General features: G+C 39.4%; 2 protein-coding genes across 5 annotated transcripts; one reads left to right on the top strand and one right to left on the bottom strand.

Annotated features, from left to right (window-relative positions):
• The first annotated feature begins 11,456 nt into the window (after nt 1–11,456).
• Nucleotides 11,457–19,332, top strand: rnf141 (ring finger protein 141). Its single transcript, XM_057836774.1, has 6 exons — nt 11,457–12,171; nt 14,120–14,272; nt 16,015–16,123; nt 16,460–16,647; nt 16,889–16,996; nt 17,064–19,332. Exons 2-6 carry the CDS (start codon nt 14,142–14,144, stop codon nt 17,203–17,205), a joined length of 678 nt encoding a protein of 225 aa, XP_057692757.1. The 5' UTR covers nt 11,457–12,171; nt 14,120–14,141; the 3' UTR covers nt 17,206–19,332.
• An 8,970-nt stretch (nt 19,333–28,302) lies between these two features.
• LOC130916720 (AMP deaminase 3-like) lies at nt 28,303–52,778 on the bottom strand. 4 transcript variants are annotated; one of them, XM_057837635.1, is made up of 16 exons: nt 52,682–52,778; nt 50,050–50,113; nt 42,994–43,216; nt 42,733–42,907; nt 42,427–42,592; nt 41,538–41,757; nt 41,255–41,375; nt 40,957–41,151; nt 40,750–40,881; nt 36,781–36,944; nt 36,577–36,703; nt 36,316–36,479; nt 36,049–36,169; nt 32,080–32,253; nt 31,889–31,999; nt 28,303–28,732 (listed from the first exon to the last, which is right to left on the bottom strand). In XM_057837635.1, the coding sequence occupies exons 2-16, from the start codon at nt 50,105–50,107 to the stop codon at nt 28,556–28,558; spliced, it is 2,328 nt and encodes a 775-aa protein (XP_057693618.1). In that variant the 5' UTR covers nt 50,108–50,113; nt 52,682–52,778; the 3' UTR covers nt 28,303–28,555. The 4 variants fall into 4 exon arrangements, with proteins under 4 accessions (XP_057693618.1, XP_057693615.1, XP_057693616.1 ...); XM_057837632.1 differs by having other exon boundaries at nt 41,246–41,375; nt 52,682–52,776; XM_057837633.1 differs by having other exon boundaries at nt 41,246–41,375; nt 52,744–52,770.
• Between the last annotated feature and the right edge of the window lie 13,435 nt (nt 52,779–66,213).

Below are 66,213 nucleotides of genomic sequence, written 5' to 3'. Positions count from 1 at the left end.
GTGCTTAACCCTTTAAGGTCTGGGCCTATTTTGTCTGATTTTGCATGCCTTTGAAGTTGCCTTTATATTTCAAAGAAAGAATTGTTTACGATGGCCTGGTTTGGTCCCTTTTTTTGTGACACCTTGAACTTCATGTCCAAACTGTTGTTTCCTTCACTGACCAATTATAAATCATCATTTTGGGCCCAAAAAGACCAAAAATTCCTAAATCGTTTTGTCAAAATTTTTAATATTGATGTCCAATTGACAACCAAACATGCGTAATGAACCGCTTTGAAACTTTATAATTTTTATTCAACATGTTAGGATGAACATTCAACCAAAAAAAGTTAGAAGAAATAGTCTTATATTTGACAATTCAACATAAACAACAGGTATAGCCATAGGCGTTTTTTGCCTTTATGCATGCTCTAGTCAAGACAGGTTATATACAGCAGACCAAACAGTGAAGAACAGTGAAAAAATATATACCATCTAACACAAAAAGTGTTTAGAGGCCATCTCTTTATGAGTTTAGGTATTGAGGCCCATCACCTGATGAAAACTATGTACACACAATCAAGCTTCTTGAACACACATTTATATACACAAATTGAGAAGACTGATTGTGGGGGAAAAATATATATATAACATTGGGAAAAAAAGTATTTTCAAAAATATTTACAATAAACAAGTTAATTTTTTTTCAGGCATGCCACTCCGAAAAGCAGTTTCGTCCTGGAATTAGACACAGGGCTACATCCCACAGCCCACACTTCCATGGGGTGTCGGTCCTCTTTCTACCCTTTGCGCACTGCTGGCATTTCATCCGGCCTTGAGTTGGTTTGCTTCTCCCTTCTGCCCCGTCATAGATGGTGACTGGCACATGGATTGTGCATTGCTGCTTTGGCTTAGTTGAGGCCTCGAATAGAATACCATAACTGAATATGTGCTGCATCCCTAATGTTCACATAGAAAGAAGAACACCACAAATTATAAATTCCTGCCTGGGATACACACTGTGCACGTACAACTTTGATCTGATATGCACATTTTATTATTATATACACAAACACACACTTATATTGCATCAAAATTAACTTTTTCTTGCATTATCAAAAGAAACTTTCAAAAGAAACGTTTTCAACATTAAAAAAAAAAAAAAAAGAGTTGGCTTACCTCTGCTCGTCGATGGCGTCACCCACGTGTTCAAATCCGTCACTATCTTCACTCACGGACTCTTCTGAAGACGATGATGACGAATTTGGACCATCCTCTTCCTCAAGTTGATCAAAAAGCACAATTGCTTGCGCTACATTTAGTTTTCCGTTCATTCTCAAAGTCACACAAAGTCGCTCGCTCGAATCAAACGGCCGTCGGTCGCCACCTCGCTGCTTCAGAACACTCCTCCCTCTCGTTCGGTGGAACCTCGCACGGCAGTTATATTTAAAAAAAAAACGCATTTTGTGCTTCCACTGTGACTTCGAAAGGGTTCGTTTGATTTGTGTTTTTTTCATGGAGCTTCCGTTTTGAAAAAGGACAAGAAATGATGGAAATATAGACATAAACAAATGATCCATGCAGCGTTTTAATGTTTTTTTGAGAGGACAATAAAACTATAAAACTTAAATGACAATATCTCACGTTTTAGATGGTCGATTGACTTCAAATAATAACGAGAGTAAACCGCAACTTCCGCACTTTAAAACGAGACCAACCAACGGCATGTGGGTGACGTAATTAAAACGTGAGGGCGCTTCAAAGACGACGTGCGCTGAGGACGCGCCGGCGCGTCCTTCGACTCTCAAGGGTTAATATGAAGAATTGATCTTATGTCATCATATTTTAGGCCTATTTTGAAGTAAAACTGAATGAACCTACCCCACATGCATTGTTGCCATTGTTTACCTGGAAATTGAGCCGCACAACGCACATTTAAAATAGCGGAATTATGTGTTTATTTTTTTGCTGCGACCTGACGTTTTTTTTTTTTTTTTGTTTCAATGTAAAAAAAATGTTTTCTTCGATGCATTAAAAAAAAAGTGCTTCAATGTATTTTTTTCCCCTCCCAGGGCATTTTTTTTTTCTGCTTGCTTCGACAGAAAAAAAATCTTTACGGGAACTTTTTTTTTTTTTTAAACGTCAACTTTTTTTGTCCATTTGTCCATTTTGTCCAATGTCCATTTAGGGGCTCTGTACTATGGTTCCGTCTCCATTCGACCAAAGTCGCAATTCTGCATCAAAACAATGTAGTATTCATGCCACGCCCAGAGGCGTTGCGTGCCATTAGGCAAACCAGGCAATTGCCTAGGGCCCCCAGCCAGCAGGGGCCCCAAGAGGGCCAACAGATTTAGCACACCAGCTTTACTGCGCTGTCGCAGCGACAAGTGTAGGGAGTGTTTCAATACCATGGAATCATTTGGCAGATTATTCAAAGGGTCTGTTATCAATCACAATCAGCACTAACCATGTCACGTAGATTATACATGTTTAAGAAAATCCAATCAGCTATTAATACCATATGATTGTTTAAAGAGTGACTCACCAAGTACTCTCTCGAAAGTCCTTGCCAAGTTGTTTTAAGTTGATTTTCACAGGCCACCTCGTTATTCACGTGACTACTTAAAGAAATTGTGATTTTTTCCAAAAAGTCTATTAATGGGTCTATCGTATTCCTCGTCGAATACTCTACAAGAAAAATATAACACACGTATATGCATCTAAAATAATCCTAAACGATTTTATTACCAATTTTATTACTCTTTTTAGCAAGGTTCCTTGGGTATGCGTACGTTCCCATAGCAACCAGTCCTGTTATTGTCCTACGTCACAAGTGTTGGTATTCTGGGAGCGAGAATAGGCGTAAGGTGCGCATTTCGGGCAGAGGACGGCCACCTGTAAAATGCGTGCGTCCATGAACGAATGTAAGTACATCCATATGAGTCAGTGTAAAGTGCTTAGTTTTCGCCACTTTTATGGCCAAGATGACCGCACGTGCACGCAGCGTGCACTCGCACCCCCCACCTTTGTGTTCACTAAACTGCGTGAGAATGTATGTGTGTCACGTGATTCAGAAGGGCCCCATGTTGCTTGTTGCCTGGGGCCCTCGGGCACCCTTGCTACGCCTCTGGCCACGCCCTATGGGCCAGTGCAGATTTACAAGGCGACGGCGAATAATGCACTTTGACCCCAACAACCTCCTCAGCCTGGAAGACAACATGCCCGCCCACTCCAAGCAATGGCATTTTTCTTTTGCTCCAAAAGGCACAAAAATGGAAACAGTCAACATATTTAAATTAAAAATATTATTAAAAACAGTAAATTAAAGCCAACCTTGCGCCATATTTGCTGTTTTTAATGTTTAGTAGCACCGCTGCGCATGCCCAGTGTAAAGTGTACGAGTGCTGACGTTATCGGCACGGGAGCTTTTGATATGCATGCGGAGCAAGCCCCCCTCAAACCCCCACAATCGAATCATTCCACTTTGGAGGCAGGATTCAAAGGTTTTCGTCTTCGCCTTCCGTCTTCACCGACACCATATGAAGGCGAGGCCATTCTGCAAAACGTAACCCTAACCCTAAACAACAAGTAACACACTATTATGGTGGAAGATTTTGGTAGCAACTTGTTGGTTATGGTGTTATGGTGTTATTAATTTTATTTTTTTTATTTTATTTTTTTTAACATTGACACCTATTTAAAACAATATCTCGATTCTTGGCATGAGCATATCGATAACCTTTTGGGATACAAAGTATCATGATATATCACTATTTCGATATTTTGTCACACCCCAAGTCAGGATACCGCATTTTATTTCATCATTCCATTTGTTTGTCTTTCTTGTTTTGAGGCCGCTCATCTTGTATTTTTGCATCACTTTCCTTCCAATATATCGTCTTTCACTTCTTCTCATCAGTCCAGCCATCTGATGTCTAAAACACCAGTCTTGCATCTTGTACTTTCTTTAAAATTTGGATTACCTTCACTGACCCCATGATGTATTCATTTCTTATTCTCTCTTTTCTATTCACAGCAGACATTCATCTCAACATCAAAATAGGCGTCTACCTGGCTTTGATATGCTTTTTCTCCACACGGTGCCATTTTTACCACTACTTGAATCACTTCTAAGAAGGAAACTATATTGAAATGCAAATTTCACATTTTTAAAACAAGACACAGCAGCATAGTTATGCAGGATCTAGATGAAAATAAATGTGGATTTAAGCATCTCAAAAGTAAAAACTTTAAAATTATATTAAATAAACACCTTTATTGCCAACTATCTTTTTAGAGATTCACAAACCGGCTGGTAAATTCTGATGATTTTACATTCTTACTATCTAGTAGCTAGGGGTGTGGGAAAAAAACGATGATGGGATATTTCGCAATATTATTGCATGCAATTCTTGTATCGATTCAAAATCCATCTGTATTGATCCTTAAACGTGTGTTTTTGGTGGAAATAAACACTTCAGTGGCTGCACTTCTGCTTCCGTCCAGTAGTTGGCAGCACGCAGCAGCATTGCCTTGCAGTCTGCTGAAGTAACAATATTAAAGAGTATACGACAGGAGAAAAAAAGTCTGAAGTAGCATTATTATGTGAATTAGAATCCTATTTTGAGACGATTCGACTATATACAACAATTTAGCAAAGCGCAGATGACGAGAAATTAGTCTTTTAATCTGCCGGTTAGCCACGCCTACCGTTGTAGGGCTCAAGTGTCCCCAACAGGTGGATGACATCAGCGGGAGACTGAGCTCATCGGTTTTACTATTCGGCTCATTGAGGGGGAATTATTCAGAACGAGGAAAACGCAACGAAGAGAGCCGCAAAATGTCATTGTTTCAGTCTCTCTACTCCAATATTTTTACAGGATATTCTTTTTATCCAAGTAATTTTCCACAATAGCTAAATAAATGGCTTGAGAAGGACCAGTCAGCCCGTCGAGGGGAAAGTATTCACAACGAGAAAAACGCGACGATGATAGCTGTAAAATGTCATTGTTTCTGTCTCTTCAATATTTTTACAGGATATTCTTTTTATCCAAGTATTTTCCCCAATTGCTAAATAAATGGCATGGTCATGACAAATAACAGTCTTGTGCTAAATTGAATATGAAATCATAAAAATGTACTTATTCAGGACGATATGGCAAAATGACTCCATAATGGTCAAAACTGTCGACTTCACCTTTACTGTCGCACCTCGCGAACAGTGTTGTTAATAACGGCGTTACAATATAACGGCGTTACTAACGGCGTTTTTTTTTTCAGTAGTAGGTAATCTAATTAATTAGTTTTCTCATCTTGGCAACGCCGTTACCGTTACTGAGGACGGAAAGGCATGCGTTACTCTGCGTTACTATATTGGTCGAAAAGTCTGAGGGAAACGGACTCACCGAGACGACAGAGCAGAGCAGGAGTAGGGAGGAGGCAAGAAAGTTGTGACGCCGAGCAAACGCGATGCTAGGTAGCTCCAATAATACATGTTGTAGCCGATAGCCTACAAACTACGCCCGCATGTTATGGTAGATATGGTAGACATGGTAGATACCACATGTACTGTACATAGATATAACTAGATGCAAAATGACAGACATGGCACTAAATGAGTTAGTAGACAGCCGCCATCTTAAAGCAGTAGACTTTTTAGGATGGCTCTGTTGTAGAGAACCTTCCTAGCGAACCTAAGTAACTTTTAATCTAAAATACTTCTAAATCGGCAAAATCTTGACTTGAATCTATCTTTAAATGATGGAACAGTTTTAAAACTTTCATATGTCGAAAGTAGAGAGAAGGGAACTAATGCAATAATGGGAGCAATTTTAACAACTTTTAACAGTTGATTCAGGGTAAAGGGTAAATTAGGGTAAAGAATTGGGTTCGGGCCAATTGTACCAAAAACCTTCACAAAAAACTTCCCATCGTGTGTGTGGCCAATGTTTTGTTTTTTTTTTTTGTTTTTTTTTGGAGGAAAAAAAAAAAAAAGTAATTATCACCAATTACTTTGCCAAGTAACTAATTACTCTTACATTCAGATAATTGCGTTAGTAACGCAATTACTTTTTGGGAGAAGTAATTTGTAACTATAATTAATTACTTTTTTTCAGTAAGATTAACAACACTGCTCGCGAACGATATTTTATGACACCTAACTCGGACATAGGTCATTTCCCTTCCCCGGCTTCGGAGAATGTAAACAAACCAAAAGGCGTGACAGCTAGCTGACATGCTAACCCGAACCGAGTGATGTTTCAAAGTCTTCGAAGTGGAAAATCACACATAACTAGCCCGGATTATTTGACATGACGACTGGGTTGTCGATTGTTTTTGTGGATCGGCAAACCGCCCGGCGGAGAGCAATTTACGGTTCGTTCCCCGGAGGAGGGCGGCTGCAGTTGTTGTGCAGCTAACGTGCAGCTAATGTGCACGAGGAGAGCTTTTTACATGCCTATCAATGATCAAACGTAAGTAGTCCTTTATGTAAAGAAAGTTTGTAGTGTTTACTTTGTAATCGCTGTATTAATATTTGACATAATACAAAACAAGATGTTTACTCACTTCTTTGTAAGTCCAATGGTCCCCAGTAGTAGGGCTTGGCCAATATCCACGGTGAATGGGAACCTTTTGAAACTCCAAAAAGGCGCACACGCCTCTCCCTCATAAAGCAAAATTTTTCTGCAGCCGTTTGGCTGGCGTGATGCGAAAAATAAACGTATTAATCCGCAAAATCAGCTGAATCCTTAGTCCTTCTCATACAACAGTACGGCTGTATAGTGAAGAGGACTTCTTCTCCCGTACACGTCACAGCGCCCTCCTCCTCAATGCAAGACCGAAGGCGGAAGTCATTCATTTTCATGGCGCGGGATTTAAAAAAAACTAAATAAATATAGCGATCGCTTCCACACACATCCAAGAGGTCCATATCATTCAGGAGCATAAAATACCGCGTGTATTATGAAATAAACATGCTTTTTCGTGTCACATGCACTTTATTAAGGCAGCCATGGCACAGTTGATAGCTCGAGTTGTCCTGTAACCGAAGGGTCAGCAGTTAGATTCCCGGCTACGACTGCCCACTGTCGAAGTGCCCTTGGGCAAGACACTGAACACTAATTTGCACCCAATGGGTTGGCAGCGCCTTGCATGGCAACAGCACCATTGGTGGGTAAAAGGGTAAATGTGTGCTAATGTAAAGCGCTTTGGGGATTTGTAACAATGTAGATAAATGCGCTATATATATACTCTTCATTTACCATTAAGGACAAATTATACCGGACGCGTGTGCGGTAAGGATCTGCCATACAGGGGTGGACCAAATCCATTTCATTCTATCATATTGTTCAAATTATACCGGCTGTACACATGGATTGACTGCGGACCATCTCCGACGTGCCGGAGCCCACCGGATGGCTTGGGCTATTTTCTATTTTTACCGAAGACGCATCCGTTAAAATGGGCGGAGCCAGGCTTGAAGTCAACAGGCCAGGTGCTTATACACGGTTTAAACACCAGGGAACATGGATGGTGAAGCTTCATTATGGAAGTGTAAAGTCACAAAGTAATTTATGATACAGCAGATCTTTTATATAAGGACAACTTTAAAAAGAAAGGACGATGGATGGAAAGTTTTAATGCTAGTTATGTCATTTAAAACAGTAAATAGTCGAGAACAAGTTGTTGACGTGGTCGAGGTGTCACAACCACATGTTAAAAGCAAAAAAAAAAACAAAAAACAAAAAAAATCAGGATAAAATGTTCAGTCATATCAAGTCCACCTCTTTCTCTCTCTGCTTCACAGGCACCATGTGTTTGTCGTTGTTTTTAATGCCACATTATTGCGCGCGATGACGTGAGAGCTCACGACGGGACAGAGTTGCCGGACCGCAGTTTTGCGCAGCCGGTACATTTTGTCCTATTTTTGACATACTGCGGAGCACGCAGTCAACATGGAGCTTGGCGGATCGGCACCACACACGTGTCTGGTATAATTTGGCCTTTAGACAAATCTGAGTAGAGATTTGTGTATATCGCCCCCTAGTGGTTGCTTGGATAGTCTTTTTATAAGTCAAATTTGGGCTCATTTTGAGTTTGACTGCAAAAACAGACAAAGTATTTAGAATCCTGCATTCAAGCAGGATTGGACTAAAAAGGAGAAAATGTTATAATTAAAGCCATATGTTGTTCAAACATAAAAAACATTTTACTTGAGTGCTGGATGAGGTTTCAGGAATAAATTGATATATTGTACTCATGACCATTTTAATTTTTTTCTAAAGTGAAATGCAAATTTCGCAATAATCGTCTTCAAGCGTAGTATCGGGATTAATCGGTATCGGTAATGGAAACGTGATACACAGCCCTATTAGTAGCTATATTAAGTCATTACAGCACGTTTTCAAATGTCTCCAATTATGGGAAAATGGGCCGTTTAGTGTCATTGAAGCTAATACAAAAATGGGACATATGACTGAATTTGACATCATTGTTTGGGTTTATGTAACCTTGTCGTTTGGTCATGAGCATCAGTTATGCTATCGTAGCAGTAAGGGATTTTACTGCTACACTATGTTAGATTGTTACTGTTGTCTCATTGTGCCCTGTAAATGGCTGACAACCACTTCAGGATGTACCCCACCTAGTAGTGAGCTGGGATAGACTACAGCACCCTTGCGACCTTCGAAAGTGTCAGGTTTGCGGGCTTGCAGGTGGTGTGTGGACCCAAATGCAGGGAAAGGGAGGAGAGGCAGATAGACGGTGCAAAAAGTATTTAATTAAAGCCAACAAAAAACTAAGTACAAACAAAACGACTGAGGAATCCGACAACTTTTAAGTCAAGCAAAAGTCAGGGTACTAACAAAAAACTAGTATCAAAAACTTACTTTGGCTGAGAAACATGCAAGAATTGACGCTGACGTGAACATGCACATTGAAAATGTCACGACAAGGAGTGAAAAGAAACTGGGAGCTTATATACACACACAGACAAGGGGTAACGAGACAACGAGGAACAGGTGGGTGGCACAGGAGGATGCAGATTGGAGGATACACTGGGAGCAGGTACAACAGGTGAAATCAATGGGCTATCACAAGGACACACTAGGGGGTAACCAACTCAAACCCTAACAGAAAGGATAAGCAGCATGGAAATTAATGAAGAAAAAAAAAGATTGCTATTGTGGGTGAAAACAGTCCATATAACTTTAGGCCATTTATTTTTCCTTCTGATTTTGGAAGGGGGAAAAAAAGCAGAAAATGAGCATTATTCTGTTTATTGTTTTTATGTGTGTTAGCAAAAAACCCCGAAATGAATCGTCTCCCGTTTTCCGATTAAAAACTGGTAATTCAATAACGGAAAATGAGCCTTAATCCGTTTTTACAATGTCAGTTTATTGAACTGAAGCCTAAAAACAAAATATGCTCAATATTTGTTTCCCACTGAGTTCGCTTTTACAATGAGGCTTGACCCGGAAGACAATGTTCTTCTTCAACAGGACGAACAAGACCCTCCTGCAGCTGCATACTTTTAATTTATAATAATAATAAGAAGAACAACATTGTCTTCCAGGTCACGGCTCAGTGTAAAAGCGAACGTCATGGAAAAATTGGACATATTTTGTTTTCCAACTTCAGTTCAATAAACAGATATTGGAAAAATGGATTAAGGCTCGTTTTCCCTAATTGAATTAGCAGTTTTTAATTGGGAAACGGGAGAAAATTCATTTCTCTTTTTTTTTTATTGTTAACACACATAAAAACACAAACCGTAATAATAAGTGATTTTGATGAAAATCACAGGAGAAAGTTTACGAGTTAATCCCAACGTCAATCCACTGCCATGATGGTCCCTTCCAACATGGCTGTTATGTCGGGCACGTTGCTTATCTGGTCTGCCCTAACAGACTGGAAACTGGTGGTAAAATCACTTTGAGTTCTCTGATTGGATGGAACTGTATGCGACAAAGTAAATTCCCAATCGGGTAGCCCTCAGCTATCGCAAGCATAGATAGCACATCAATTCAAATTCCATCCATCCATTATTTGCCGCTTAATCCGGGATCGGGTCGCGGGGGCAGCATCTTTAGCAGGGAAGCCCAGACTTCCCTCTCCCCAGCCACTTCAACCTGCTCCTCCGGCAGGATCCCAAGGCGTTCCCAGCCCTGCTGAGAGACATAGTCCCTCCAGCGTGTCCTGGGTCATCCCTGGGGCCTACCGCCAGTGAGACATGCCCGGAACACTTCTTCTTGGAGGCGTCCAGGAGGCATCCTAACTAGATGCCCGCCCCACCTCAACTGGCTCCTCTCAACGCGGGGTTAAAATTTCAAGATTAAAAAAGTCAGAGTTGGTGGCGTTAATAGCGGCGGCCATCTTAACCCTTCAGACCCTCATTTTTTCTGCTGGACAAAAAAAAATATTTGCTCATTTTTACTCTAGTAAAAAAAGAGAAAAAATCACCTGGTGGAAACAAACACCAACAAGTTAAAAAAAACAACAACAAAAACTTTTTATTTTCCACTGGCGGAAATAGGCTTCTTATGTTCTTGAGGAAAAAAAAAAGTCATACTTTTTTTTTTTTTTTTTTAATGGCAGGAATGGGCTTCCATACTACTCAAATACCAGAACATAGTGCAATTTTTGGGTCGGGGATATCACATGCTTTTGTTGGTTATTTTTTAATGTGAATGTTACATTGTTTTTGATGGAAAATGAGCACTTACGTTTGACTTTTTGAATTTGCGTTTGGTCTCAGCCATTTTCAAAGAGCCCAAAATAGCAAACAGAGCATGCTAAACCTCATGATTTGATTTCTATTGGTAAAGTTTCCTCCGATAATCTCCCAGAAGTGGCAATTTTTAAAAAATTCTGTGTATTTATTGATTTAGAGACGCAAACGCGTCATGTCCTTCAGCAGCATGCTCAGGTCTGAAAGCGTTAAAGCAAGGCAAGGCAAATGTATTCATACTGTAAAGCACAATTCAACACAAGGCATTTCAAAGTGCTTTACATCACATGAAGATCATAAAAATCACATTAAATCAATAGAACGTAAAAAAAAAAAAAAAAAAAAGACAAGCAGTAGACTTCTCCGGAGGCCTCTGTTGCAAGCAACCCAGTGTGAGTTTTCTCCACTAAAGTACTCTTAACTAAGTGTAATTGTGAGGGATTTTCAAACGGTTTGATTATTAACAAACCGTTTACATGGCTATGTTTCAGGCTGGGTGTCAATTATTTTTTATATACATGTAATTGATTTGTTACATTTCTGAAATGTATTAAAAACCAAGCTGTTTAAAATCTGTTGTAGTTTGAACAATTCATAACTATTTCAAAGTAAACGCTTCTTTGACTACAATGTTATAGTTATTGAATGGCACTGACACAAAATGGCCGACTAGTGATAACAGCCGTCCCGGTTGGCTCACAGACCGCTTTAGACATCTAGTTCTACATATATTTATGTTAGCTATGATCACTGTCATTACCATATCGTGAGGGGCTACCTCATTTCGACGGATTGCTACTGCAGTAGCAAACCGTTGCGATGAGGTAGCCCGTCGCGATCGGGTAATGACAACAATGATGAAGTACTGTAGTGTGACCTCATCAGTATGCGACAGATCCGTATCAACAACACAGAAGCTATAGATATCATATCCATTAAACGAGATTTAATGCGTTCTGTAAGCTAACGAGAACAAGCGTCGTCACTTGTCGGCCGTTTTGCGAAGGGGCCATACAACAAATATAGTACAACACTGTATTCAGCGGAGCATGTACATTGAAATAGCAATAAATTAGTAAATTATGAACCAATTTTCAAACGGCTTTTCCCCCACAAATGTCAGCGATGCAGTAAATTAACAGCATACTGAAATATGAAAACATGTTTACAACACAAAACATGAATCATAACCACGTTAATAAAATCTGTCTGAAACAAAACGATTTGTAAATCCGTGAAAAATTCAGGGTGTTAAAAGTATTTTAGTGGAGAAAATCACTCACCCTACGTCCGCTACAATAGGGCCCGCCATAGACGTTATCCGACCTAATATGGCCGCTGGTTACTTATGCCGCTGACTCCACCTTTAGAAATGTAGCCTCGTAAATGTGATATCTATAACAGGAGCTAACTACAGTGCCGCACCGTGATGAACTTTACTCAAGTCGGCTGTTGACATTTGGGTATGCAGCTTTTCTTTACATAATCACGCAAGTCCACGATTGATACAATATTTGTTTGATTGAGGAAAATATTAGTTGCGTAGCAGTGTGAAAAGTAACGCTTTCGTTTTCTGTGCGATCTGATTTTAATCTACCGGCCCCAAATTAAAATCAGTGTTTTTGAACAATGCCAAACCAAAAACTTTCATGTGCATTCCGGCCGTTAATCTTTTCTAAAGTTGAGTGGCAACAATTGAATGACATTATCTAGAGATGTTGTTAAGACGTGATTAAAAGAAAAAAACATTTCAATTTGATCTTGGTTGTGAATGTTCGTGCAGAGTCTGTCTATATCTAGTTATAGAAAATATTGTCTTGATACTAATTAATTTCTTAAGTTGACGAGGTTTATGTACAATTGTTGTGCAGTTTAGAAAGCACATACCGGTAATTACTGAAATGCTCTACTAATCATACTGTACCAGGGGTGAAAGTGGGCCAGAACGGTCAGGAATGCAGTTCCAGTATAAGTTTCAGGGCTGGAACGCTGTCCCGGTATAAGATTCAGGGCCGGAATGCTGTTCCGGTACACGGTGCTTTGATTTCGAAAGAATACATCAAGTGTCAAAACGCTATGTAAAAAAAATAATAATAAAATAAATAAATAAATAAATAAAATGCTAAGCTGCCACACATGCATTTCATCTCCAAGAAGAAAACAATCTACCAACATTAGATTTACATACATAAGTGTTAACAGCAAGCATAATAAAGTGCTTGTGTAGCGTAATCCGTTTCCACCAATATTTATTATTTTATTCCACGGACGGCATGGAGGTTTCCCCAACTGCTGCAGTTATCTGAGTCTGACGATGATGAGTAACGTCAATGTGCGAATACACGCAGCAAAGCAAAATCCCTGGACTCATTTATCAGTTCAACTGGCTGACATACTGACATGTGATCAGCAGAGATAGTTAGCTCTGATTGGTTCAAATGTGCATGTTTTCTGGAACAGCAAAAGAAAGGTTGTTGAATTGATGCGACAAAAAAGGGCAATGCAACATAAAATGGATCAAATCTTTAAGAACAACCGAAATAGTTGAGGAGGCTTATTTATCATATTTAGTTTATTTGCTCTGATGGGGAGGTTCAGAACATCTTAGCTGTCAATGTGCACTTTGGACTTATACTTGTCCATTTATGTTAGTCTACTTATTCATTTCCTTATGATTGAAAAAAGTCATTGCGCGATCTTCAAAATATATTGCTCTGCATAATATAAGTCATTTGTACTTATTTTTCTGAATGTATGTTTATTTAAAAAAAGTAAATATTTACATTAACTTCAATTTTGATTTACATCTTATGTTCTTAAGTAGTTAAAATTGAGATTTGGCATTTAGTATGTGAGGAAATGAGGGAAAATAAAAATTAGCAGATGGAGTTTGGGGTTATTGCTGTTTTTGTTGTTTTATTTTGCGAATCATTGAAAAAAATACAATTTTGAATGAAAATCAGTTTTTGTATTTGTTATAGAAATAACTGTGGTAAAACAGTTTTCTTTGCATTTCAGTAGTGTAAGGGGTTTGACCCCCCCACCCCCAAAAAAAGGAACCAACAAGTTGCTACCAAAATCTTCCACCATAATAATGTCTTAGTTAAGGGCGAATTCGCTGCCACCCTCACAGTTCAAATGGATTGGACGTCTACTACTGATAAAGTCATTCCAATTCACCCCAGAAGCTTGTTTTTCTGTTCATTAGTTGTTTGTAGAATATCCTAGAATGATTTCCTGACCAACGTATCGATAATCGTTGTATCGCCAAATCGTCAGATCATCGTTATCGTGAGCTTTGTATCGCAAATCCTATCTTATCGTGAGGTACCAAAAGGTTCCCCCTTCTAGTACTGAGCTTCAATTGCATGTTTTTTCCCAAGTGAATGCTTGTGGTTGTGTTCTGTTAAGGCCACCTGCTGCTGCCTCTGGGATGGGCCAGCAGATCTCAGGTCAGGCGGCCCGTCTCCCTGAGAAGCTGCTCAAACATGCCAGCCTGGTGCGGGACAGCGGCTACCTCACCTATGAGGAGTTTTTGGCCAGAGTCGCCGAGCTCAATGACTTGTAAGCACATTTGTGCGTAGATACAGTGGTAAGAAAAAGTATCTGAACCTTTTGGAATTTCTCACATTTCTGCATAAAATCACCATCAAATTTGATCTGATCTTTGTCAAAATCACACAGATGAAAAAAGTGTCTGCTTTAACTAAAACTACCCAAATATTTATAGGTTTCCGTATTTTAATGAGGATAGCATGCAAACAATGACAAAAGAGGGAAAAATAAGTAAGTGAACCCTCTGCCTAAGGAGACTTAAAGAGGAATTGAAACCAATTTTTACCAAACAGTTTTGGTCAAGTGTGTGCCCAATCACTGATGGCTGGTTTAAAGCTGCCCTGCCCACTATAAAAATACCTGGTAAGAATTGTCTTGTTGAGAAGCATTTTTAATGTGCATCATGGCTCGGTCAAAAGAGCTGTCTGAAGACCTGCGATCAAGGATTGTTGATTTGTATAAAGCTAGGACAGGATACAAAACCATCTCTAAAAGTCTGGATGTTCATCAGTTGACAGTCAGAGAAGTTTTCTACAAATGGAGAGGGTTTGGCACTGTTGCTTCTCTCCCAAGGAGTGGCTGTCCACCAAAGATGACGCCAAGAGTTCAGCGCAGAATACTCAGAGAGGTAAAAAGAACCCTAGAGTGTCTATTAAACTACAGAAATCACTGGCACAGTCCAATATATCTGTGCACACATAAACTATATGTAAAACTATGACCAAGAATAGTGTTCATGGGAGGACTCCACGGGGGAAGCCACTGCTGTCTAAAAATATTGTTGCTCATTTAATCTGTGCAAAAAAGGCACTTGGACACTCCACAGAAGTTTTGGCAAAATATTTTGAGGACTAATGAAACCAAAATTGAATTGTTTGGGAGTAACACACAACGTCATTTGTGGAGGATAAATGGAACAGCTCACCAACATCAACACCTCAACCCCACTGTGAAACATGGTGGAGGGAGCATCAGGATTTGGGGCTGTTTTTCTGCCTCAGTGCCTGAACAACTTGCAATCATTAATGGAAGAATGAATTCAAAAGTTTATCAGGATGTTTTGCAGGAAAACTTGAGGCCATCTGTCGGACAGTTGAAGCTAAAAAGAGGAGGGATGCTGCAACAAGACAATGATCCAAAACAGAAAACTAAATAAACTTCAGAATGGTTTCAGAAGAACCAAAAACACGTTCTGGAGTGACCAAGTCAAAGTCCAGACTTGAACCCCATTGAGATGCTGTGGCATGCCCTAAAGACAGCGATTCATGCCAGACATACCAGGAATCTGACTCAACTACAGCAGTTTTGTTGGGAAGAATGGGCCAAGATTAATTCTGATCGATGTGCCAGACTGATCTGCAGCTACAGGAAGTGTCTAGATGAAGTTATTGCTGCCAAAGGTGGAGGGGGGTACAAAAAAATATTAAATGTGATGGTTCACTTACTTATTTTTCCCTCTTCTGTCATTGTTTGCATACTATCCTCATTAAAGTATGAAAACCAATAAATGTTTGGGTGGTTTTGGTTAAAGCAAACACTGTTTTTTTCATCTGTGTGATTTTGACAAAGATACATCACATTTGATTGTACTTTTATGCAGACATGTGAGAAATTCCAAAAGGTTCAGATACGTTTTCATACCACAGTGTTCCAAATTCACCTGTTTTCTATATCACCTATCATCATTAGGACTGCGTATGAACTTGTGCATGAAATATTATTATATGACTTCCATCTGTTGCTCTCTGCAGAGCTGCTAAACTGGCATCAGGGCAGCACAAACACCTTTTATTTGAGGTCCAACCGGGATCGGACGCAACCGCCTTGTGGAAAGTGGCCGTTAGGATCGTTTGCACCAAGGTGAGCTCTTTAAACAACTACATTTTATTACCTCCAGCTGAGGCTGAAACAATTGTTTTGATAGTCGACGAATTACCATTATTTCTCAGTAAGGGAAAGAGTGGCCTCGATGTTGGAGGTGAGTGTTCAGAGGTACTGACGTCAAAAACCTTGGAAATAAACAACTGCTTGTTTTAACTCCTGATTTTGAAAAGAGGGGCCGAACAACAAACCTACTGGACCATTTTTTTCCTGCGTTTTTTTTCTACTTCAAAAAGGTTCCCCTTTGTTGACAATGTCGTAAGCTGAAAAAATGTTATAAATATTTTTTTTAATAAATAAGTAAATTCTCGCTAGATCAACAAGGACAACGGCACAGTGGAGGCATCGCGCATAATGAACCTGTATCAGTTCATCCAGCTGTACCGCGACATGACTAGCCAGGCCTCTGGCGTGCTGGCGGCCGAGGGCGCCACCGCCCCTGAGGCTTCTTGCGCGCCACCTGTTGACGCCGATGCCTGCCAGGCCAGCATGTGGATGGGCAGGTTGGTATGACAACAATCTACTGCGTTTAGCAATTGACGGCGGTAGACGTCCAATCCATCTGGACTGCGAACAGACCTCCCAATCCAAATGGATTCTACTGTATGTCCATCACCGTCAATGGCAGCCAAAGAGTTAATAGTGAGCTTTGATATTAGGTGTCTCCTTGAATGCTAACCACTACCAGAACGAAAAACCTATCGCCACTAAGAAGTTTCCATGGGTTTTCTCTCACCCATGCAGAGTCAAAGAGCTGACGGACGACGAGGAATGTTGCATCTGTATGGACGGGAAGGCCGACCTGATTCTACCGTGCACTCACAGTTTCTGCCAGAAGTGCATCGACAAATGGTACCTTGATTAATGCTAACGGCAAAGCCAAACGCTAACTTAACTTGTGTCCGACGTGTTCCCACAGGAGTCGCAACTGCCCCATGTGCCGGCTGCAGGTGACCGCCGCCAATGACTCGTGGGTGATGTCCGACTTCCCCACTGAGAACGACATGGCGGGATACATCCTCAATATGGCTGATGAAGCGGGACACCCGCATCGGCCTTGATGCGAAGAGTAAACAAGTAAAAAAACACATCAAATTCACTGAACATTCTCTAATAATTGCAAACAAGGCCAGGAGGAGGTTTGTGTCTTACTCCACTTTGCTCTAGTTCATGGGACACTCTAACCTCCAAGGTGGAACAGCACCCAAACAAATATTATAAGACTATTTGTCAACGTTTATGTAAATGATTGTATGAGGTGAATTTAATTTAAAGTTAACGTTAATCAACCAATTATTTAATTAAATAAAATTGGTCTTTCTGCAAGTTTTTTATTTAATTCTGTATTTTCTATCAAAATAAATCAATGAGCGATTTGGATAATACACTAAATGAAGTCAGCAAAAGTAAAAAAAAAAAATAATAATAATAATGAATCTTAAGCTACGACTGCTTCAATAAGGCTAGGTTCATACAGCAGGTCTTAATGCACGAATCCGATTTTTTTCGTGTTTTTCCGACTTGAGTGAGGCATTAACTTGACAGTCTGAATGGGAAAAGTCACATAAAAGCGGACCATTTCTAATCCAATCTAGGTCACTTTTGTATGTGGTTATAATCAGGTCTCGGCCACATTTTCCCGAATGGGGCTGCGGTCTGAACTGTCAAGTCCCCCAAATCGGAATTCATGCAGCACTTACGTCAGCAAAAAGCGAGAGAGACGCTATGGTAGCGGTGCAGCTGTGCATTAGCGTTATCGCCTAGTTTGAACGCGGCTTTTGGGGAAGGGGCGGGCTTGACAACAGTCATAAAAAAAATAATATGGGTTGAGGATTCTTGAGAATGCTCGACTTTTTTTTTTCTCTGCTCCAAATGAGCAATATTTTAAGATTGCTTACACGACCGGGAGTCGGGGAAAACTGTCCGTATGTGTGTGTGTGCATCATAGGGATGTGACAATATATCGAAATGGTAATATATCGTGATACTTTGTAAAAAAAAAAAAAAAAAAATTAAAAATTAAAAATAAACCAACAAGTTGCTACCAAAATCTTCCACCATAATAGTGTCTCAGTTAACGATAAGGGGGCATTGACGATGCACGATGCCCAATCCATTTAGACTGGGAACATTCGTTCATTCGAAACCAGAGCATTCAGTCATGCTGTCCGATTTTCAGGGCATTTACAGGTCACTTGCACTTCATTTTAGGGCATTTACAGGTCATTTCCTGTTGAGTTTGAGTCACTGCCTATTCATTTGTGTGATTCCCAGGTCACTTCCTGTTCTGTAACTCAAAATAAACAGGAAGTGACCCATAAAATACCCCCAAATCAACAGGAAGTAACTGAACATCAACAGGTAAATGACCTTAAATGGCCCAAAATTACCTCATTGCCTGGCATTGGCTGCCACTAACAGCGATAGACGTTCAATCCGTTTGAAGTGGGAGGGATGGCAGCGAATGAACGAATGTTCATTTGCTGCCATCTCTCCCAGTTCAAATGGATTGGACGTCTACTAGTGATAAACTCATTCCAATTCACAGCAGAAGCTTGTTTTTCTGTTTATTACCGTATTGGCCCGAATATAAGACGGTGTTTTTTGCATTGAAATAAGACTGAAAAATTCACAGCAGAAGCTTGTTTTTCTGTTTATTAGTTGTTTGTAGAATATCCTAGAATGATTTCCTGACCAATTTATCGATAATCGTTGTATCGTGATATCGTCAGATCATCATTATCGTGAGCTTTGTATCGCAAATCGTATCGTATCGTGAGGTACCAAGAGGTTCCCACTCCTAGTGCATCATGTGTATTCATTTGTTTTGATGCTCCTGCGCATGCGGGTCATTTTGGTGAGCGCATCTCGGACTGCGAATTAGTGCGCATACGTGATACTTGAATGGGCTCAATGGACAAAGGCAGTCTGAACGGGCACGGCAAAACAACAGATATGACAAAAAATTGGAATTGTGCATTAAGACCTGCAGTATGAACCTAGCCTAAATGAATAGAAGAGATACTACAGTCCTTGACAAAAGTCTTGTCGATTATCCATTTTGTTGAAACAATTGCTAATAACCTGACTTTTAATTACTCATTTGGTTTCAAATGGCTCATATGAAAACTAAGACCCTCCCAAATGATGTTGAATATACAAAAATATATTTGTTTCACTGAAAAAAGATTTATCATTTAATGAAGACATAAAGGTCAAATTTTGGCAAGACAAAAGTTTTGTCGCCTACAGAGAGTAGTGTGAAAATTGAACAAAAAATACTTCAAATACAAAAACATGTTACATAACATAAGCGAATTAAGTAGTGGTGCTGTGAGATCCAAATTTAATATTTTGTATGACTTCCATGGGCTTCGGCAAGGATTTATACAATTTATTGATGAAGTCATCAGGAACATCAAAGAAAGCAGTCTTGCATGCCTCCCAGGGCTGGACTGGGACAAAAAATCGGCCCGGGCATTTTGAGCCGAGACCGGCCCACCAGGTATTGATGGAAAGACAATTAAGCCTATGAATGAAAACAAACTTTCTTGTGACAATGCTTTCACACTGTCTTGTTGGTGTATATATACTTAAACATAAACTTAAACATACACCATCCTTCCAGTCCCAATATTCTATACAGTACTTAGCGGATATCAAAAGGCTGCATGGTCTAGTTAACCTCCTGAACAATGTACAACGTATGATGGGATCCTGAAATTAGGACAGGGATTAATACAGAATAGAGGTGAGACATGATCATTGATGAATATATTAAAATGAATAAATGACAGATTTAGTGATTTTTTTTCATAGACTATTTATTTACTGCATAAATAAAAGTGCAAATAAATATATCCACAGAATAGGCCCTCAAACACGGAGACCTTTAAAAGGTGAAAGGAGACAGATGAAGATAAGTGATAAAGAATGACACTTTATGGACTTGTATGATCACAGTACTGGTTTCTAGAAAAATCTGGGAAAATAGTTGCATCATATACTCCATATAGTACTTACTTAGGGCAAACTCCTGAACAAACAATGAACAAAGTATGATGGGATCCTGAAAAATAGGACACAGAGTTAAGATGAATATTAAAATGTGTAAATTACAGACTGTAACTATAAAAACACTCAGAGAGCACAGACCTGTTTGTATGTCTGTACCCTCATCTGTTACCTCACTGTGTCAAAAAAATGTGATAAGCCCCTATTTTTCTCATGTACTGGATCACAGTACCCAGAATATTGGCAGAATTTAAATCATAATGTGTCATTTCATAGCAACTACCATGGCCATGTCCTGTATTTTTTTTTTTTTTTTTTTTACAAGCAATCTGGGCAATTTTCTTGGAGTTGCATACACATATGCTGAAAATCGCCCTATCCTGCAATGATAAAGAATCCTTCAAAAAAATCCTGGATCAAGACAGTGATCCGGATCACCTCTAAATCTAAATTGAATCATCTCTTCCTTGTCCCAGAGTGGACATTTCCTGAAAAATGCCTGTGTTGTCTTACAAAAAAAAAGTTATGTGCTCGGACGCGCTGGCGCGTCCGCTCGACCTTATAAAGTTTTTAACTACCTAACAAATAGAGATAATACTTAACTAACTAAATTAATAAAATAAAGTTACTTAAGCACTAACATAATTACAACTAGAATAGCATCATAGAAACCGTCCAGCATTAGAGAAACCCCATCATGTTAGTTTGCATGCACAGCTAGCTAAATTGCTTAACGGCCTAATTATAACTACTGGCGGTGTTAAGAGTTAGCGAGCGCAATGAAATTAAACTACACCCACGCTTAATTCATATCTGAACCAGATAGACTGCAGTTCAACACTTCTTACCTGAAGTTCAGATTCCCCTCCATTCGGACCGCCGGCGGCCGCGGGTCTCTCCTCCTGCCTCCCCTTCCCCTCATCCACCTGACGGCCACCCCCGCCATCGTAACCTGCGGTTGCTGCTGTCGCTGAAGAGGAAGCTCCGCCACCGGCAAACATCTGTGTTATTTTAACACATTTAGCGGCATCCGCATGAAGGGCTTGTCTCTTTCTATCTCTAATTTTTTCCGCGCCTCCTTTCCTTTTCTTGTAGTTATCCATTTTGTTTATCTCCTCTCTCTGTATGTCTGATTAATGTATATCTGATGCCTCTGATCAAGAGGGAGGGGGCATCGGCCCTCGTTTGTAATTGGTCCAGCCCATAACCAATCTTGACTGATGGGCCGATCTACCAGTTTTGCGTACCAATGTGATTAATGCCGTTAGGAGAAAAAAAAAAAAATTCAGGACCGGCCCAAAATCGCCATCGGCCCACCGGGCAAATGCCCGGTATGCCCGATGGCCTGTCCAGCGGTGATGCCTCCCAGAGTTCATCAACATTCTTGGGTTTTGTCTTCCATGCTTCCTCTTTCATCCTACCCTGCACATGCTCAATGATGTTCATGTCTGGTGACTGGGCTGGCCAGTGCTGGAGGATCTTGAGCTTCTTTGCCTTGGGGGAACGTTGAGGTAGAGATTTAAGCATGCGATGGAGCAACATCCTGCTGCAGAATTTGTCCCTTTTTATGGTTAGGAATGTAAGAGGCGGCTAAAATTTGTTGATATTTCAGACTATTTATGTTGCCTTCCACTCTGCAGATCTCTCGCACACCCCCATACTTGATGTAACCACAGACCATGATTTTGGTAATGATGTAACCACCAAACTTCACTGTTTTCTGAGTGAATCTTGGATCCAGGCGGGCTCCAGTAAGTCTCCTGCAATGTTTGTGGCGACTGTGGCGTAATTCAGTGGAAGATTCATCTGAAAAATCCACTTTTTTCCACTTTTCCAGCATCCATCCTTTTGGCAGGCTGTGAGCATTGGCAAATGCCACACGGTTTTTTAATTGTCTGCACCCTGAGAGATAAATAGTCTGAAATATCAACAAATCTTAGCTGCCTTTTACATCCCAAAAGGGACAAATTCTGCAGCAGGATGGTGCTCCATCGCATAATTCAATCTCTACCTCAAAGTTTCTCAAGGCAAAGAAGATCAAGATCGTCCAGGACTGGCCAGCCCTGTCACCAGACATGAACATCATTGAGCATGTGTGGGGTAGGATGAAAGAGGAAGCATGGAAGACGAAACCCAAGAATGTTGATGAACTCTGGAAGGCATGTAAGACTGCTTTCTTTGTTCCTGATGACTTCATCAATAAATTGTATAAATCCTTGCCGAAGCCCATGGAAGTCAGACAAAATATTAAATTTGGATCTCACAGCACCACTACTTAATTCGCTTATGTTATGTAACATGTTTTTGTAATTGAAGTACATTTTTTGTTCAATTTTCACACTACTTTCTGTATGCGACAAAACTTTTGTCTTGCCAAAATTTGACCTTTATGTCTTCATTAAATGATTAAATCTTTTTTCAGTGAAACTAATATATTTTTGTACATTCAACATAATTTGGGAGGGTCTTAGCTTTCATATGAGCCATTTCTGAAGCCAATTGAATAATTAAAAGTCAGGTTATTAGCAATTGTTTCTACAAAATGGGCAAGCGACAGACTTTTGTCAGGGACTGTAGAGGTCTCACAATGATGCTCGCTGACCTTGATCTTTGTGGCACTTTTTCTTCCCTCCAAAATTGTGGTTGAATTCATAGTTTGGTTTGACGCAGGCTATGTTCCGCTTTGGAGCTTCTACTGTCTTAAAACCAACATTATAATGTCAAAGGCATTTGTTTGAGCTGACCTTATTATCGTAAATACTGTTGAACAACGCTGTATATACTGTACATGGAATGTTACCATGATTTATGAGTGCTCTGAATGCAGGTTTTTCTGAGTTTCTTTGTGTCGCAAGCCAAACTGCCGAGAAGCGACGTGGGGGAGGGGGGTAATGCTGCAATAAAGATACTGTAATGCCCTCGCATGTGGGCAAGGAAAGCCACAGTCACTCATAGGTGCTTATGCACTCACTAAGCCATGCCCCTTAAAGGGGATGTTCAGGATTTTTGACATCAGGTTTAGTCTTTGAGTTAGCCAGAGTTTAATTAGTCGGTGGAGTTTATTTCAACAAATTTTGTGTGTTTTGTTAGTTATTTGTTTGTTTCAGGGCTCCAGAGTGGCTAAGCTAGCACGAGTTAATTTGCCTGGCACGGCAGACTGTTCTCCCTGTATTTTTCAAACACTGTGAGAATAGTCTGGGACTAAGCTCTTGAGGCGAACAAACTCATCCGTCCAATCAGATTCGATTACTTACGTGACGTGTTCTTAACGAGCAACGTCACTCTTGCGCCTCGGAAGTCGTCTCCACAACACAGATGGCGAACGGGAGAGCCGAGAATATGTTCCTATCCGCGGTAAAATCAGTTTTAATTTACCAAAAACACATTGACACAATTCATTGACAACAGTCTGTCTCGCGCTAGCCATGTCTCCATTTTCCGCTTGCGCTAGTTTCGCTTTACCAACGTCACGTCCGCCCACCGCTGATTGGTCCACTCTGCTGTCTGTTTGCTGTGGCTTGCTCCGCCCTGGGAATTTGATCCGCCGGATGGTCACCAGACTCAATCACTGGAACAGCGGTGTGTCTGGAGTTCCAGGCTATGAGTTAATAGCGTACTGCACGTAACACATCACCTTTGCTCATTAATATTCATTACGTTAGCAAATGTTGCTGAGGGGGTCAAACTTGCGTATGTCCCTCATGCTAGATGCATGTAAATAGTGTACGATCAAGATGTATGAGCTAAACCTACCAATTCTGTCCGAAAATGATGTCCTTGGTGCCAAATTCACTGGTAAAGATGTGGAACAACATACAAATGTTCAGTTGAAGAGATTGCTTCAGTGTCGAGGGCTGAAAAAGACGAGCCGACCTGATCCTCCGTTATCTTTTTTATCGACACCTTTTTCTTTTGTGCATTGCCTTATGCCACCGACAATGACATTCTCCTGTTTCAACAAGCTATCCTTTACCATCATATGCCCTGTCTGTCTTATATATTATATCCTCTGGTTTTCTTACGTCTCTGACAGTTCTTGGTGGTAATTTATATTGCTACTTTTGTGTTCCTATCACAAATGCTACTCAGTGACAGCCAATGAACACTTTTCATTTATTCATCAATAACAAATCCTAATTCTGTTACTTTATTTACACTCCCCCTTACTAAAGTTGTTTCTTTACATCAGAAAAGGTAACAACGGTGGCAGTCAGATACCATTTTAAGTTTTTTCAAGTCAGTCATTGTCAGACAGAAGCATCGCGGCAAGACGCCACGCTAAAAAGTAAGCAAAAATATCAAAATGGCTAACCTTTTCGGTGAAGGCTGTGGCAGGCAATGGATCAGCATTGTCATCTGTAGGACCATGGCCCCCCAACAAAATGTTTACTGCATATGAAGGTGAATGGGTTCACCTTGCTTTTGTTAAACTGGTCGTTTTGACGTCCGCACAAGTTGATCACTTGTTCACAATTTTTCGTCTGAGTTTTTGGCTTCGGGAAACGTATGAAGAAAACATCATTCATATGTCGTAATGTCTAGAGTCGTTTCTACAAGTTCCATAGCAGCAGTGTTTACTCGGCATGTTCTTTTTTGAAAGATTACCGGGAGAAAACAAGCAGTACTAGCATGAATTTCATTCGAGCGCGTGTCTATGTCGACCCCCTTCCAGTTTACGATGGTGACGTCACGCAGCCTTGCGGTCTAAAAATAGCATTTGTGCGGTACGCTATTGGGTCATCTTAGCATGCCAATATAAAACAACATATACAGACATGAAAATCATCGATGACCCATGCAATCAAAAGTGTTGACTATTTTGTCAGGATAAAGTTATCGAAACTTAACATTGCATGTCTATAATAGCAGTACGAACAGCAACATTTGTAATCCAGAAGCTCTGCAGAGGAGTAGGGAGGAGTGATATCGCATCATTTTTTTTTCACCGCTGATTTTTTATGTCTTAGCCTTCAGCAACTAACCTGTTTATATTGTTCCTCATTCTTCCTAGGGAATTTGTGGAAACTTTCCTTTGCCCATTTGTTTTGTCTGTTCCCACAGCCTCCAAATACACATTTCGTCATGTTGCCAGCTGTCAGTTAACTCAGCAGACTGATGCTGCATTCGAGAAAGGTGGGAAGTCAGAGTTTCCAAACTCTGATCTGGAAAAATATAATTGGAACGCCTTCACTATTTGATCGCTTACGAGAAGGCAGGTTTGCTGGAGGTCAAAATGTCTTTTGATGGCCAAAATAAAAAACGATCAGCCATCTTTGCTGTTTACATTTGCTTGGAACGCTTTGAGGTCGCGATTGGTACCCTCCGAGCGGGATAAGTCCAACCTCACACCTTCCTTGAATGCAGTGTGAACATGAGTCGCCAAAGCACTCCTCTCTATTGTGGCCAGATTACGCATCTAAAAAATTAGTCCTGCAGAATTGGCCGCATGTGTGTTTTGGAACAATGATCTGTGTTTTGAATTTATTTATTTATGTTGGATCTGTTCGTAGATCTGTTATCGTTTTTATTGGCGTGCTAAATTGGCCTCATCGACACGCACAAGCTTAGCCACTCTGGAGCCCTGAAACTAACAAATAACTTGCAAACTGCACGGAATTTGTTGAAATCAACTCCACCAACTAATTAAACCCCTGCTAACTCGAGGATTAACCCTAATGTCAAAAATTCTCAACTACATCTTCAAAGGAACATGTCCAACACAAGAAGTCTATGATGTAAATAGTAATTGCACTTTGTTTTTGTACATTGCAGTTCTAATTTAACATTATTTGACTCATTAGCTGCTAATGACAGTGACAGAAGTCCAATCCATTTTTACCTGGCTGCCATCCCTTCCAGTCCAAATTGACTGGACGTCTTATTAAAGTCGATGGCATTGAAACAAAGACTTCCACTGTTTGCCCTTCCAGTTCAAATGGATTGGACATTAACATAACCCACTGTTTTTCGATATAATTTCCCTAATAAACTTTATTTTTATGAATAATAAATTACATTTAGTATGAATGGAGGTGATACACTGTGGCGTATTTTGACATTTTATGTTTTATTTTCTCATTTAATCAGTGCAAGTACTGAACTTTGATTCAGGTTTTTGCTGAGCCTTTATTGACTGATCAATGCCTATTTCAAAATTGTTCAATTGTTGTAGTATATAGGTATATAACAAAAACAATGTGCAACTATCCAGAGTCCAGTTATTATATTTTGTATGTACTTACTGGTTTAATGCGTGTAGATTTTTAAAAGCGTCAATTATATTGTTGTCTATTCTCAAATTTTATGCTGACTTTGCTGTACTTGGTGTTTGCACTACAACAAATAATATTATAAAAATGTGTGTTTAATCACATACCTTATGTAGTAGAGTGTTTTCCCCATTTTTAAAATTATTCAATTTTTGATTTTGTATATGTAATGCATTGTTTGGCCATCAGGAGGCAGCATGCACTTTAAACTTTTTTTTTTTTTTTAACGGAAAGGATGGGACCTTTTGTAGACAGCAATTTTCCACACGTGCGCTAATAACTTATTTGATCACATCTATTTGTTCGCTTGTAACAAAAATACATCTTATAATTCAGTCTCTAATATGTTGTTTGACCATTCTTTTTTTTTTCTTCTTTTTAAATATATTTCATAAAATGTAATTCATAAAAGAGATATAACAACTGTGTGTACACACACACACACATATATATATATATATATATATATATATATATATATATGGCGGGAAAACACAGACAAGACTGAAAAAGCAGTTTCTGCTCTTGCACTCTTCTTTAAATGAAACTGCTGTATTTTAAGCCAAAGCAACTGTTGTGTTTGATAGAACAATATGTCTATATGCTGCCATAGCAGATTCATGGCGCATTAAGCCCCCAAACTTTAATTTGTCCGTTTTACCCCTTACCCTAAAAACTCCCGTTTACAGACGTCACGCAACCGCTTTTGTTTCATCCCAGCCATAAAACAAAGGCAATTAATTATATTTATTATTCAAAATGTCTGTGGTTTTTAGCTTAGAATCATTAATTGATGTCTCATATTTTGTTTTTAAAAAAAAATTTAAAAACGACTTTAAAAAATTATTCACTCACATATTTTAAACTTTTAACAAATTATGTCACAATGAAAAAATGGCGTCTGTAAAAAAGTCACGGATATCTACTTCATAACTATCGCTTAATTGTATTTTTTTCTCCGATATGTTAGATGATAAATAATAGATCCAAACAAAGAAAAATTGAAAGAAAGAAAAAACGTTTAAAAGGGTAAATATATGAAAAAGAAAATCTCGACCACTCCTTGATGTCTGCGATTTCTGCATCGGGATCCTTGTTATATAACCATGTTTCACCCATAAAATCCCCCAAAAATCCAGCTGTGGCCATTCACAACTGTGTCTTGACATTCAGTGATACATGCTACATGGAGTTTTTGGCTCGAAACAAGGTAAGTACGCGATAATATCTCGTTAAAGTCATGGCGTCTGTAATTCTGCTCTCGCATGCTCTCACCTCCAGATAGGGTTTTGCTGTTTAAAAAAAATTTTTTTTTTAAATGCCTTCCTGTTCAAAATTTTTCTTCCCCCAGAAAATTGAGATTTTAAGTTTTCCAATGATGTATCACACATCCATATCGGACAATTTTGAAAGTTGGCCAAATTGGGGGTCTCAGAGCGGAACTTCAAGTCACCCGAGTGTTTTCCGCCATATATAATATTGATCTAACATGTTTGGCTTGGCTTAGGTTTTCCAAAACTGCTTTAAATTTATATTATTATGGCTGGATAAAAATATATTTTTAGAATTGAATGAAAGCATTGTTTTTTCATCATTTTCCCGTATCACTTTTTTCCACTTGTTTGCTTTCAGTTTTGATTATGAACTTCAAGTGGAAATGACAACTTGAAGTAATTAACTTCTCTTATGTGGATATCTGTGAGGGATTGAGAAAAGGTTTAAATTAAAAAGTTAAAACTTTTTAAAATTGCGAACGATGTCAAAATCTTAAGGAAATGGTCTGTATTGCAACATTTCTCCTGTTTTGGTGGAACTGAAATCATTTACGTCTGTTGACTTTCCTGCCCGTTCAGAACTCAGTGACCAAAAACAAAACAATTTTCTATCATGCTTTATATAAATATGTAACATTTTAAAATAACAAAACAAAAAAACTAAAGCTGTAGAAAAAGACCACCACACAAGCTGCACATTCTTAAATCTGTGGATTGTCTATCCAGTGTAAAAACTCAAAAGTCTTTGGATACTTCATGTTCAACGTGCTCAGTTAAAAAAAAAAAAAAAAAAAGTAACAACCCAATGCAAAGCAATAAATGCAAACAATATCGCTTCAAAATGTGAAAACATGTCACTCCACCACTGGAACCATTGCGTCCGCTTTGACTGCGTCAACTAAAAAGCTGAGCTCGTTGCATAGTGTCTCATGTCGGTACGCCATGCGGATTTGCGCCACATTCGTGCGTCCAATGTCATTACCCTCAGGGCCATCCTGCAGGTAGTTGGAACCCAGAAAGTGTTTTTTCTCCTGGAGGCAAGAAAAAAACAACAACTATTTAACCATTTCTTTCATTTTTTTCCATTTAACTCATAGGCTGCCATTGACGGTGCTAGAAGTCCAATCCATTTTGACTGGGCGGGTTGTCATGAATGACCACTGCCAGCCTCAGAGATTTCAATTGGATTAGACATCTAGCGCCGTTAATGGCAGTGTTAAAGGGATCCACAGATAGAAAGATGTGTAGCTCTTAAAAGATAAACGTAATTATGAGTTAAAATAACTTAATACTGAAACCCCGCTTCATGTTTTCGTTTTGATATACAATTTATAAAATTAGTTTAATTAGTAGGTCGCCATTGTTGTTGACGTCGTAGGGCTGTGACATGTGTCATATGGTTACGCTGTCGGGTTTTCAGAGTATGACTAGCGACATAAACATGTCATCTGTTCAACCTTTTTAATTTGAACCCGAGAGGAACATTAATGAGCATGACAGCACTGTCTATATTTCACAAAATGAGAAGCAAAAGCAAAATGAACAGGAAAGATGGGATGAGACGACAGGAGACAAAACCGGTGTTCTGCCAAAATGTGCTACACTGGCGAATCGTCCAGCAAGAGGCAAATTGGACACCCAAATTACCAACGTGAGCTTTTAGCTTGTTTTGTTCAGATGCATACAGACAGAACATATTGAAGATGCCTTATGAAAATATCAAATACATGTTGTTTAAATATGCTACATGACCAAAGTGGTCAACAGATGAACAATCTGTTTTGTAGCTACCACAAGAAAACATAATGCTTAAAAGTATGAGAGGGAAACACATGCAACAAGTATTTTGAGGCAATTAAAAGGTAATAAAAGACAAAATAAAAACCGAATACAGTGATATATATACAATACGATGTTGGATGTCTTGCTACGTAGAAAGAATTGCAGTAACCCGGTAGTATTGGTCGAGTGACAGTGACAATCCACGTCATCGCCCTGAGCGTCTTTTGAGCCATTAAAACATGGCACTCTCTGTAGGTCAAAACTTACCTAGAAATTGACCCTTAAATGGAAAAATCTATGTTTTTCAATCTTGCCTCCTCCAGGCAATGGCGGTTCATGGCAGGGTTGGGTTGGGCGGTTGCCGGGGGTGGCAAATTGCTATGGGCGCATGCACACGGGTGCACGCTAGTAATTGTCTACTATTATAATTGGCACCTGTAGCGTTGCAATAACCCCTGCAATAACCCCAGGTACTGTCTGCACGCAACCCCAAAAGGGGAAACTATTTTGGAAACTGCTCTTGCTTTTATTTTCCAGTTCTGTGTGTCTAGGTTCATGTGTCTGCTCCTTCAATGATGATATGAGTATGCCTTGTAAATTGAATTCAAGGCGCTGCACATAGATCCTGAACAGTCGTGACAATGCTAGGTGGAGGAATAGTTGTGTGAAACATGTTTTTGTGTCATTTTTCTTTTTATATCGTTCACGCTTGTAATTTCGTAGTTGTTAACAGCTTGTCTTTTTATCAGCTACCACTGTTAGCATTAGGGTTGTTCCGATCATGTTTTTTTGCTCCCGATCCGATCCCGATTGTTGTAGTTTGAGTATCTGCCGATCCCGATATTTCCCGATCCGATTGCTTTTTTTTGCTCCCGATTCAATTCCAATCATTCCCGATAATTTTTCCCGATCATATACATTTTGGCAATGCATTAACAAAAAAATGAATAAAACTCGGACGAATATATACATTCAACATATAATACATAAGTACTGTATTTGTTTATTATGACAATAAATCCTTAAGATGGCATTTACATTATTAACATTCTTTCTGTGAGAGGGATTCACGGATAGAAAGACTTGTGACTTCGCATATTGTGACTAAATATTGCCATCTAGTGTATTTGTTGAGCTTTCAGTAAATGATACTGTAGCCATGCCCAACTGCATGATGGGAAGTGGAACCATGACTGTGCGTAGTGCTACCAATCGATATATCTTCTCTGCGTGGGGAAATAACATAAGGTGTTAAGAAAAAGATCAATTGCTACTTTGCTTCCCCACATTGCTTCCCATGATATTTCTAATCGTAGGGAGAGGGATTGTAAGGCTTTAGCCAATTAAAAAAAAGGCTCCAAAGGCTGCCAAAATTCACTCTACTCATTTTACGCTGCCTTCTATTTAGGTAAAATGGCGCCATTACAGATTGAGCGCGACAATGCATGGGGTGGGTCGTGCAGCGCATGCATTAATTGCGTTAAATATTTTAACGTGATACATTTTTTTAAAAATTAATTACCGCCGTTATCGGGATAAATTTGATAACCCTACCTTAAGCCTAAACTAAAGACTCTGGATGACTGTAACATTATGTCTGTAACGTTAAATACAATTAGAAAACAATTAAAAAATATATATATATTAAAAAAAAGGCATGGCCGATATTTTTTTGCCGATTCCGATACTTTGAAAATGACGTGATCGGACCCGATTGGGACATCTCTAGTTAGCATCATATCAAAAATAATTAATGTGAGCAGTGAATGTAGTGGTTTGAAGGGAGCTAGCGTGCAAATGTTCACTATAGTTGGTTTATAGTTGAAATGATGTGGTTTAATGTTTAATAAGCTAAACATATTAAGAGGTCTGTGAATGTTTACTATATGTCTGTATATTATTCACCAGATACTAAATGTGTGTACATGTATGCACACCTGCACATGAGCCCAAAAAAGTATTTGATTTCATCTCCTGTGCTCTCTATGCGGGGAGACCCTGTAGGGGTCAAGACATCTGAGCCAATTAGTCACAAGTAGAATCTTCCGCACTTTATTATTTCTACAATATTTTCATCACTTTTTTTTTCAAATCACTCAAGACTCTCCTGCCTGCTTGCATGAACTAAAATCATCGCCCTGTTTCCACCTAAATTTAGCATCGGCGTGTGTTTGAGTTTATCGCAGTGAAAGCTACCACGACGCTCTGCCTGGCCCGACCCCCCATGGGATGCCGTGGCGCAATGTGTGTAGGAGCTGTCTCGTCAACTGATAGTGGAGTCCATGAATGAATTTTCAAAACATTGCATGTCTGTTACAGCCTGTTTTTGCAGGTATATTTTAAAAACCCAGCCCTGTACCTACATTACAAATTCTGTCTAGTTCGAAAGGTTTTTGGATGCTCACCTGGTGCGACAGGCCACTCTGCAGCACGCTATTTCTGGCGATTTCGCACAAGTCGCAGGTGCTGAGTTTCCAAAGCTGTGCCGCGATGGCATACTCCTCCATCAATGCTTCCTGTGAGTATTTCAACTCTATTTCAATCATGTCTACGTTCTGCTCTTCAAGCCACATTTGGGTTATACAGAGGCTCTGACCTTTGTGTAGTGGAACTGCATGGGGTCATCGGTGGACAGCGACACACATAGGCCCTTCTGAAGAAACTCCCGCAGTGGGTTTTTGGAGTACTGCAGGAAAAGGCTGTTGTTGCTCAGTGGCGACATGGCGATGGGGACCTGGGCCAGGTAGTAGAGGTACTGCAAAACTGGACTCTGGTGGATATGAAGAAAATCCGTAAGGAAGACCTTCAAATTTTGGTCTTGCAATGTACATTGTGGTCACATAGATTCTTTGTTTTCAGTCCAAATTCTCAGTTTCTCCACATTTCCAAAAGAAGTCGCGTGTGATGGGACTGTTGTCAAATGTACAGTAGTCTAAAAAGTAATTTCTACGATAGGTAAGACATGAACCAAGGTCGCTATTGCATGAGTTCCCAAATTCGTCACGTGTTTATTTGGCCCGCCAGCAAAGAGAAGAAGCTAAAGAAGCGACCAGAGAAGAGCAAAATCCTTTCCACACTCAAAAACAAACTAAGATTAGACCAGTACTTCTCAAATAGTGGGGCATGCAGAGAGATGCCAGGGGTGGCGCGCGTGACTTCGGGGAACATACCGTATTGGCCCGAATATAAGACGGCCCTGATTATAAGACCATTTAAGATTTTCAAGACTCAAGTTTGAAAAAAGACTTTTTGAACACCAAATTAATTTTTTTATACAGAAAATAATTACAGTACAACTGAAACAAATGATTATAAAGATATATTTGAGAGAAAAAGCATGTTATTTTGCCTAATTTAAATCTTAATATCTTTATATTTGTATATTTTATATTTCTTTATATAATATCTTTATAGCATTTAAATATGTAAACTAAAGTGCAATCACATTCGTAAATGAATATCTTCTGGTTTTTGAAATGTAAATAAACCAATCTATTGTGATAAAACAACAAAATTGCAATAACTGCATTAACCATCAAAGTGAAGTCTAACTGCAGTCTTGAAACAAATCTGGATAAGGAAAAACATTGCAAGAAAATAATGCAAACTGGGTAAACTTGAGAGTAGCTTTGATCTCTCATGACAGAACATCGCTTCAATGATATTTGGCGCCATCTAGCGTCGTGAATGGGTATAACATATAGACCGCGAATATAAGACTTTTTCAGTCTTATTTCAATGCAAAAAACACAGTCTTATATTCGGGCCAATACGGTAGTTTTTTGCCGTACTAGAATAAAGTATATTTTGCACCTCCATTCAGTGCATGGCAGTGGTGTTCTCATTTTCAGAGTGTGTACAGTATTTTTGAAACAAGAACACACGGCAAAGAGCACTGGAGATTTGAAGAGCTAAGACGAGGAAATATGACAAAGCATATGTAGTGTTTATCTTTTGGCTTGGACTTTTAATACCGTGGGAGACGAGGAAAGACCAGTCTGTTTAGTGTCTAAAAATGTCTGGTGCGGACAGCAGGAAGCCAATCAATTGAGACGTCACTTAAAGACATTAGACCCCAATCACATTGATATGCCGCTTGATTTTTTCCAGCGAAAACGTGCCGAATGTTGCCAAATATCATCCCGCTTTATCAGTTTTACATCAGTAAACCAGCAAGCACAATTAGCCTTATATAAGGCGGCATACCAAGTTGCTCAGTGCAAAATAACCCCACACCATAGCAGAGGAGCTTATATGGCCTGGAGCAAAAATAAAAACTGTCCCTTTATCTAATAACACTGTCGTTTTTGTTATTAATTTTTTGGGGGGGGGTTCGGTCAAATGGTTTGAAATATCATTCTCATGAGTTAATGTTGCTAATCAATTTGAATTCATTATTATTTTCTGATTTTATTAAAAAAATTATTTTTCAGTTTAGAATGGTCATAAAATGTACTTTGAGTATATTTTTACAGTTTGGATGTGACTTTTTTTTTTTTTTTTTTTTAATTCAGGCAAATTGATGCGCTTTAAATCTTTTCTGTTACAAACAAAACAATGTGTATACTTTATTGCAAGTTGATCTATATTACCTTTTTTCAGTATTACAGAGGTGTACTTATAATACAATGATCCCTCATTTTTCGCAGTTAATGGGGACCAGAACCCGCCGCGATAAGTGAAATACCACGAAATAGCGCACCCCCCTCAAATTTTAGTGTGTTCAATATATTTGTTCAGATTTAGCTTTGGAAAGAGATACATATGACACATTTTTCACATTTTTTCCCAATGTATAATTAAAAAAAAAATTATATACTGGACTGTCTCAGGAAATTAGAATACACAATATTCTAATTTTTTGAGACAGTCCTGTGTATATATACAGGACTGTCTCAGGAAATTAGAATACACAATATTCTAATTTCCTGAGACAGTCAGGAAATTAGAATATTGTGTATTCTAATTTCCTGAGACAGTCCTGTATATATACACAGGACTGTCTCAAAAAATTAGAATATTGTGTATTCTAATTTCCTGACTGTCCTGAGACAGTCAGGAAATTAGAATATTGTGTATTCTAATTTCCTGAGACAGTCCTGTATATATACACAGGACTGTCTCAAAAAATTAGAATATTGTGTATTCTAATTTCCTGAGACAGTCCAGTATATATATTTTTTTAAATAATTTTTTCAAGCACTTCAAATGTAATAGTTATGATAAGTTTTAAACATGTTACTTTCCCACTGAATTATTTTTAAACAAGAGTAAAGTAGTAGTAGAAAAACACTTGGCTTTATTAAATGGTTCATTGAGTGAGTCTACTCAAATCTGCTCGGAGCTGCTCACTTACACACAATGTAAGTTAAACAGTGACTGACACATGCGGCGCTTCTAAAGTTTGTGACTCTGGCAAGATCAAACATATTCATCTGTCAGTCATCATTAACTTTAATAAACAACTCCAGTGCACTTGCACTACGCCCCTGACGAATAAAGAGCAGGGAGAGGGAGGGAGCGAGAGTGAGACTACGCGATCGGCACGGGAGAGCTCATTTTCATTCATTTAAAAAAAAAATTTCTAATTGAAAAAGATCCACGATGGACTGAGGGCGCGAAGTTTGAAGTGCGAAAGTGTTGTCGGGGTGTGAAACATTTACTTCTTCCGGGTGGGGCGTAACAGAAAATAATTGAGAAGCACTGGGTTAGGGGCAGTTTACATGGCGACTCTGCGGCACGAAGACGCAATGACTGTTTTGCGGATTGGCCTCGTGTTCGTATGGTGTCGGCGAAGACAGAAGGCAAAGACGCAAACCTTGGAATCCTGCCTTCAAAGTGGAAGAATTCGATTGCGGGGGCTTGAGGGGGGCTTGCTCCGCATGCATATCAAAAGCTCCCGCGGTGCGGGACCGCGCCGATAACGTCAGTACTCGTACACGTCACATTGGGCGTGCACAGTGTTGCTAGTAAACATTAAAAACAGCAAATATGGCGGAACGTCGGCTTTAATTTACTGTTTTTGTAATATTTTTATTTTAAATATGTTGAATTTTTCCATTTTTGTGTCTTTTTGAACAAATGAAAATGCCATTGCTTGGAGTGGGCGGGCATGTTGTCTTCTGGGCTGAGGACTTCAAAGTGCATCATTCGCTGTCGCCTTGTAAATCTGTACTGCCCCCTCGGGCGTGGCATGAGTACTACATTGTTTCCATGCGGAATTGCGACATTGTTCGAATGGAGACGGAACCATATAAATGCAAACATGAAATTTTTTGACTTCTCGAACAGTCACCATGTAAACGGCCCCTAAGGGCTGCTTGCCGGAAAGACCATTAAGATGCTCTTACAGGAGTAAACATCAAATCACTTTAGGGACGCTACTTTTTGGTAACCCTCATCAAGGGAAGACTTATCAGCTTTTATAACCGTTTTTCAAAAAGTATCAAACTGACATCTTCGGTGTCTCAGGATTAAAATAACTTTTATGACTTTCAAATTTTAATTCCCCTATTTTGATGGGAAAAATCATTTGTCTTTGAGTGAGCATTTGAAACCTGATCACCTTCTTCAGGTTGAGGCCATGAGAGATGTTGTCTGCTGTTAGGAAGGCAGACACCAGGTGCGTGATGGAGCCGGCCTCGCCGCAGTGAGGACGGAACTGGAATGTGTTCAACCCGCGCTCCCTGTGGAGTAACACAAAGACTAAAACTTTGGAGGGCCTTTGTTATGTCACAAATACTTTGGATTTGGTAGCTTGGTCTTGGAGTTCAAGAAAAAAGCTAAGACACACTGGATTCAAAAGAATGGCCAACCCGACAAAAGGACTCACTTGCGCAAATTGTTGAGAACCATAATGTTGGCATACATGTAGAACAGATAGTAGGTGTACGGCGGGTTCTCATCTGCCGTCCATGACTCAGGCTTTGGACTTTTGTAGGAGAATAAATGGTCGCTGTGTTTGGACTCGTCATCCACACTGTCGAATCCTGTTACCTGCAGAGTGAGATGAATATCATAGACGAATAGTAATGTTACCAGAGAATTCAACATTAATGAATACTTGTTTGGGTGACATTCATGAACTACTTACGTATTTTAGAAAAACGTGAAGTGCTGGGTTTTTTTGTGGGTTGACTGTTGCCTCAAAGATGGGAAGGAAGATATTCTCCAGCATTTTGGCAAAGTTTGGTATCAACTTCTTTGACCTAAAAATATCACTGCAAGACAGAAGAAACGTAAATCAAGAAATATTGACGGGGATTCAGAAGAGCCTTCTAAATTAAAGAACACCCACTAGATCCGAGGGACCTGGATCATCCATCTCAAGTTGGGTGAGTGGACTTTGTGCTGGATAAACCAGGTGGCGAGACCCTTCCACTCGTTGGTGGATCGTCCATAAATGGACAGACGAGGCTCAGCGTGCTGGTACTTGCTCTCCTCAAGGTCCTTTGCCACTTCCTGTAAGGATGACAGTAAGTTCTTGATATACTACATATTGGTTGATAAAGCGTCAACATCCTTAAGGCTTGTTGATGAATTGCCTTGCATTACTTTGTAAATTCCTGACAGTAGTACTGGGCTCCTTGGTTTTCAATTATGACAATATTATTTATTAAGTAGAATAGAATCAGAATTATCAAAATTTTCAAACTTTAAACTGCTACTTTTTTCCCTAATTTTGAATCCTACGGTTTATAGTCCAGTGAGGTTTACAGTGGGGCAAATAAGTATTTAGTCAACCACTAATTGTGCAAGTTCTCCCACTTGAAAATATTAGAGAGGCCTGTAATTGTCAACATGGGTAAACCTCAACCATGAGAGACAGAATGTGGAAAAAGAAAACAGAAAATCACATTGTTTGATTTTGAAAGAATTTATTTGCAAATCATGGTGGAAAATAAGTATTTGGTCAATACCAAAAGGTCATCTCAATACTTTGTTATGTACCCTTTGTTGGCAATAACGGAGGCCAAACGTTTTCTGTAACTCTTCACAAGCTTTTCAAACACTGTTGCTGGTATTTTGGCCCATTCCTCCATGCAGATCTCCTCTAGAGCAGTGATGTTTTGGGGCTGTCGTTGGGCAACACGGACTTTCAACTCCCTCCACAGATTTTCTATGGGGTTGAGATCTGGAGACTGGCAAGGCCACTCCAGGACCTTTAAATGCTTCTTACAAAGCCACTCCTCCTTTGTTGCCCTGGCTGTGTGTTTGGGATCATTGTCATTCTGAAAGACCCAGCAACGTCTCATCTTCAATGTCCTTGCTGATGGAAGGAGATTTTCACTCAAAATCTCTCAATACATGGCCCCATTCATTCTTTCCTTTACACAGATCAGTCGTCCTGGTCCCTTTGCAGAAAAACAGCCCCAAAGCATGATGCTTCCACCCCCATGCTTCACAGTGGGTATGGTGTTCTTCGGATGCAATTCAGGATTCTTTCTCCTCCAAACACGAGAACCTGTGTTTCTACCAAAAAGTTCTATTTTGGTTTCATCTGACCATAACACATTCTCCCATTCCTCTTCTGGATCATCCAAATGCTCTCTAGCGAACCGCAGACGGGCCTGGACGTGTACTGGCTTCAGCAGGGGGACACGTCTGGCAGTGCAGGATTTGAGTCCCTGGCGGCACATTTTGTTACTGATAGTAGCCTTTGTTACTGTGGTCCCAGCTCTCTGTAGGTCATTTACTAGGTCCCCCTGTGTGGTTCTGGGATTTTTGCTCATCGTTCTTGTTATAGTTTTGAGGCCATGGGGTGAGATCTTGCATGGACCCCCAGATTGAGGGAGATTATCAGTGGTCTTGTATGTCTTCCATTTTCTAATAATTGCTCCCACAGTTGATTTCTTTACACCAAGCGTTTTACCCATTGCAGATTCAGTCTTCCCAGCCTGGTGCAGGTCTACAATTTTGTCTCTGGTGTCTTCGACAGCTCTTTGATCTTGGCCATAGTGGAGTTTGGAGTGTGATTGACTGAGGTTGTGGACAGGTGTCTTTTCTACCGATAATGAGTTAAAACAGGTGCCATTACTACAGGTAACGAGTGGAGCCTCGTTAGACCTCGTTAGAAGAGGTTAGTCCTCTTTGACAGCCAGAAATCTTGCTTTTTTTGTAGGTGACCAGATACTTATTTTTCACCATGATTTGCAAATAAATTCTTTAAAAATCAAACAATATGATTTTCTGGGGTCTTTTTCCACATTCTGTCTCTCATGGTTGAGGTATACCCATGTTAACAATTACAGGCCTCTCTAATCTTTTCAAGTAGGAGAACTTGCACAATTGGTAGTTGACTAAATACTTATTTGCCCCACTGTATTTGTTGATTTATTTGGGTTAATAGGTAACACTTTATTTGACAGTGGCATCATAAGACTGCCATAAGTTGTCATTATTATGACATGACATTATAATGGACATTAATGAATACTTAAGACAGATCCGACAAATTATGCCACTAACTCCATTTACATCCAGCTTGGATCTTTTACATTCATTCAAAAGGGAGATAATTTGCTGGATGGCACAATATGACATCTGTCACAAGCATTCAATAAAGCTCATGGCAGTGCCATGTCATAATTATGATGGTCTTATGACAGTGTGATCGCAGCACTGTCAAATAAAGGGTTACCAAAATCCATAACTAGCAATTAATGAAATAAGTAGAACAGTAACTGAAGAAATAATTAGCACAGAACATGAATTTTGGTATGTTATTTACATCAATAGCGCTGCAATGCATGCTAGGAGGCATGTTGAACAACAACAACAGTGTTGACAGCAAGTGGCAGCAGAGGTTGATTGTCTCCCTCAAGAGAACAGTGATGGCCAAATGAAGCTTCTTGAAGCAATGAAGCAGCTAATATGTTCAAAGCTTCATGGTGGTTCATTTGGTCTTATGACAGTCTTATGATGCCACTGTCAAATAAAGTTTTACCAGTTTATATCTTTTGGTGTAAATATCCCATAATACAGTGAGGACAGCTGCGGTTTATAGTCCAGTGCGGCTTACCCTTGAAAAAAATGCCATTTCCGTGTCAAATTTGGTGGGTGGTAGCTTGTAGTCAGGTGCGCCTTATAGTGCGAAAATTATGGTAGAATGGATGATAGAATAAACCATGACTGTGACAATGCTCTGGCTTGTGTATCAGTTTGGTTTACAGAATTCTACTGTTAATCAATGACCCCTGATTTCAAACTAGATGTAACGGGATGTCATCATTGATTTTTGTAAACTTGACTTGCAGAGGTGGGAAATAATGCGTTACGTTTACTCCATTGCATTTACTTGATGCTTGAGTACGTTTTTGCGAAAAATGTACGTCTAAGTGTAGTTTTATGAAGCCATACGTTTTACTTTCATTTTAATAGATTTGTGAAGAAGAAACGCTACTCTGACTCCGCTACTTTGGGCTACACCAGATGTTACATTTTTCCTCTTTATTCTACCTAGTATATTAGATTTTCCTTTTTTTATTTCTTGTCAGAGACGCCACCACTTGCGCTACCATTTCACCAATGAGATGTCGCAACAATAATCACATGACTCTATTATACCAATCAGACTTAAGCTTCCCGGTCTAGCATCACACCGGCCTGTTCAATCACTTGGCATCTTTAAAGTATCGTAAAAAAATATGTATTTGACATATAGCTCTGCTGTCAACGTGACTAGAAAGCATGGATTTTACCCTCCCTCACAGCTTTTATTTGGCACCGATTGACCATGGAAAACCGGAGATATTATCCTTTTAGTTTCATAATAAGAAATAGGAAATATGTTTTCTCCTCTAGAGGGCACTCATGCTCTTTGGACGAATGATGCTTGATTTCTGTATTTTCTTTATCTCGCTGGAATTTTTTTTTTGTATTTCTTTGGCTTAATGTGGTTATGTAGTACGTTAAAGTCTACTTCTTCTTTAAAATATAATAATAACAGTTCATATAGGTAACTTTTGATGAGAAAAAAATACAATTGTTTAAAAGAAAAAAACAAACATCCTAAGGCTTAGGATGTTTTTTTTTTTTTTTCAAGTAATGAGTAACATTGTGAGTAACTGCTTCGGACCTAAGCAGTTAATCACAATGTTACTCATTACTTGAGTATTCTTTTCACCAAATACTTTTTTCTTGTACTTGAGTAAGTTTTTTTGGATGACTACTTTTACTTTTACTTGAGTAAAATTATTTTGAAGTAACGCTTTTCTTACTTGAGTAAAGGTTTTGACTACTTTACCCACCTCTGTTGACTTCATACCTTGATAAGTCGTGCGAAGTACTCTCCCTCGATGTAGTTGTCGGTCTTGAGGTAAATTTCCCGTAGTTCGCTGGCTCCCACCGGGTTGTACTTGGAGTTGAATTTGTCGAAGCGATGGAACGTTTGTCTACCCTGCACGGGTCAAAAATGTACATTGGTCCCTTATTTTCGGGATTGTTTTTTTTTTTTTTTAACTCTTGGACTTACTGCGTGTACATCCAGCGAGTCCACAGTGAGGTCGTATGGGTCCATGTGAAGGCTGCTAAAGACCTGCTCAAGGGTAAACCTCTGCCCGCCTTTCTCCAGTACCTCACGACTTTTTTCTGTCTGGTATGTGGTCTTGATGAATTTCAGAAGGTGCTTTTGATTCATGCAGGCGGCGGCATGTATGTGCGTGTCAACCTTTTGTGTGGCGAAACCAATAGGTTTATGTCGGGTTAAGGCTTCCCATTTTGCAACGATTAAATAGCTTGAGCTTAGTGGAAAAATAACTGACCTTTCTTACGTTGTAGAAGTCTCTATGTGGAACACTTTTCAGCTCCTTAAGCTCAGCCATTTCATTAAGCATTTCATGTAGATAAAATTTGGAGGACAAGAAGTTCAACCGTCTATGACAGTAGGTCTTTCTGCAAGACATAGTATTAAAGTCAGGTTTAATTTAGTCTTCAACAAAGTTTTTTGCTCGCAATAATGAAAATGAATTCGTCAGAAACCATTCAAATGAGGCCCTTGCCCTGCATCAACCCTACTATTGCGCTAACTACCATCCAGTAAGTCCTGGTTCTTACGTGGGACCATCAGCAATCATGGCAAGGACATGGCTCAGGTCTATGGCGAAAGTTTCCAAGTCCGGGTACGGGAGCGTGCGAGGCTGCTGCTGTTTCAAGGCTTCAGCATTGTCAAAAACATGAACAATCCCATCCTTCATCTGCAGCTCGTAGTCCAGGTTGTCCGGTATGCCTTGCATGGAGTATGGGTCCTCATCTTCACGGGGGGACGGCCAAATGTCTACAGTGCAGAGAAAGGCATTTCAGTAAAGGATAGGAATATACTGTATTGGCCCGGATATAAGACAGAGTTTTTTGCATTGAAATAAGACAGAAAAAGAGGGGGTCGTCTTATATTCGCAGTCTAGACGTTATACCCATTCACGACGCTAGATGGCGCCAGATATCATTGAAGCGATGTTCTGTCAGGACAGATCTCAGATACTCTCAAGTTTAACCAGTTTGCATTATTTTATTGCAATGTTTTTCCTTATTCAGATTTGTTTCAAGACTACTGTTACAGTTAGACTTCATTTGATGGTTAATGCAGTTATTGCAATTTTGTTGTTTTATCATGATAAATTGGTTTATTTACATTTAAAAAACTAGAAGCCATTAATTTGCGAATGTGATTGAACATTAGTTTACATATTTAAATGTTCAGATATTAAGATTTGAATGAGGCAAAATAATATGCTTTATCCCTCAACTATATTGTTATAATCATTTGTTTCGGATGTACTGTAATTATTTTCTGTATAAAAATTCATTTGGTGTTCATAAAGTCTTTTTTCAAACCTGAGTCTTGAAAAAGAGGGGGTCGTCTTATAATCAGGGCCGTTTTATATTCGGGCCAATACGGTAATCCTGCCATTAACAGCGTACTGTGAGGATCAAAATATTTTCCCACCAGGCAAGACCTCGTCCTCCTCTCGCCACTTTTCCCCCTCAGTGTTTCGGAGGAACTGGGCTATGGTCCTGGGAAAGCGATGGTATGCGAGCCGGGAGTACTTTTCCCTGATGAAAAGAGCTCTCAGGAGGCTTTTGGCTGCCAGCTCGTAATCCTCAACAGTGATCTGGAACAAGCACAACAATTCTGCCTCACATCAGGGAACCTAAATATAACGCTCGATTTGCTTAGATCTTTGGCAGCTGGTAAAGGGCCTTCACAACACAGCGAAAGCTGTTGATAAAAACAAATTTTCAATTTATTTACCCCAGCACAGTAATCTCCACTGATGGTCACCCTCTGAAAATCAGGGAAGCTCTCAGAAAAGACCGGTTCCGGTGTGGTGGGGGAGAGTACAGGGGAATGCGTCCACAGGCTCCAGTCGCTGGTGGGAATCTGCAAGGATAGTGACTGGGAACGCTTCATCATGAAGTTCTTCTTCCTGGTGACCAGCAGAAGATAAACACCATCACTCAATAGAAAACCCACCAAACTGATTGCAGCAGCCAGCAAGTCATAGCTCCATACTTCTTGACGGTCTCTTTGGACTTCTGCTCAGCCAGCTCCTTCTGTAGGGCACGCTCCCGGTCCTCCCGGAGGCCGATTGGACAGTCCTCAGGTACAGTGAACAGGGCCATTGCGTCTTTGGTGTCTTCCTCCTTCAGTGCTGAGGCATAGACCTTCTCAGCAAGAAGGCGCACCTTTTCGTCCACTTCGCTCATTGACATTCTTGGGAAGAGTCGAGGCATCTCTGCAGACGTTTTGGGACATATAGAGTACTTGTCTTTACTAGACACTCTGTAACGATTACCTTGATCATTGAGTGCACCAATTCATCAATTTATTGTCAGTTTACGACAAATCTATTTTTTTTCAATAACTTTTCATTCAATTACCTTCAATTTCCATGAATTCCTACAAATCTCCTAAAGTTTTTTAATTTTTTTTTTTTTTATGGATCATTTTCCAAATCCCCCTATCTCTTACTACTCACAGAAATTGAGTGAAAACGTTCCATTGGAAATGCAACCCAGCTGCTGTTAAGGAAAAAAAAACGTTTTTGTGCAACTATATTATTTACAGTTGCAAAAATGCTTTTTTTCATGAAATTTGTTGGACGTAACAGTAAAACTAAAAGCAACACTAGGTGACTTTTCAAGTTTTCTAAAATATTTTCGTAACATTTGTGATAAAATGTCGAGTGACAACTTGTTAAGAGACACCTCTTCTATATCTTGAGGGAGTCTGTAACACTTTCACCGGCACTAAGAAACCTTGAGGAAGGAGGGTGGGAACCCTGCCACACAAAAAAAACCTACAAATGTGCTTACTGCTTAACGGCATATGTCACTTCCCCCTTTCCCCATTCATTAAAAAGACTGAAGTCAATGCGAACGCTTTCGCGCGAATTCTGCAAAGATGGCAGAGCAACAAAAGGGACAAAAACTTTTGTCTGATGATGGGGAAAAAAAGGGACGCTATCAGGATATACAGAATAAACAATGACCCGGCTTTCACTCGCTGGCATGATGCCCCGCCCCCCTCAACCGAACTCGCCAGTGCTAACGAGTTAGCGTGGGGTGCTGGGGTGAGCCACACCAACCTAAACGTTTGCTAACTGTCATATGCTATTGTTGAGCCACAACTGGATTCATTACCTTATTACTATTCATCATTCACACAGCAGCTGGAAACTGAAATGTTGTTTAATCCATATGCAGGCGATCGGGAGATTGATTTTCTATTGATTGATGATTTTACGACACTGTGCGGGTGTGGGCTGGTCCACATGGGAAACGCAGTTTTCCTTAAGGCAAAACACTACCGCTTTTGTCCACCGGCATTGCTAAAATCGACCAAAACTGAAAAGTTACCAAGTGTCGCTTTAATGCTTGCAATGCTAGTCATGTGAAGTTGAGCCACCAGTGGAGGCATGACCTACTTGAGGACTGGACATGTTTTGAAATCCCACACCAGTAAACACATCGTGTCTTGGGAGTCGCTGGCTTTAGAATGCTCCGCACGTTACAAACAACTTGGCAATTTCCCATTTGGGGCGATTTGAATGGTAATTGAGGGTAGGGTTGTCATGTTTAATACCTGCCACTCACTTTAGCAGTCAAACATCCAAAATCGTCTAATTACTATATGATTTGGGTGCTCCATGATATACAGATGGTTTAATGCATTTAAAAAAAAAAAAAAATTAATTGCAGACTAAAGACTTTAATTTTTCTTTCAACATATACCAAGATGACAAGAATAGCTTCTTTCCCATTCGACATGACTGTTCAAGCACTTCTGTTATTAATGAAATACGTATAATGATTTGAGCGTGAGTGATTATGAGCATGTGACATCGCCAACTACTGGCCTGGCATGAACTTTATAGCATTTGTTATTTTAACATGCTCTTGTGAGCGGAGATTGAGTTATTGTCTTCATGCTTGGTTGCTCTCACCTAAACATACTATTAGCATAGACGGAGTTTGACTTTTGGGCCGGGGGGGCACAACATGTTGATGACCCCAAAACGCAATGTCAGCAATACAATTAAGTTGAAAATGAGCGTTTTTTTGTTTCCCATCATTCTTGAGGGGAATTCTAAATCAGGCTGCTTAGAACAGCTATACTTTTCGCCAAGATCGTCATCCATTGAATATGGTATGCCCGCCGGTGTCGTGCCAATGTAGTTTCCCCAGTCAAAAATTGTATCCCCTGGGTGGAGCAGGTGTGACCAGATACATTTTTTTGTGAGGTGGGCCAACTTACTGTGGGCACTATTGTACACTGCCTTGTACCTGACTAGTGGTTTCTCATTGGTTGTTGTTGTTTTTTGTCATTGGTTTTTCAAGGCCCTCGTCTTCGACTATGTTAATGGGTCTACACTTAGTCTCTGGCTACCCATGTAGCGATAGCAGTAGTCAACCTACTTGGTTTCTTTTTGTTGGCAAGTCCGAGTCCGCAGTCTGCCAGTGTAGCTTGATGACTGTGGCTTGTTCCCACAGTGTTAGCGTCATTGCTAATACTAGCAAAGATATGCTTCGCCCGAAGGTGGTACTTTAGGCTGGTTGAGCTTCAATCGAAGGACAGTTCATCACAGCAGCACACAACTTTGGTTTTATCCTGGTTTCCATTAGGTAGCTTTTTAAAACGGAATTTGGTCATCATCCTCACTCGTCGTGGGTGGCTGCATTTTGTCCTGCATTGCCGCGCAGAATTTAAACATCAGCGTGTGGGACTACGGGAGGCAGTTGTGGCCAAACTTAGTGCGAGCGGTAAATTGCGTTATTTATTTTTAATGCGTTAATATTTCCAGATTAATCATGGTCATTAACGCGTTATTTTTGACAGGCCTAATATATATTTAATATAGATATATATATATTTAGGAAAGTCAATTACATGCAATGACACTTTTTGGCCACCAGGGGGGCCCCCTGAAACTCCGCTTATGACTATTAGGTCAAACCTTTGCTGTCAATCAAACGGAGCTTGTAAACCTCTGATGGAATCCAAACATGTCACCAAAATGCCATCCGGTCAATTAACTGGAAATGTCATTAAAAGCATTCCATTGTTTGGATTCTCAAGACCTTTTGGCTTGACCGTTGACTTTTCCTCTCATGGTCCCTCCAAGAGGACTCCAGTTCTGTTTTTAAACTGAGTTTAAAATGACTACACCAAGAATGGCAGATGTTTTATTGTGTTCGCTTGCCAAGTTGACAAACCGAGCGCTAACGCGAAACTTTATCTTTACACGTGCCGCCAGCCTGGCAGGCTGTCTGTCATGGCGACACATGTGCGGCTGCCACCAATGTGACAGCTGAGCAATGCCTCGCACGACCTTGACCGACATCACTGAGAACTTTGGAAACTTAACCTACTGACATTTTAAAATAACTTCAGTCACTAGAAAAGCATAACATTGAGATGTTTAGAAAAGCAATTTGATGGTTTTACCTGCCGTAAAATTTGTTAGTAAAAAAACAAAGTAGTTGTCTCTATTCACTCGATTGAAAAATAACATTTAATATTCAGTATTTTTATAACAGCACCAAATGTTCTCACAGAATTTCAGTGAGTTTTTTCATTACAAATATCTAACAGACTGTGACAATATTATTCAACAAGTGACTACCAGATCTTAACTTGTCTTTGAGAGTTTTCAACTCTGACAATTATGTACCCTAGTACTGCCTTTTTTTTGTTTTTCAATGTTTCCTACCTTCTGTGGTGGTTTGGGCCATGTTGCCTGTTTCTACTCGTTCAGCCGTCTTGCTCAACGCATATATAGTTGGTTCTGGCCAGTTCTTGTAATCTAGAGTTTACTTCCTGGAGCTGAAAGGATCTCGACTGTCTGCTATCTGTACCTTGAGGCCAGTGTGTTTACACGGTCGGGTGGCGGCCGTCGTCTGGAGTGTCCATCCTCTCTGCCGTCTCTATTTTAGGTCGCAGGCAGCGTCATAGCAACAGGGGACAGCTAAATCAGGTGGTGATGGTACAAGTGTATTTGTGTGGGGTGGTAAGCTTCTGCAGGTAGCATCGAAAACCATGAGGAAGCTCAATCGTACTTCAAAGAAATAAAGATCCTATCATGTTCAAAGTGGAAAGAAAACAATGCCTGTAGATTATAAATTGGGGTGATGTTGCACGGTGGCTGGTCATTTTACTACTTGTTGTGTTATTTAGTTTCATCCGCCAGTATGTGAAACCTTGGGAAGGCAGAGGTTATGTATTTGGTTCAGTATGTCTTATAGTTTGTATGTTTGTGTTCAAAATGACGCAAGAACGTTGCAATATGTTTTAAACATGAAACAGAAATGGTGATTAAACTGTAGGGTAATGAGGTGAAAAGTCACAAATGTCAGAAAAGGAATTTTGTGATAACTTTATAACCGATTTAGACAATTTAACTGAAATTTGCAAGGGAGGGAGAAGAGAAAGAGTGGTGACTTTTGGGGCATTAGGGCAATGGTAGAGTGCCTACTCTACCTAATATGGCGATAGAAGTTGAATTGGGCTTCTTTGCCAGAGGTGTGCTCTTTCGGGTGCTCCTCTTTGTGCTATTTATGTTTGTTTGTTTGTTTGTTTGTTTGTTTGTTTCACGTTGGATTACTCAACTCTTTCAATTTGCAGCATGATTATACTGCAGTAGTATGCCTTAGTACCATACATTTGTTTTAGGGGTGTGAGTGTGACAAAATATCGAGATATCGTGATACTTTGTATCCCAAAAGGTTATCGATATGCCCTGGGCAAGAATAGAGATATCTTTTAAGAATGTGTTTTAAAAAAAGGAACCAACAAGTTGCTACCAAGATCTTCCACTATAATAGTGTCTTAGTTAACTCTACGGCTACCCAATCCATTTAGACTGGGAGGCTCGAACGAACGTTCATTAATTCGAAACGAGAGCATCGCAGTCACTCTTTCCAATTTTCAGGCCATTTACAGGTCACTTTCTGTTCATTTTAGGGCATTTACAGATCACTTCCCGTTAACTTTGAGTTACTGCCTATTCATTTGGGAGATTCCCGGGTCACTGGCTGTTCTTTAACCCAAAATCAACAGGAATTGATTCATAAAATGCCCCAAAATCAACAGGAAGTGACTGAAAATCAACAGGTAATGACCTGAAATCATAGGCGGAGTTTGACTTTTGGGACAGGGGGGGGGGGGGGGGGGGGCACAATATGTTGATGACCCCCGTCGTCAATAAAATTAACTTTCCAAGAATATTTATAATAATAAGTTGAAAATGAGCATTTTTTGTTTCCCATCATTCTTGAGGGGAATTCTAAAATCAGCCTGCTTAGGCTATACTTTTCACCAAGATCGTCATCCATTGAATATGGTACGCCCACCGGTGTCGTGCCAATGTAATTACCCCAGTCTGGGTGGAGCTACTGCATTGCACTGATTTGCTTGATTTCCGTGTTTTGGTGATGTAGTTATCTACAAGTTTTAAACCATGGCACATCCATATAAAAAAAAAAAAAAACTTTTTTTTTTCTGTCGTATACCGTAACCTACGTACTGAATGTTAAAAAACGCAATGTTTTACTGTTTTACTCGTAGGATGACCTATAACTGTTCTTACTGTAATTCAAGTCCTGTTTTGAGTTTTTCCAGTTTAGTAAACGTCGATATCCAAAATATATAACTGTGGTTCTTTTCTGGCTTCAGTTAATTGTTTAAGTCGACAACCCTCATACCTAATGTGTGTGTGCGCGCTCCCGTGGCCAGGGGACACAATTTTTGACGGGGGTAATTACATTGGCAAGACACCAGTGGTGGCTCTGTTGTACAATTAGCGTCTTTAATGGGGCAAATTGAAACTCTGCTCACCATTTTGACGGTGGTCTCTAGCGTTTCATGGTCCACATTTTCAATCCTTGGTTCTTGCTCAGTAGTTGATGTTGCTTTTGATTTAGGTTTTTTAAAAAAATTACATATAGACTATCAATCTTGCCTTTTTGGTCCTCAAGTGGTTTTGGCTAAGCATACAAATGACCGTCTAAGGTGCTAGTCACATAATCTGTTCAAAAAATAATTTTGACCAATTATAAAAATATCTTTTTTTTTTGTTCATTTCATTCATTTTTTTTGTTTTATTGGTTTACAACTTTTATAGAAAATATTTTATCGGAAAATTCTTAATTTTAAAATCATATATTGTATAGGAAAGTCAATTACATGCAATGACGCTTTTCCTGGGAGGGATGGCAGCGAATTCGTTCATTCGCTGCCACCCTCCCAGTTCAAAATGAATGGATGTCTATTAGTGATAAACTCAATCCAATTCACAACAGGAGCTTGTTTTTTTTTCATTACTTGTTTTGTAGAATATTTTAGGATGATTTCCTGACCATTGTATCGATAATCGCAAATTGTATCGTATCATGAGGTACCAAGAGGTTCCCACTCCTAGTTTGTATGTGTGGCTTGTTCAACTGAAGTATAGGAAGATGGCAAGATATGTAATTGTCTTTTACATGTTCAAATGGATAAAAGTGAAATGAACTTTACTTCAATAATATACATAGTGAGTTATGTATTGAAATACTTTTTGCATATTAAACTTATTTCAATCAAGATAAAATAAGCCTGCATGAAGTGTATTATAATATTATATTTAATTTCCTAAGTGTGTTTTTTGGCTAACTTAGTTTTAACACAAGCAAGCAAAAATTGAAAATGTTGTCAACCCTTTATGATTTGTGTTGAGTTCAACACAAGTGTTTTGTACTTGTACTTCAAATTTTTGCACAAAATTAAATTTCAGGGGGAGGAAATGGATGGATGTTGTCTTGTTTCGAAAAACTCTTTCCCTAGTACCTGAAGGAACCACTCTATTATATTTTCTGTGTAGTCAGTGGCTTGAACATTCATTAAATTGTGATGACTGCTTGTATTTCTATATCCTTCACGCTCACTTATAGTTGGAATGTTATCCAGTCGCTTATACAGTCACTCGATGGAAAATGACATGAGGTGGCCGGTGTGGCTATACTGTACTATAAATAGAGGACGTGCACAGCCTGCTGACAGTCGCTAGGTGGAAAGATAATAGCCACTGACCTGTGCCAAGGCAAGGTGTGGACTGCTGCTTGTAAAGGGCTGCTTTTCTTCTTCTCATTTTGACCTGTGAAGATTGTGCATGTAGTCATTAAAGGGTATCTCACACTTAAAGACTTGTAGGCTGTAATAAGCCACAATTGTTTTTTTTACTAAAATATGTTATTAGAAACACATAAAATATTCCCATTGATTTCAAAATCTATAATATTTAGTACATGTTTTGACCTACGGAGGGCGCCATATTTTACGGACGCTCTGGGTAGATTCTCACTCACTCGAAGAATACTACCGGGTTACTGCAATTCCTTATAAGCGGCGAGACGTACAACACATGCGCTCATTGGTTAAAAGTGGCGAGTACTTATCTTTCTTTTATCTTCTAGTCTTTTATTACCTTTTCATTGCCTCAAAATACTTTTTGCATGTGTTTCCCTCATACCTTTAAGCATTGTGTTTTCTTGTTGTAGCTTTAAAGCAGATTGTTAATCTGTTGACCACATTAGTCACGTAGCATGTTTAAACCACCGTTATTTGATATGACAACATTTTAGTATTTTCTTAAGGCATTAGTATTGTAATTTTCGCACTATCAGGCACACCTGATTTTAAGCGGCCACCCACCAAATTTGACACGAAAACGACAATTGTTCATTGATAAGCTGCACTGGACCATAAGCCGCAGCTGCTGTCCTCACTGTATTATGGGATATTAACACCAAAATACACTGACCTGTAACACTTTATTTGACAGCGGCATCATAAGACTATTATAAGACCAAATGAACCACCATGAAGCTTTGAACCAATTGGCTTCAAAGCTTCATTATTTAAAGAGGCTTCATTTGGCCTTCACTGCTCCCTTGAAGGAGAGAGTTAACCTCTGCTGCCACCTGCTGTCAACACTGTTGTTGTCCAACATGCCTCCTAGCATGCATTGCAACGCTACAGATGTAAACAATCAAAATTCATGTTCTGCGCTAATTATTTCTCCAGTTACTGTTCTAGTTGTTTCATTAATTGCAAGTTATGGTATTTGGTAACAGTTTATTTGACATTGGCGCCATAGGACTGTCATTAGGCAATCATAAATATGACATGACAGTGTCATGAGCATTAATGAATGCTTGTAACAGATGTTATTTAGTGTTATCCAGCAAATTTTCTCACTTTTGAATGGATTTCAAAGATCCGAGCTAGACATAAATGGAGTTAGTGGCATAATTTGCCGGATGACACTTAATGACATCTGTCTTATGCATTCTGTAATGCCCATGATAGTGTCATGTCATAATTATGAAGGTCGTATGACGCTGCAGTCAAATAAAGTGTTACCTTTTCACCCAAATAAATCAACAAATTAGCCGCACCGGACTATAAGTCGCAGGATTCAAAATGAAAGGAAAAAGTAGTGGCTTATAGTCTGAAAATTACGGTATGTTCTCTCAGTGTGCATCTAAACAAAACAAGCTGGAAGCACACGGCAGTACACTGTTCTTTTTTCTCAGTACTCTAGTATCATCTCATCCCGTCTTCCCTGTTCATTTTGCTTTTGCTGCTCGTTTTGTGAAATATAGACCATGCTGTCATGCTCATTAATGTTCCTCTCAGGTTCAAATTAAAAGGGTTGAACAGATGACATGTTTATGTTGCTTGAGCCATACTCTGGAAACCTGGCAGCGTATCCATGTGATGTCACCACCCTGCGAGGTCAACAACAATGGCGACCTACTAGTTATACTCATTTTACAAATTGTATTAGAATGACAACATGATATTATCATTATAGATTATTTTGACTCATAATAACGTCTTTTAAGAGCTACAAGTCTTTCTATTCGTGGATCCATCTAACAAAAGGATAAGAAGCGTTCCCACTACTCTTTGTGATAATCCAATGGCAAAACTAGTCATGTCTGCCAATGACGACAACAGATGTCCAATCTATTTTTAACTGGAAGGGATAGCATGGCATCAATGACTTAAAAAATAAAAATGAAAAAAATTCTCAAAAAAGGTTTACATTTGTTTTCTTAACAGGGTGTATACAGAGTTGTAGTTGGTCAAATGCAAAAACGGAGAAAGTCACAGTAATATGCTTCGTCATGTTCGCAAAAAGGCTATCTATAGAACTTCTATGACACTTTCCTTTTTAAGGCAAACACTGAGGAAATGCTTGGTTGTTAACTGCTCTGTCTTCCCATGCTGATAGTGGAATGTACACTTATCTGCGCTTCGTTGGCATTTTTGCCATATTGACTTGGCACATTACTTGGTGGCTAAAACTTAAACTCACAAATTTGATCGAATATCCTCTGTCAATGACAAAATCTGAGAAACTCATCATTTTCCAGACTTCTAATATTTTTTTCCTGAAAGTTGTATATCCAAATTTGTTTTTTGATGGTAAACATGCAGCAGATCACATTGACTCATACACATATAAAGTAGTACACAAAGAAGAAGCTTATTTAGCATGCATAATTTCCTACTTCTAACATTTTGATTACCAATATAAGTAGCCTAGGGGGTCACATTAAACAGTATGGCATTCAACCAATTGCCAAGGATTGTTAATGACTCTTGAATTATCAATAAATTGCATATTTTTTGGTTGGAAAAAGGAAATACTTACCTTTTGAAAGATATTTGATGGCTTTTAGAAAGTGAAGGACCAAAGCACAAGCAGGTACTTACTAACTGTGTGGAAACCAGCAGAAAGCTTCTGACTGCACACAAGATGAGTCCCAATAGAGGAAGCTGAGCAAGAAGCTTGTATATACTGTACATCATTATTTGAAGCCATACAAGGCGGCGCCACCCTAGTTTGTTTAGGATCGGAGTGAACATCATCATTTTTATTGCGTATTTGTTACCTACTTAAATTATATTAGTCCAATTAAAACCTCAGATGTGTGTATATTTCTGGTAATTAATGTGTTTTTTTCTTGAAAAGCATTTACATGCCTGTCATGAAAAAGTTCTTTGTTTTATGTCTTTTACGACAACATACAATATTGTGACTGCGGTCAGTGAGTTGTTGCTTGGGGTCATCAAAAGTTAATTAATTTAGAAAAGGAAAGATGGTGATTAATACACCTCCAAAACAAAAATGGTCATTAAAATTAAATCGATATAAACTCAACTGCTACCTATTAGTTTTAATAAAATTTGTTTGTGAAACACCACATTAATCTGACATCAAAGAATAAAGAGGTGCTTGCAAATGTGTATGTGTACAAAGCGAGATATGACTCAAAGAGTAAATTCATATTGTTTTAAGAACAAAAGGCAAAGGTTGTTGGGTTTTTTAATACTGTATATAATCCATTTTTTGTGTACAGTGACTAAATGTCGCTTTTCCAAAATAATAGTCAATTTGTTGTAGAACAAAGTTTACATGGAAAGAAAAACACTCCCTCCCTGGATCCCTAAAGGAAACCCAACACCTTTCACCACCGAGCTGCCGGGTCACGGGCACAGAAGAGTTTAACGTTTGTGTAATCCCACAAAAAAACGAATTACATTAACTTCCTGTAAAAGTCACTTTGTCCTCCTTGTTCCTCATTTCAGTGGTGTAAAATAGTGATTACTTCCTTAAATGATCATAGTGATGCCAGGACTTTTAATTTATTCTTTGACCATGCTCATATCTATAATCATCTTTCCCCACTGAATGAACGGAAATGCTGCTTATCTGTTACGGCATTGTTGACTTCGTGGAGCAATAAAGGCACACTACTGTATGTTAAGAAAACATTAGGTGTCACTAAATAACATTGTCAAAAATATAATATAATATAATATAATAAGTAAATAATATGTTTTGCATGATTATTTAATGCATACCTACATGGTATGTGTGCCTTGGCCGTCAGTATAATAATCAAATATATATACCCCACTGCAAGGGTGTAGGTTTGCATAGGGACGGTTGGGACAAAACACTCCCAACTTTTCAGGATGCTCAAATTGTCACCACCAACTTTTAGGCAACCTTATTTGCGTTATGTAATGACTTCAGTTATAGAGGTCATTAATATTGTCTTCCCATATGTTTTAATTGTTGTAATTGACCCCACCCTTATTAAGTGAATTATTTTCATTATGTTTAGATTTACATTTACATCTTTTCACTTGCTGAATGTGCCGGTCCATTTTTTACTCCTAAATGCACATTTGATTGGCTGATGACTTGACCCTCACACACACACACGCATTAGATATTAGAGATATGAGAAGTGTTTTTTTTTTTTTTCTAGCCAGCAGCAGCCATTGTTAGAAATGTAAAAAGACATCATTGTTTTGAAAGTGGGGAACACACAGTGTTGGCATAACATTAAACTGTGTGAACTTGCTAACCTGCAAAACTCAAGTAGGACGTTGCTTCGAGAGAAGTGTCCTTCTCTTTGTGTTTTCTATTGTTAACATTAAATAAACTGTGAGAAATGTAGTGAACTCTGCTGGAAACTATGAAACTAGAAAAACGTTAGCAAGAAGCTGCTTAGAGAGAGAGGGGTGCTGCATAACCTCATACAGTGGGGCAAATAGGTATTTAGTCAATCACCAATTGTGCAAGTTCTCCTACTTGAAAAGATTAGAGAGGCCTGTAATTGTCAACATGGGTAAACCACAACCATGAGAGACAAAATGTGGGAAAAAAACTGAAAATAACGTTTGATTTTTAAAGGATTTATTTCCAAATTACAGTGGAAAATAAGTATTTGGTCACCTACAAACAAGCAAGATTTCTGGCTGTCAAAGAGGACTAACTTCTTCTAACGAGGTCTAACGAGGCTCCACTCATTACCTGTTTTAATGGCACCTGTTTTAACTCATTATCGGTATAAAAGACACCTGTCCACAACTTCAGTCAGTCACACTCCAAACTCCACTATGGCCAAGACCAAAGAGCTGTCGAAGGACACCACAGACAAAATTGTAGACCTGCACCAGGCTGGGAAGACTGAATCTGCATTAGGTAAAATGCTTGGTGTAAGGAAATCAGCTGTGGGAGCAATTATTAGAAAATGGAAGACATACAAGACCACTGATAATCTCCCTCAATGATCTCCCAACATGATAACAAGAACAGTGTGCAAAAATCCCAGAACCACACGGGGGGACCTAGTGAATGACCTACAGAGAGCTGGAACCACATTAACAAAGGCTACTATCAGTAACACAATGCGCCGCCAGGGACTCAAATCCTGCACTGCCAGACGTGTCCCCCTGCTGAAGAAAGTACACGTCCAGGCCTGTCTGCGGTTCACTAGAGAGCATTTGGATGATCCAGAAGAGGACTGGGAGAATGTGTTATGGTCAGATTAAACCAGTACTTCTCAAATAGTGGGGCGCGCCCCCCTGGGGGGGCGCAGAGCAATGCCAGGGGGGGCGCATGTGACCTCGGGGAACATGTTTTTTTTTTTTTTTTTTTTTTGCCGTACTGGAAAAAATGTACTTGCACATCCACTCAGTAGGTGGCAGTGGCGCTCTCATTTTCAGAGTGCGCGCAGTATTTTTGAACTAAGGAAGAGCACTCAGCACACACAGACAACAGATATGAAGAGCAGTGTGCCACCGCCGTTTTCGAAAGCCGTTTTCCGACCGGACTCACTCACGCAGCGACCCACTGTCTTGTCCGGTGTTCGGCCATTCCTTACTACGCGGCGAAACGTCCTACACAATGCTCAGGGCGCTTGCGCATGCATTCACACGCATGCGCACATCGGTTAGAGGCGGCGATTACTCACTATTTTTGTTTTTATTTAGTTATTTAGAACCTTTTCACAGCCTCAAAGATAATTTTTGCATGTATTACCCTCTCATACTTTTAACCATTGTGTTTTTTTGTGTTAGATTTGAAGCAGTTGACCACATTAGTCACGTAGCGTGTTTAAACCGTCCTTATTTGATATAACTACATTTAAGTATTTTCTGCAGGCATTTTTTTAGTACCTTATTCCTGTATGCATCTAAACCAGCGGTCTCAAACCGACTCCACAAAGGGCCGCAGTGGGTCCTGGTTTTTGTTCCAACAGATCCAGCACAAACAGTTCAACCAATGAGGTTTCTACTAACATAAGCAGCACCTGATTGCAATCAACTGATTACACTTGTAAGAAACCAGATTGGTGAAAAGGTATTTGTCTCGTTTGGTTGGAATGAAATCCAGTACCCCCTGCGGCCCTTTGAGGACCGGTTTGAGACCACTGATCTAAACAAAACAAGTTTAGAGCGCACGGTAGTACTTTAGGTGTCAAATTCGACTAATGTAGGACGTTTCGCCGATGTAGGAGATTTTGGCAGAACACCGGTTCTCACGTCTCCGCCCGAGAAGTGCCATTTTCGGCTTGGGATCGTCACGACGACTGCCCTCACCTACGGTTCTACCTCGGCCGCCGTGAATGCGCTTTTTTCGTGCCGTTTGCCTTTTAGCTTTGACTTTCAATACAGTAGGTGATGATGAAAGACCACTGTTTACTGTGTCTAAAAATAATTATAGCAGACAGCAAGAAGCCAAATCAATTAAGACGCCACTTAAAGACATTAGACCCCAATCTCATTGTTAAGCCGCTTGATTTTTTCAGTAAAAACGTGCCGAATATTGCCAACAATCGTCCTGCTTTGTCAGTGTTATATCAGTAAGCCAGTGAGCATTGTTAGCATGCTATTTGCAAAATAACTCCACACCATTGCAAAGGAGGCAAATACTGTGAGCAGCAAAAATAAAAACTGTCCTGTCCAAGGACACTTTTTTCCCCCCCTTTTATTCAGATTTGTTTTTTCGGTCAATTTTTTTGGCACATTGTCCTCATGAGTGAATGTTTCTAATCAATTTTAATTTGGTATTATTTACTGATTTTATTACATTTTATTTTTCTGTATCAAATGGTCAAAAATGTACCTTGAGTGTATTTTTTAGTTTGGATGTGAATTTTTTTTTTTTTTTTAATTCAGGCAAATTGATGCACGTCAAGTATTCTCTGTTACAAACAAAACAATGTTAATAAAGTAATACTTTATTATAAGTTGATCTATGTTACTTTTTTTCTTTATTAGAAAAAAAGGACACAATGTTAGGCAGATGCGTATTTATAATAGTAATTTTATAGACAAATGATACTATTTACAGTGGCGGCAGAGAGTTTGGGGGGGCGCGAAACATTTACTTCTTCCTTGGGGGGGCGTGACAGAAAATAATTGAGAAGCACTGGATTAAACCAAAATAGAACTTTTTGGTAGAAACACAGGTTCTCGTGTTTGGAGGAGAAAGAATCCTGAATTGCATCCGGAGAACACCATACCCACTGTGAAGCATGGGGGTGGAAACATCATGCTTTTGGGTTGTTTTTCTGCAAAGGGACCAGGACGACTGATCTGTGTAAAGGAAAGAATGAATGGGGCCATGTATCGAGAGATTTTGAGTGAAAATCTCCTTCCATCAGCAAGGGCATTGAAGATGAGACATGGCTGGGTCTTTCACCATGACAATGATCCCAAACACACAGCCAGGGCAACAAAGGAGTGGCTTCGTAAGAAGCATTTCAGGTCCTGGAGTGGCCTAGCCAGTCTCCAGATCTCAACCCCATAGAGAATCTGTGGAGGGAGTTGAAAGTCTGTGTTGCCCAAGGACAGCCCCAAAACATCACTGCTCTAGAGGAGATCTGTATGGAGGAATGGGCCAAAATACCAGCAACAGTGTTTGAAAAGCTTGTGAAGAGTTACAGAAAACGTTTGGCCTCCGTTATTGCCAACAAGGAGTACATAACAAAGTATTGCGATAAACTTTTGGTATTGACCAAATACTTATTTTCCACCATGATTTGACAATAAGTTATTTAAAAATCAAACAATGTGATTTTCTGTTTTATTTTTTCCACATTCTGTCATGGTTGAGGTTTACCCATGTTGACAATTACAGGCCTCTCTAATATTTTCAAGTGGGAGAACTTGCACAATTAGTGGTTGACTAAATACTTATTTGCCCCACAATATGTAGCTCACACAACACAACATACACACAACAATCATAATTAATTATGTACATTAAAAAAAAAAGTGTTTTTGGGATGGATGCCGCGAGCTACCCACACTAGCTTTGCGATTGACTGGTCGATCGTGATTGACGTCATGAGCACCCCTGATTTGGCATATCAATTAATCAGGTTCATAGTCGTGAGAAATGTAGCCCTGACCCCCGTTCGCCCAATCTGTTAGGTCTTATTAATGTCCCATCCCGAGCAAAAAGTGTACATGCAGGTTCTGCTGTAATATTGTCCCTACCAATGTTGAGACCAAACCTACGCCCTTGCTCTACTGTAATTATGGACAGAGAAATTATTGTCACAACTGTACAACAATAGTAAATCAGTAAATCATACGTTGTCATTTTTTTGTGCAAAGAATAAAAAGGCGTGCCTGTGATTAATATAAAGTCTGACTGTATGTGTTGCTGTAGCGTTTGATTGCAAATATTGTATGTTGCCACACTGAGTCGAAGTGATGAACGTTCTCTTGGTGGTCTCAAGTGATCATATAAACTTCAACCAGAACATTTAGCAACACAAGAGCAAGAAAGTAATGTAAACACAAAGCTGTCCATGAAACCTTCAAAGTAGCCAACGGTGGTTGCTAGTATTTCAAGGAGAGGAAGTTCAAAGTGTGTCTGCCTGTGAGCGCTTTGTGACAGTAGAGTGGCTCAGCGGCAACTGCTGTTCAGTAGGGAAAGAAACTAGAGTGACAGAAGTCAGTCTCCAAACACAAGCAGTTACAAAAGAAAAAAAGCCTGATTTTTTTACAAGTAATTTTTAACAAAGAAAGTGTCGCTAGGATAGGGTGACCAAACATCTTCTTTTGCCCGGACATGTCCACTTTTTACATCCTGTCCGTGGTGTCTGGCGGGGGTTTTTAAATTCATGAAAATGTCCGGTTTTCATTATTTTCATGGGACCAATTAGCGTGTGTTGAAATTGACTGACGCTTTGCACAGAATACTATGGTACTGTGCTGCCTGTGACGTGTTCCGAGTAGGCCTGCCCAGTTGTTCAGACTTTTACTCAGATCAATAGGGAAAAAAATCAAATGCTCAGGTACCCAAAAGAGTAATTAGGTCGGAAATATATTTATTCTATGTCGGATACCAATAATTTGTGCATGCGTGCGCAGTCACAGACTGGCTTTATCATGGCGTCATTCCCAAACAAACCTTCGTCACGCCAGGAGCTCACAGGCTATCGGTATGTACACTTGCTAAATTTACCTTTCGACAACTGTCGACTTCTGTTGGAGCTTTGTACTGGTGTGATCTGTAAAATCCCATTTAGTGTAACATCATTGCACTGCCAATGATTGTAAACTTCTATAGCAATGTTTGATTTTTGCCTCGGCTACAGGTGCTCACCTATAGAGTAGTTGTCAGTGAGCTAAGCCGCGCTAGGCATTAATGGAAATGTAGTTTTTAACTGCGTTTGGAAACATGTTGGTTGAATTGTTTGTCAGTTTATTTCGATTATTGTTTGCGTCAATCTAGAGCATTGATTGGGAATAACAATTTGTCAACGACAATTGTATTGATAGTCATTTCTAAAAATGTTTAGTTGTCGCATGGCCTACTGTGTGTGTGTATTGGCAGGACTACACTTCCATGGGTCTGCATTATATTCATAAAATATTTAGCCATTAGTTTTTGAACAACTTCTGAGTAATGATGCCGTTGCTGACTGATTATATGGAGGTAGATTTCTGTCTTTATTATTGAATTGAAAAAAAAAAAATCAAAGAAAAAAAGTATAAATCAAACGGAATTTTCCTATCCAGACAGAGGAGCCACACTTTTAAATATATTAAAGTGATAAGGCATATTTGAATGAACTTCGAGTAAAATTTAGGTATATCGAGGCCGAGCAACGTGTCGTCTGTTTTGGAAATCAAAATATGATCACCCTAGGCTAGGATGATTAGGAAAGTCTCCGGTTCAACTCAGAACGACAGAATGAAAACTGAATAATTCTTCCCACTGTCAAGTCAAAAAGGATTCAGATTCAGATAGATCACCTTATCATCATGCAGAGAAGCAGAACGTTAGGGTCAGCCAAACACAGCTAGCTTCCAATGGCGGGACAAACCCAGCCTTTAGCCAATAACTATGCACTCTCAACTCTGGAGATGCACAGCTTCCACACTGTTTAAAAGACTGTGAAGCTGCACGAATGAATAACAAGTAAGCCGCGTTTTAACCAGTGATAAAGAAGCTGATTCTGAGCAAAAGTTGAGCGCGTTCTAACTCATATTTCGTCAATGACATGTACACACAGCAGTTTGCATTTGATCACCTATTTTTTGACATTTTAGGGGAAGCTGAACTTCCCTTGCTGCCTTAGCGCAATCGCTTCTGCTTCAAATGTAGTTCTATACAGGTAATGTGCAGTCTAAGTAACTCAGAATCTAATCAGAAACATTTCCCATTCAGGGACAGTGGTCACTGCAGTTGACAGCTATTCAAAAGGTTACACTTTAGACCTTTAACCCTTTAAAATGTTAGTTGAAAAATACAGTGCCCTCCATAATTATTGGCACCCCTGAAAAATACGTGTTTTTTAGCTTCTAATATATATATATATATATATATATATGTATATATATATATATATATATATATATATATATATTTTTTTTTTTTCCCCCCTCCAAATAATATGGGACCTTAATGGAAAAAAAGAGAATCCAACCTTCAATACATGTGCATTCATTCAGTAGGGAAAAAATCCCACATAAAGAAAAAATTATTTGACATCAAATAATGTTGGTCACAATTATTAGCACCCCTGGTGTTAATACTTTGTACAACCCCCTTTTGCCAACAAAACAAGGTCTGGGGACTGAGATGGCCATGGGAGGAGCTTGATTTTCTGTCTGGTGAACCATTTCTGTGTAGATTTGGCCATATGTTTAGGGTCATTGTCTTGCTGAAAGACCCAGTGACGACCCAACTTCAGCTTTCGGGCAGAGGGCAACAGATTTTGATTTAAAATGTCCTGGTATTTCAAAGCATTCATGGTGCCATGCACCCTAACAAGGTTCCCAGGGCCTATTGGAAGCGAAACAGCCCCACAGCATCACTGACCCACCCCCATACTTCACAGTGGGTATGAGGTGCTTTTCAGCATGCGCATCTTTTATGGCACGCCAGACCCGCTTAGAGTGTTTGTTGCCAAAAAGCTCAATCTTGGTCTCACACAAAAATACACACGGTCCCAGGCTTCAACTGGGACCTTTGGTCAGATGAGATGAGATTATGTAAACTACGTATGAGGTTATGCAGCACCCCTCTCTCTCTAAGCAGCTTCTTGCTAACGTTTTTCTAGTTCCATAGTTGCCAGCAGAGGTTATTACATTTCTCCCAGTTTATTTAAAGTGCCTGTGACACAAAAAAAGCATGTTTATTTCTTAATACACACGGTATTTTATGCTCCTGAATGAAATGGACCACTTGGATGTGTGAAGAAGCGATCGATATATTTATTCAAGTTTTTTAATCCTGCGCTACGAAAATGACAGACATCCGGCTTCGGTCTTGCATTGAGGAAGAGGGTGCTGTGACGTGTACGGAAGAAGGAGTCCTCTTCATTATACAGTCGTACTGTTGTATGAGAAGGACTAAGGATTCAGCTGATTTTGCGGATTAATTCGTTTATTTTTCGCATCACGCTAGCCAAACGGCTGCAGAAAAATCTTGCTGTACTTGAGGGAGAGGTGTGTGATCCTTTTTGGGGTTTCAAAAGGTTCCCATTCACCGGTGGATATTGGCCAAAACAAGCCCTACTAGTGTGGGACCATGGGATTTACGAGGAAGTGAGTAAACATCGTGTTTTGTATTATGTCAAATCCTGGGATCATTTTAATATGTAGGTGGCTTGCATTTTGTGGCTGACATGCTCCTTGTCCCCTCGGCCGACGACCGGCGGCTTGTAGCACATCCCCCCGCCGGGAGAGCACTATACTCGGCTTATTGCCCTCTTCATGTGCCCGGTGTTCTGTCAAATTTTCCGACCTATTAGAAATTGTAAATTGAGGTAAAAATAGCACTGAATACAGCGTTTACAAAGTTAACACTACAAACTTTCTTTAAATAAAGGACTACTTACCTGTACGTTTGATCATGGATGGGCATGTAAAAAGCTCTCCTCATACACATATTGTCATGTTAGCTGCATGACAACTGCAGCCGCCCTCCTATGAGTCTCGCGCTGTTTACAACTTCGCCGTGTGGTAAAGCATTATATTGCCATATTCGTGTTGACCATTTGGTGACTACACGCTCCTCCAACCTCGGTCTGTTCGTCCAGCAGTCATTGTCCAGCTGCTTCCCCGCAAACGAGCCCTCTGCCCTCAGCAGGGGAATGACGAGCTCTAACTTGTACGCCGCCGGCGGGTTGCTGATCGATGAAGACAATCGACAACCCAGCCGTCATGTGAAATGATCTGGGCTAGTTATGTGTGATTTTCCGCTTCGAAGACTTTGAAACATCAATCGGTTCGGGTTAGCATGTCGGTTAGCTGTCACGCCTCTTGGTTTGTTTACATTCTCTGAAGCCGGGGAAGCGAAATGACATAAGCCCGGTTTAGGTGGCATAAAATATCATCAGGGAGGTGCGACAGTAAAGGTGAAATTGACAGTTTTGACCATTTTGGAGAAATTTTGCCATGTCGTCCTGAATTTTTAGTATTTCATATTCCATTTAGCACAAGACTGTTATTTGTCATGACCATGCCATTTATTTAGCTATTGGGGAAAATAGTACTTGGATAAAAAGAATATCCTGTAAAAATATTGGAATGGAGAGACTGAAACAATGACATTTTAGCGGCTCTCGTCGTCGCGTTTTCCTCGTTCTGAATAACTCCGCCTCAATGGGCTGAATAGTAAAACCGATGAGCCCTTTCTCCCGCTGACGTAATTACCCTGTTGGGGACGCTAAAGCCCTATAGGCTAATGGTAGGCGTGGCTAACCGGCAGATTAAAAGACAAATTTCTCGTCATCTGCGCTTTGCTAAATTGTTGTATATAGTCGAATCGTCTCAAAATATGATTCTAATTTACATAATAACGCTATTTAAGACTTTTTTTCTCCTGTCGTAGGCACTTTAATATTAACAGTAGAAAACACAAAGAGAAGCACACTTCTATCGAAGCAGCTTCCTACTTGAGTTTTGCAGGTTAGCGAGTTCAAACAGTTTAATGTTATGCTAACACTGATGCAGGTCGGACCCACAGTGTCAAAATTAATGGTGTGTTCCCCACTTCCAAAACAATTATGCATTTTTACATTTCTAACAGTGGCTGCTGGTGGCTGAAAAAAAAATAAAATTCTCATATATCTAATGTGGGTGTGTGTGAGGGTCAAATCATCAGCAAATCAAATGTGCGTTTAGGAGGAAAAAATGGACTGGCACATTCAGCACGTGAAAAAATGTACATGTAAATCCAAACATAATAAAAAATAATTCACTTAATAACGGTAGGGTCAATTACAACAATTAAAACATATGGGAAGACATCCAGAAAAATTGTTCGTGTTTTGTCCCAACCGTCCCTATGCAAACCTACGGCCTTGATGTCCATCCTTGTTCAACTGTGTTGATAACATGTCAAATGCCCGATGTATTTTGCATTATGCTTTCAAAATAAAACTACTTCTCGTCAGTAAGTGGGAAAATAAAAGAAGCAAATTAGTGCATAAAATGGTTGTCTTTTTCACCTTTTATGAGAAATGTTTTATTTTGTGTTTGTAATTAAGGCAGTCGACTTTGAAAGAAAACCACTTGCAGCAGGTAGTTTTTTTGTTTTGTTTTTAAATACCGGCGTGGAAATTAGGAAATTTCGAGACTTGTTAATTTGTGAGATGTGCAATTGTCATGTGCAGTTGTGTTTGTGAATCCAACTGACTTGCTCCAACTGACAACTGAGTTGTTGCATTTTATTTATTTCTAGAGTCACAGGTAGTACACAAAATTGTAGCTTTTATTGCTGGTACATGAGCAAGATTTGTATCCCATTCTGCACGCCTGAAATTTGAACGCTAGATGGCAGCACGCAGCTCCTCCATCATAGCCTTCCAGCTTGATACAATCAGCGGACACTTTGGTAGGTACACCGTTTAACGCTATCCAAAACAAGAGCCGTATCGAAAATAAAGTCTATACAAAGATTTCATACTTCACTGAAGTCACAAGCAAACGAACAGACAAAAAAGGCAAATTTTAAAAAGTATACAAGTGCATTTCAGTATAACAGAATATGCAAGAAAAGTTCACTTTTTTCATGAACTAAAATATATTCATAGTGACACTCAAATATCCTCTGGTTTTTTCTTCTTCACTGAAATCTATAACATTTGAAGTTAAACAATAATACAAAGAAACGTTTCACTTTGTAAAATAGGGTTGAGCACATCTACTTCACGCCTCAGACCGTTTTGGTCTTCGAAGTGTGGCTAAACACTGCAACAAAATAGTAATTTCAGGTAAAATACTGGCAGCTGTGGTTGTCAGAATATTATTGAGAAAAAAAAAAAGAAAGAGGAAAAACCATAAATATACATAGGAACAGGATAGTACTTTAGTAACCATAAATTTTAGGGTTAATTTTTGTACATTTTTTAAAAACTGAAAAACATGATGGGAAAAAAATAGCAATGTTATTGTTTTACAACATGATCCATATTCAACCAGTCTTGATGGTGAATCTCCTTTTCTCATTTTCCCCAGGACCCACTGTCCTTTTGGCAGTCAAGCGTCCTAACTACCAAACTTATCAAGACTGACTGAAGGAAGTCTTGCGCGTATATAGAAAAACTACAATGGACTCTTAGCTCAGCAGTCAGCACGCTCAACTGCCGCTGTGAAAATGTGGATTCAAAACCCTGTTGGAGAAAAAAGAAGCACGGTGTGGTGACAACACCGCCACTAACAGACCGGTAATTTGGCAGTTAACTTTTTAATAGTTTTCCCGATCAACCAAGCAATCACAGCTACCATTATTTTACTGTAAATTTAACATGTTTTTTATCATTTTTTTTACAGTGCTGCCTTCTTTAGCGGAATTGTGTGGAATGCACTGAAGACACTTTACAACCCAGGTTAAACTTGGCTCCTCTTATGAAATGTACATGAACAACCTTGATCCTAAAAACGCTTTCCTATTGGACAGGGCTTTGGCGCCATCTTGTGCAAATTTGCAGGAGATTAGTGTGATATGAACAGAGGTGGGTAGAGGAGCCAAACGTTTTACTCAAGTAAGAGTAGTGTTACTTCTAAATAATATTACTCAAGTAAAATTAACAGTAGTCATCCAAAAAATTACTCAAGTACAAGTAAAAAAGTATTTTTGGAAAATAATACTCAAGTAATGGATAACATTGTGAGTAACTGCTTACAATGTCTGATTTTCTTTTTTTTTTTTTTCCTCAGCACAACTTCATCTATATGAACTGTTATTATTATACTGCACTATAACCTATTACATGACCATGTTAGGCAAAAAAAGATGACACAAATATCATCGAATTCAGACCAGAAAACTATGAAACATCACCAGTTCAAAGAGCATGAGTGCCCTCAGGTGAAGAAAAAAAATCGTTACCTCTGATTGGTATAATGGAGTCATGTGGTTATTGTTGCGATGTCTCATTGGTGAAACTGAGACGGCCACTTTCGGGATCTTTGGCAAAAAATAAAGTCAATATTTAGAATAAAGACGAAAAATGTAACGACTCTAGTATAGCCCAAGTAGTGGTATAAGAGTAGTGTTTCTTCACAGATCTACTCAAGTAAAAGTAAAAACTATTGTGTGGTAAAACTACTCTTAGAAGTACATTTTTCTCAAAAAGTTACTCAAGTAAATGTAACTGAGTAAATGTAACGCGTTACTACCCACCTCTGGATCTGGAATCGCTTTTTTGAGTGAACTACTAAAATATATGTCAATTTGAGGAGATGCGTGTGTGCATCAACCCCGGATTAACTCTTTGACTGCCAATGACGATGATAGATGTCCAATTTTTTTAACTGGGAGGGTTGACAGTGACCATTTACTGCCAAAATCTCCCATTTAAAATGAATTTGATGTCTAGTGCCGTGAATGAGTTAAAAATATTTATCTTGTAA

Source organism: Corythoichthys intestinalis, chromosome 5 (assembly GCF_030265065.1).
Source record: "Corythoichthys intestinalis isolate RoL2023-P3 chromosome 5, ASM3026506v1, whole genome shotgun sequence".
Classification (NCBI taxonomy): domain Eukaryota; kingdom Metazoa; phylum Chordata; class Actinopteri; order Syngnathiformes; family Syngnathidae; genus Corythoichthys; species Corythoichthys intestinalis.
This window is presented reverse-complemented; position numbering and strand designations above follow the sequence as displayed.

Bases quoted from the DNA above. Each gene is read 5' to 3' on its own strand.
- rnf141 (XM_057836774.1), top strand. From the start codon at position 14,142: ATGGGCCAGCAGATCTCAGGTCAGGCGGCCCGTCTCCCTGAGAAGCTG. The intron at 16,648-16,888 runs GTTGGTATGACA...TCACCCATGCAG, and splicing joins GCCAGCATGTGGATGGGCAG to AGTCAAAGAGCTGACGGACG. The intron at 16,997-17,063 runs GTACCTTGATTA...GTGTTCCCACAG, and splicing joins CAGAAGTGCATCGACAAATG to GAGTCGCAACTGCCCCATGT.
- LOC130916720 (XM_057837632.1), bottom strand. From the start codon at position 50,107: ATGAGAAGAAGAAAAGCAGCCCTTTACAAGCAGCAGTCCACACCTTGC. The intron at 42,908-42,993 runs GTATGGAGCTAT...GCTGGTCACCAG, and splicing joins TCCAAAGAGACCGTCAAGAA to GAAGAAGAACTTCATGATGA. The intron at 41,758-42,426 runs GTGGGAAAATAT...TCTGCACTGTAG, and splicing joins GGAGGACGAGGTCTTGCCTG to ACATTTGGCCGTCCCCCCGT.